Source organism: Canis lupus, chromosome 1, assembly GCF_011100685.1.
Source record: "Canis lupus familiaris isolate Mischka breed German Shepherd chromosome 1, alternate assembly UU_Cfam_GSD_1.0, whole genome shotgun sequence".
Classification (NCBI taxonomy): domain Eukaryota; kingdom Metazoa; phylum Chordata; class Mammalia; order Carnivora; family Canidae; genus Canis; species Canis lupus.
In genome coordinates this window covers 84,737,170-84,809,258 of record NC_049222.1, presented here as the reverse complement: position 1 = coordinate 84,809,258, position 72,089 = coordinate 84,737,170, and the positions used below count along the sequence as shown (strand labels likewise).

The 72,089-nt window shown below is 35.0% G+C and overlaps 1 pseudogene; it reads left to right on the top strand.

The window, feature by feature from the left end:
* Positions 1-49,120: 49,120 nt before the first annotated feature.
* LOC100685934 lies at positions 49,121-49,722 on the top strand (annotated as a pseudogene).
* Positions 49,723-72,089: the final 22,367 nt, after the last annotated feature.

Genomic DNA, 72,089 nt, shown 5'->3' with positions numbered 1-72,089 from the left:
ACATATGAAAATCAGTTAGTGTAATGTGCCACATTAGCAGAAAGAAATGCAAAATAATAATAATAATAATAATAATAATAATTGTAATTGATGCAGAAAAAGCATTTGAGAAAATTCCACATTCTTGCAATGATCCATTTCTTACATGGTATAGCAGGAAACTCACTACCTCAAAGGCCACTTATGAAAACCCACAGCATTTGCAGATGCTGAAAGACTAAAAGCTTTTCCTCTAAGAACATGAACAAGGCAAGAATGCCCACTCTCCCCACTTTTATTCAACATAGTATTGGAAGTCCTAGACAGAGAAATCAGGCAAGGAAAAGTTACGTAAAAGAAAAACAAAAACAAAAAGAAACAAAACATAAAACATACAAATTGGAAAGGAAGAAACAAATTTATCTATATTTGCTGCTGACAATATCCTATATGTAGAAAGCCTTAAACTTACCACCAGAAAAATGTTGAATTAATAACTGAATTCAGCAAAGTTGCCAGATACAAAATCAACAAACAAAAATTTCATTGTTTTTGTACACTAACAACAATCAATCCCAGAAGAATATTAAGATAACAGATCCAGGTATGCCTGGGTGGCTCAGCAGTTGCGCATCTGCCTTTGGCTCAGGGCATGATCCTGGTGTCCCCAGATCGAGTCCCACATTGGGCTCCCTGCATGGAGCCTGATTCTCCCTCTGCCTGTGTCTCTGCCTCTCTCTCTCTCTGTCTCTCATGAATAAATAAATAAAATCTTAAAAAACAGAACGAAAACATATCCACTTATAATGGCATCCAAAAGAATAAAATACATAGGAATAAGCCTATATAATGTGGTAAAAGGTCTATATGCTGAAGGCTACAAAATATTCTGAAAGAGATTAAAGAATACACAAATAAGTTAAAAGATATCCAGTGTTCGTGGATTAAGAGATTTAAAGTTATTAAGATGTCCCTACTACCTAAATTGTTCTGCATATTCTGCATAATCTCTATTGAAATCCCAAAAGCATTTGTTTGCAGAGATACAAAAATCCATCATAAAATTTATATGGATCCCAAAAAGCCATAATACTTTTTTTTTAAAAGAACAAAGTTGAAGGACTCCAATTTCCTGATCAATAAATATATTAGAAAATTTAATTAATCACAACAGTGTGGTACTGAGATAAAGACAGACCAAAGACTAATGAAACAGAAGGAAGAACCCAGAAATAAACCTTTCTTTAGAGTGACAAATGATCTTCAACAAAGCAACCTCTTCAACAAATGGAAATGGGAAAAGTAGATATCCACATGTAAAAGAATGAAGTGGGACCCTTACCTTACACCATACATATAAACTCAAAATGGGAGTAAAGACCAAAATGTAAAACTAAAAACCATAAAATTTCTAGATGAAAATATAAGTGAAAAGCTTCAAGACATTGGACTTATCAATGATTTCTTGGATGCGATACTAAAACCATAGGAAACAAAAGTAAAAATAGATAAATGGAATTACATCAAACTTAAAAACTTTTATGCATCAAAAGACATAAATGACAAAATGCAAAGACAACCTATAGAAGGGGAGAGAATATCTTCAAATCATGTATCTGTCAGGGCTTAATCCCCAGAATATATAAAGCACTTCTGTAATTCAACAACAATAACAAGAAAAATAAAACAACTTGATTAAAAATTGTGTAAAGAACTTGAATAGGTATTTCCCCAAAGATAAAATACAAATAATCAATCATATAAAAAAAGTCCAACATCACTAATTATCAGAGAAATACAATTAAAAACATCAATGAGATATTGCCTCACATCCATTAGAATGACTACTATAAAATATAAATGACAAGTTTGGTAAGAAATGTAGACACAGTTGGAACTCTGTGGACTGTTGGTTGGATTGTAAAATGGTGGACCTGCTATGGAAAACAGTATGGAAATTCCAAAAAAATTAAGCATACTAATTAATGTATGACCTGTAAATCCCACTTGTCCATATACATAGATAGAAAAATTAAAACAGGTTCACAAAGGGAAATTTGCATACCCAAGATCATAGCAGCATTATTCAGAATGGCCAAGAGGTGGAAATAGCCCAAATGTTCGTTAATAGATAAATGGATAAACAAAATGTGGTATATACATACAGTGAGCTCTAAGCCTTAAAAAAAAAGTAAATCCTGCCTTGTGTTAAAATGTAGATGAAACTTGAGGACATCACTCTAGGTGAAATAAGCCAGTCACAAGAAAATATGTACCTTATAATTCTACTATATGAAATATATAAACCAGTCAAATTCAAAGAAACAGAAAGTAGAATGGTGGTTTCTAGGAGGGAGAGAAAAAAAAGGGAAGCTATTTAATGGGCATAGTTTCAGATTTGTATAATGAAAATGTTGCAGAGATCAGTTTCACAACAATAAAAATATACTTTACATTATTAAGCTGAACATTCCAAATTGGTTAATATGGTAAATAGAGGTGTATTTTTAATAAAAATGTGTATATATATATGTGTGTGTGTGTGTGTGTGTGTGTATGTGTGTGTGTGTGTTATGTATGTGGGTGCACATATATGGAATCCACAGAGGATACGGTTTCTATGGGCCAATACTTCCATTTATAAAAGAGTGTAAGACATGATTGTATTGACATCTTTGAAAACTGCTTTGAAAGCTTTCAGTTTTGACTTTATGCCCTGACTTTCATCAACAGCATCTTTACCTTCTTGACAGTGTCATATCCCTTTATTTTTTTAGGTACAGTGCCTGCTCCAGCTTCCTAATCCCTTCCTATGTAAATGATGAAAGAATTGGTGTTCTCATCCACCTACAATCAATTTGTATTACATACTAGCTTACCTGCTCCTTTAAGCCTATTCTTTCTGATAAACAAAATCATTTCCTCTTAGATTAATACATATCATGACCTAAATCAGATATAAGAAAGATTTGAGAAGTAGTAGTAACCATCATTTTCTACCTAAAAATCACATTTCTGATTTTTTATAAGTCAAACCCCATTAGGTACATAGTGGATCATCGATATGATATTTCTTTAAAGAATAAGCAAACACACCTTACTAACAAATGTGATATATTTCACTCTCTAGTTTATCTTTTAGCACATTTTTATTTACTCAAATACATGTATTGCATGGCAACCATTGTTCTTACACCTCCCCGGTCCCAGAGGCCAGCTCCCACTCTCAAGTCTCCTTCTTGCTCTCCATACCCTCATCATTTGTGGCTTGAATCTCTCCAACATCTTCCCATAACTTAACAAGGTAATGATTCTGAAATAATCGTAGGGAGTCTATATTCTTTTTATTTTTTGTACATACTTTTTACTGGAGTTCAATTTGCCAACATATAGCATAACACGCAGAGCTCATTGCATCAAGTGCCCCCCTCAGTGCCCATCACTCAGTCACCCTAAACCCTGTCCACCTCCCTTTCCACCACCCCTCGTTCGTTTCCCAGATATAGGAGTCTCTCATGTTCTGTCACCCTCACTGATATTTCCCACTCATTTTTTCTCCTTTCCCCTTTATTCCCTTTACTATTTTTTATATTCCTCAAATGAATGAGACCATATAATGTTTGACTTACTTTACTCAGCATAATACCCTCCAGTACCATCCACATCGAAGCAAATGGTGGGTATTTGCGTTTCTAATGGCTGAGTAATATTCCATTGTATACATAGACCACAGCTTCTTTATCCATCCATTCTTTCGAAGGACACCGAGGCTCCTTCCATAGTTTGGCTATTGTGGACATTGCTGCTAGAAACATCGGGGTGCAGGTGTCCTGGCGTTTCACTGCATCTGTATCTTTGGGGCAAATCCTCAGCAGTGCAATTGCTGGGTCATTGGGCAGTTCTACTGTTAACTCTTTGAGGAACCTCCACACAGTTTTCCAGGGTGGCTGCACCAGTTCACATTCCCACCAACAGTGCAAGAGGGTTCTCTTTTTCCACATCCTCCCCAACATTTGTTGTTTTCTGTCTTGTTAATTTTCCCCATTCTCACTGGGGTGAGATGGTATCTCATCGTGGTTTTGATGTGTATTTCCCTGATGGCAAGTGATGAGGAGCATTTTCTCATGTGCTTGTTGGCCATGTCTATGTCTTCCTTGGTGAAATTTCTGTTCATGTCTTTTGCCCATTTCATGATTGGATTGTTTGTTTCTTTGATATTGAGTTTAATAAGTTCTTTATAGATCTTGGATACTAGCCCTTTATCCGATAGGTCATTTGCAAATATTTTCTCCCATTCTGTAGGTTGTCTTTTAGTTTTATTGACTACTTCTTTTGCTGTGCAGAAGCTTTTTATCTTGATTAAGTCCCAATTACTCATTTTTGCTTTTGTTTCCCTTGCCTTCATAGATGTATCTTGCAAGAAGTTGCGTGGCCAAGTTCAAAAAGGGTGTTGCCTGTGTTCTTCTCTAGGATTTGATGGATTCTTGTCTCACATTTAGATCTTTCATCCATTTTGAGTTTATCTTTGTGAATGGTGTAAGAGAGTGGTTTAGTTTCATTCTGCTGCACGTGGCTGTTCAATGTTCCCAGCACCATTTATTGAAGAGACTGTCCTTTTTCCAGTGGATAGTCTTTCCTGCTTTGTCGAATATTGGAGTCTTCTGGGTTTTGTGTATACAGTATCATGACATCTGCAAAGAGGGAGAGTTTGACTTCTTTTTTGCCAATTTGAATGCCTTTTATTTCTTTTTGTTGCCTGATTGCTGAGGCTAGAACTTCTAGTACTATGTTGAATAGCAGTGGTGAGAGTGGACATCCCTGTCGTGTTCCTGATCTTAAGGGAAAGGCTCTCAGTGTTTCCCCATTGAGAATGATATTTGCTGTGGGCTTTTTGTAAATGGCTTTAAAGATGTTGAGGAATGTTCTCTCTATCCCTACACTCTGAAGAGTTTTGATCAGGATTGGATGCTGTATTTTGTCAAATGCTTTCTCTGCATCTATTGCGAGGATCATATGGCTCTTGTATTTTCTCTTGTTGATATGATCTATCACGTTGATTGCTTTACGAGTGTTGAACCAACCTTGCATCCTGGGGATAGAACCCACTTGGTCATGCTGGATAATCTTCTTAATGTACTGTTGGATCCTATTGGCTAGTACCTTGTTGAGAATTTTTGCATCTGTGTACATCAGGGATATTGGTCTATAATTCTCCTTTTTGGTGGGGTCTTTGCCTGGTTTTGGAATTAAGGTGATGCTGGCCTCATAGAACAAGTTTGGAAGTATTCCATCTCTTTCTATCTTTCAGAACAGCTTTAGTAGAATATGTATTGTTTCTTCTTTAAATGTTTGATAGAATTCCCCTGGGAAGCCCTGGACTTTTGTGTCTTGGGAGGTTTTTGATGACCTTCAATTTCCTCCCTGGTTATTGGCCTGTTCAGGTTTTCTATTTCTTCCTGTTTCAGTTTTGGTAGTTTGTGGTTTTCCCAGAAATGAGTCCATTTCTTCTAAATTGCCTAATGTTTTGGCATATAGCTGCTCATAATATGTTTTTAAAATTGTATTTCCTTGGTATTGGTGGTCATCTCTCCTTTTTCATTCATGATTTTATTAATTTGAGTCTTTCTCTTTTGTCTTTAATAAGGCTGGATAATGGTTTATTTATCTTATGAATTCTTTCAAAGAACCAACTCCTGGTTTTGTTGATCTGTTCTACATTTCTTCCAGTCTCTATTTCATTGAGTTCTGCTCAACTCTTTATTAACTCTCTTCTACTGCTTGGTGTAGGTTTTATTTGCTGTTCTTCCTCCAGTACCTTTAGGTGCAAGGTTAGCTTGTGTATTTGGGTTTATTCTAATTTTTTGAGGGATCCTTGTATTGCAATATATTTCCCTCTCAGGACTGCTTTTGTTGTATCCCAAAGATTTTGAATGGTTGTATCTTCATTCTCATTAGTTTCCATGAGTCTTTTTAATTCTCTAATTTCCTGGTTGACCCTTTCATCTTTTAGCAGGATGCTCTTTAACCTCCACGTGTTTGAATTTCTTCCAAATTTCTTCTTGTGATTGAGTTCAAGTTTCAAAGCATTATGGTCTGAAAATATACAGGGGACAATCCCCATCTTTTGGTATCAGTTAAGACCTAATTTGTGACCCAGTATGTGGTCTATTCTGGAGAAAGTTCCATGTGCACTTGAGACGAATGTGTATTCAGTTGCATTTGGTTGTAAAGTTCTGTAAATACCTGTGAAATCCATCTGGCCCAGTGTATCATTTAAAGCTCTTGTTTTCCTTGGACATGTTGTGCTTAGAAGATCTGTCATTTGCAGAAAGTGCCATGTTGAAGTCCTCTTGTTGGATAGATCCTTTAAGTATGATATAGCGTCCCTCTTCATCTCTTATTACAGTCTTTGGGATAAACTTTAACTTATCTGATATGAGGATTGCTACCCCTTCTTTCTATTGAGCACCATTTGAATGGTAAGTGGTTCTCCAACCTTTCATTTTCAGGCTGGAGTTGTCCTTAGGTATAAAATGAGTCTCTCGTAGACAGCAAATAGATGGGTCTTGCTTTTTTATCCAGTCTGAAACCCTGTGTCTTTTGATGGGATCATTAAGCCCATTCAGGTTCAGAGTTACTATTGAAAGATATGAATTTAGTGTCATCATGATACCTATTCAGTCCCTGTTTTTGTGGATTATTTCTTTGGGCATCCTCTTTCTTTTACAAAGTCCCCCTTAATATTTCTTGCAGAGATGGTTTGGTGGTCACATATTCTTTCAGTTTCTGCCTATCTTGGAAGCTCTTTATCTCTCCTTCTATTCTGAATGAGAGCCTTGCTGGATAGAGTATTCTTGGCTGCATGTTCTTCTCATTTAGGACCCTGAATATATCCTGCCAGCCCTTTCTGGCCTGCCAGGTCTCTGTGGAGAGGTCTGCTGTTAACCTAATACTTCTTCCCATAAAGTTAGGGATCTCTTGTCTCCTTGCTGCTTTAAGGATTTTCTATCTTTGGAATTTGCAAGTTTCACTATTAAATGTCCAGGTGTTGAAGGGTTTTTATTGATTTTAGGGGAGGGCCTCTCTATCTCCTGGATCTGTATGTCTGTTTCCCTCCCCAAATTATGGACATTCTCAGCTATGATTTGTTCAAATATGCTTTCTGATCCTCTGTCCCTCTCAGCACCCTCTGGGACCCCAATTAAACGTATATATTTCCTTCTGAGGCTGTCATTTATTTCCCTTATCCTTTCCTCATGGTCTTTTAATTGTTTTTCTCTTTTCTTTTTCCTCAGCTTCCTTCCTTGCCATCAACTTGTCTTCTATGTCCCTCACTCTTTCTTCTACCTCATTAACTCTCACCATTAGGACCTCCAGTTTGGATTGCATCTCATTTAATTGATTTTTAATCAATTTAGATTAGATCTAAATTCTGCAGTCATGAAGTCTCTAGAACCCTTTATGCTTTTTTCCAGAGCCACGAGTAGCTTTATAATTGTGCTTCTGAATTGGCTTTCTGACATCAAATTGCAATCCAATTCTGTAACTCTGTGGTGGAGAGTACTGTTTCTGATTCTTTTTTTTGTGGTGAGTTCTTCTTTCTAGTCATTTTGCTCAGTGCAGAGTGGCTAAAAATGAATTGTACTTGTTTGAAGCGCAAACTCTTCTCTCTGGAGCATTCCAACTGTTCTCTCTTTAAATCTCAGGTGAATCTGTAGGTTTTCAGGATGATTTGAAAGTTATCTAGATAAGTTGGTGGGGACAGGTGACTTGGGACCGACCCTACTTCTCTGCCATCTTGCCCTGCCCTCAGTCTGTATTTTTATTGAACAGACTTTCTAGGTTATGGCTAACAATGATTTACATATGGATTTTAACAAGAGGCAAAAATAAATATTTGAGGATCTGTAAGAGAACAAGTGCTTGTTTTAGTGCAAAGGCCTTGAAATAGGGACACGGAAAAGTCAGATGGAGAGGCAGCCACATATGTGTTCAGTGGAGATGACAGAGCAGAGAAATGAAAGTGTGGATAAGGCAAAAGGATGGCAATGTTGGGAAGCAAAGTCCAGAGTCTCTGACTTAGAAAGTCAGCATGAGTCTGTGACAGTGAAGATGATGATAATGATGATAAAGAGGAAAATGTAAATAATAATTAAAGGAAATATTCCATGATAGAGTTAATCTCATCTGTAGGCCCAATAAACGGAGAAAGAAAATGGATGAGCTGTTTAAAAATCATAATAATTATGTAATCATTTATAGTTCAGCTTTTGGAGTTGGTTGAACATGGATTTGCATTCCATTTCTTCTCTGACAGTTGTTTGACCTTAGCAAATTATTTAACCTCACTAAACCTAAATTCTTTCACCTATAAAACAGATGTATATTAAATCAGACATAGTAAATTTAACTAGCTCATAGTATTGCAAGAAATAGATGGAAGATATATTTTTTAATTTTTTAAAATATTTTATTTATTTATTCATGAGAGACAGAGAGAGAGAGGCAGAGACACAGGCAGAGGGAGAAGCAGGCTCCATGCAGGGAGCCCCACGTGGGACTGCATCCTGGGATTCCAGGATCACACCCTGGGCTGAAGGCAGCGCTAAACTGCTGAGCCACCAGAGCTGCCCTATTTTTTTTTTTTTTGATTTTTAAAAAGATCTTATTTATTTATTCATGAGAGACAAAGAGAAAGATAAAGAGGCAGAGACATAGGCAAAGGGAGAAGCAGGCTCCCTCTGGAAGCCTGATGCAGGACTCCATCTCAGAACCCAGAATTACAACCTGAGCCAAAGGCAGACGCTCAACCACTGAGCCACACAGGTGCTCCAACAAGATATTTGGAACAGATTAAATGCATGTTGATGCATGTTGTTAACTAATGAATAATACTATTCAGGACATTTATGTAACATTCTGTTGTTATTTTTTTATTATAGATATAGCAAATGAGATGAAACATGTGAAACTGCTTTGTTAACTATAAAATTTATAGTACCAGGGGATCCCTGGGTAGCACAGTGGTTTGGCGCCTGCCTTTGGCCCAGGGCGTGATCCTGGAGACCCGAATTCGAATCCCACGTAGGGATCCCGATGCATGGAGCCTGCTTCTCCCTCTGTCTATGTCTCTGCCTCTCTCTCTCTGTGACTATCATAAATAAATAAAAAAAATTTAAAAAAAAGAAATAACTCAAATAATAATTAGCCTCCTTTGCAACCAGAGATGACTGTGTGACCTATTTCTGACCAATAAAATGTAAAGCAAGTATAGTTAGGGCTTCTGGAAAAGAGCTTTTTCTTAAACTCCCCCCAAAAAATTATCATAAAAAATAAAGCCCGTTCTGCTTCTCTCTTCTTTGCCTTCTATAGTGTGACAAAATAATGCTTGAAGATGCTCCAAACAACTAGTGACCATACTTCTATGAAAACTGCTTTGAAAGGTTTCAGTTTTGACTTTATGTTCCCTGCCACGAGAATAAAAAAGGTGCCGACCATGGATCCTGACTTCAGCGAATCACTTAACACTCCCAGTATAATTAGAAGAACTACCTCCTGTTTTCTCATTATGGGAGGCATCCCTATTGGTTAGGCCACTATTAGCAAAGTTTTCTATTAGTTGCAGCCAAAGCCATTCCTAATAAGCATGACATTTTAATCTAGATTACACTTAGCCTTTGAAATTTAAAATTTATATGCTATCCCTTGGAAATTACTTATGCACTGTTTGTTTAAGTTTGTAATAATTACCAATCTGGGGTATCTTCTATTAATCCAGACAGTAAAGTATTTCATCTCTGAGAAAAAAGGAAGAGATCACACAGATTTAGGAAGAGCATTCTTTGTAAGTAGGTGCATTTAGGATATAAAGCCCATGTACTATTGATTGGCTTTGTGCTATTTTGTCATATTTCTTATGCTTTATTTTCCCAGGATGAAATGCAAGCAGTATATCTATTTCACAGGGTAGCAGTTAGAATTAAATGAGATAATATTTAACCAAATGTGTTAAAAAATACATAGAACAGTAAATGCTCAAAAAGTTAATTGCTTCCTACCCTGAGAGTGAACCCTGGGATTCATTATGGGATTCATTTCTATTCCTTCTCTCTCTGGAAACTCAGCTAGTTGGTGGGTTATTTGCTCTCTTATATTAATTATACCTAGTAGTGCAATTGAGATGTATGCGACATTACCATCATATGTAGCATGTAGCTAAAATTCCAGTAGTTCTTAGTGTAATATTGGTTTTGAATGAAATGATTGACTTATTAATACTTTGTTAGGGAAGGGGAGGTATCCTGTACACTCTATGATGTCCAGTTACAACCTGGTCCTCCATCTACTAGATGTCCCATCTTCTGGAAACCTAGGATGTCTCCAAAAGTTGTCGAATGTACTCTTGGGGACAAAAAAGCTCCTCAGTTGAGAAGAACTGCTGTAATTCATCAAAGTGAGAAGAGCAGTACCTTGATCCATGAGGCTTACAAGAAAAAAAATGTTAGTTAAAATGATTTGAATGTGTATGAATAAGCATTTACATCTATGCTAGTGATTCCACTAATACTAACTATTTTCTTTTTTGGCACTGTTAGCAAGTTCTTGTTGATTCATAGATCTCAGAATTGAATAATGAAGTTTTGAACATCGAAATTTAATTAGACATTAAAATTTATAAGCACATACAGTAATGTTTAATTGACACTGAAAGCTGAAGACATAATATTTAAGTAGCATAACTAAAATAGAAAAGAACTATTTTAGAAATAATTGTATACCATTCTATAATATTGAGAAAGCAGCCACGGAATTAATTTCATGTAAATTCTGTATCTAGTAACTGATTTTCGAATAGCCAAAATTTTTAAATATCTTTGCAAGTGAGAATATCCATTGTATAATTTGAAAAATTCTAATTTAGGTTCTATGTAGCCAGCAGGCAAAGATAGAAAATCTCTGATAAAATAAATTATGCAGTTTTACTGAATTGATGTGTATCCATGTCAAAGATTAAAAGTGAACACTCTAAAAATGAGAGTGACTGCTAAACATATTTGTAATTTAGATAAATGTATAATTGATTTAGGCATGTTTTAATTGGTACATCTAGAAATTTTTTATATCTTCCTATAAAGAAGTGGTTTATTTTCTAATTTTCTATTATTATCTACATGGAGTATAAAACACACCCTTTCGAAACTGCAAAGGAAAGAAATCTTTGTTAACTTTTTAGAGTAAGGAACACAGTCTTTTACACTAAAATGTAAGTTAAATCAATCACTGTTTTTTTTTGTTTTGTTTTGTTTCCTCTAAGGTGGGGGAAATTGAGGGAGCAAAGAGGAAGAGTTTTTTGAGGATTAAGTATACTGGGAATGAAACAGGCAAGTCAAGGGAATGGCAAGATTTTGGCCAAATGTTGTTCAAGGTCTCTCAGAAAACAAACAAAAGTTAAGAGGATGTTCTGGTGGATTCCGTTTATTCATATAATTCTCAGTTTAACTAAGGAAAAAAGAAAATAAAAGTAACATTTAATGACTGTCTAGCAAGAATGCATTGTGTAATGTAATCCTTCCTGCCATCTACTTGCTGGTACATTTTCAGGATTTCATAGTTGAGCAAATTATATTTCAGCTTCAACTAATTTGAGCAAGATGATAATCCATGCTACTTACACTATACTAGTTAAGAATCCTGTGTAACAACCTCAACCTAGCTCTTTTGGGAAAGTGAAAGATTTTTTAAAACACATCTATAAACTTTTATTATAGCCATGGATTTGGCACTAGATACAAGTATAGACTTTTATTAATAATAATAATAATGTTCATAACAGAATTTGCATCATTAAAATTTATTCAATAATGTATTAATTTTGAAAAGAGATCATATATACAAATTATTGGCTAGATCAGTCTCTTTTTGACTCTAATTTGCTTATAAATCACAGACAATGTATATCTCCATTAGTCATGGGATCAAATAATAACTATTTTCACAAACAAAAAGCTCAATAATATGCAATGCATTTTCACTCACTTCTACTCAGCTATTTTTCATAACAACTGTATGAGCAAGCCAAAGAAGGGATTAAAATTTAATAACTGAAAAAGTCTCATAATTCCAAAAATTATTTAGTGACAGATTTGTAATAATATACACAATACAACATGATGACCAGGATTATTATAATCATAAAGTCAAGGAAGAAATAAAATATATGTATTAGTGTAAAGGTAAAGTTAAAAGCCATGCCAGAACACCCAATATAGCTATGAGAAGTTACATATACAAAATTTAAAAGAAAAGGATTTGTAGAAAATAAACCAGAGGGAAACACAATATATGATTCAGGGACTATAAGGAATAACAACAAACTAGTTATTCGGGATCAATTAATCATTCTTGAATAATAAAACAGAATTTTCTCTCCTCAAATAAGACTCCAAAAAAAAGAAAACAGTAAGCAACAATTTCAAAAGCCACCTTTCATTATATACACTTTGTCTTTCTTAGAGTCATTTCTCACAATGTTTCTCGAAGTAGGAAGATGTCATATACCTAACATATATACCTAGCAAAGTAGGAAGATGTTATATACCTAACACATTTCAGTGGAAGCAAGTGTTTATTTTTCTGTTGATAATAAAAGTAAACTTTAATATGGTCAACATTAAGATTTGGCCAGAGCCAGGCAGTAAGTTTTAGTAATACAGATAACTCAGAATGTATTTTTTTGTTACCTAAATTATAGAACAATTCCATATAACATACTGTTTCTGTCTCAATACATACAATCACTGGCTGTGCCATAGATTGCTATACTCTGGGGATACTCTCCCCATTCTTAAGGATAGCATCATCATATAAGGCAAAGTAGGCACTAAAAAATTAAAACCATGAACTGTAACAGGGCATAAGAAATGGCTCTGAGTGTATGGAAGAAGAGAGTAAGGTAGCATTTATTTTTCTTATAAAGGAAACATGGATAAGCCTTCACAGGAGTACATGTGTTTGTAAAGGAGTTTGAAGAATGAAACAAATGTATCTGATTTTCAACAAAGGAGTAGCAGTGTAGACAGAGAAAACACCAAAAACAATAGTGGATAAAAGATTATAGCATATTCAGTACAACTTAGAATGTTCTGATGCAACCCATGTGCAGGTTATACAGAAAAGTAGAAGAAAAGGTTTAAGAATATAGACTGGAAAAAGATGATAAAAGGACTTGAATGCTTTGCTGGAGATCTTGGATTTTATTTTGCAAGCAAGGGGGGATTAATACAGATTTTAATTAGGGATAGAACACAATCAATTTTCTCATTTACAGTCATGTGGAAGATACAGCCCAATGGTGAGAAGACTAGTTAAGAAATTTCTTAAAATTAAGTTTAGATCATTCAGAACTGTAGTAATTAATATATAATGATTATAATAAACTGGTGTTACCTATGCTTACTAATCTATAATAATGACCCCTTATCCATAACTAGACTACCATATTGGACACTCTTGGTAGCATTACTGGTCTCCCCATACTTCCTAAAGCAGCAAACAAATAAGAAAATCTCATTTTTATGAGTGGGGATGAGGAGATAATGTTGGTCAGAAACCCAAATGTGTGATCCGAAGGCAAAGTAGGAACACACAAGACCAAGAATTGGAATGGGCCTCCAAGAATTATGGTCTCAAAATTAGGGGGAAAAAAAGAGTTAGGGCCTCTGAGCAAAGTCAAATTCTCTTTCCAAAGTATCCCCATGTTAGGCAAAAAAAACTGCCAGTGATTAAAATCTCTCATGATCACACACACACACACACCCTACACACACACCCCTATGCACAAACACAGCATCATCAAATTGAGAAGACAACTACTGAAAGTTAAGATAAATGAATAGTATAGTATACCAGATTAACTAAAGAGAGAACTGGTGACCTGGGGTATATATCTAAACAGTATATCAAGAATGAAGTAACAACATCAAAAATAAAAATGACAAGTTAAGAGAAATAAAACCTAAAATGAGAAAGTTTATCACAGAATCATTTGGAATACAGAAGCACCTGGGTGGCTTTGTTGGTTAAGTACCTGACTCTTGATTTAGGCTTAGGTCATGATCTCAGGATCAAATCCAGGCCTGTGTTGGGCTCTATGCTGAGTGAGGAGATCCTCTCTATCCCTCTCCCTGTACCCCGACCCCACCTCTCAGAAGCATGCCCCCTCTCGTGCTCTCTTTCTCAAAAGCAAAAAACAAAAAACACAACAATAACAACAGCAACAACAAACAAAAAACCCTCCACTTGGAATATATAAATAACTCATGAGTCAAAAAAGAAGGAATTCATGGGTCAGGGAGAGTTTAAAAATATTTGGAATTGAATAAAAATGACAACAAAATATAAGAAAATTTGTTGAATGTAGCTAAACCAATGCTTAGAAATTTATGGTATTATATGTTTATATCAGGGAAGGAGGTCTCATAATCAATAATCCAGTTTAAGAATCTATTCAAAAGAGAACAAATTAAACACAAAGCAAACATATGGAATGAAATAACAAAAAATCAGAAACATAAGTCAGAGAAATTACAAAACCAAAATTAAACTAAAAATTAGTTTTTTTGAAAAGATTAATGTAATTGATTAATCTCAAACCAGGTTGATAAAAAAAGAAGAAAATACAAATTACTGAAAAAAATTCAAAAGAGGAAATCATTACAAGTTCTCAAGTTTTGAAGAATTAAAAAAAAGTATTACAAAAAATACTCCACCCCACAATTCAACAATAATTGAATGTATCCAATTATATGAAATGGACTATTTTCTTTTAAAAATTGAAACTACCAAAGTTCATTCAAAATAAAATACCTAACCTGAATAACACTCTTCATATTTATTTAAAAAACCCAAAACATCTGAATTTGTGATTGTTGACTCTGTATTTCTTGCATTTCTGCATGTCTTGGGATAAGGCACTAATTACCCATCTTATCTGCAAAATAATAATCTTTATTTAAGGATCTTTGGATAGCAAATAGTATCGGAAGGTAGAGCCTATGTTTCTCACCAGACCAAAAGCCAAGCATGTGTACTTAAAAACTCTAAATTAGAAACATTAGAAAACTTTAAAACCGTTAAACTCAGTTATTTGTCTTTTGCAATGCAATTCATTGTGGGCACAAGGCTCATCTGATCTGTTTGTATCATCCTGTGAGAACTGGGCACAGGAAATAAAAGGTAAAAATGATGATAATTATGGCTATTATTATTGTGAGAAATAAATTATTCTCCATCTATGAGCCAAGACTTGCATGTCCTCTACCCACAGCCATGAAACTGTCAATATAACCTATTAACTTGCAAGTAGCATAAATCTCAGACCTTTCACAGACCTTGAAACTAAGGTCTGGATTATTTCATTCTTGAATAAGCAAAATATTTAAGAAATAATACTACTAAGCTTTCACAAAATTTTTGAGAAAATAGTAAAAGAGGCAGTACTAACAAGCCACTTTATGAGGCCAATATTATGCCAGTGTCAAAATAAGTCAAGAACATTACTAGTAAAGAAAATAACAGACAAATATTCCTCATGAGCATAGATATAAAAATTATCAACCAAATATGAACAAATCAAATCCAGCAATATATAAAATAGATAATACACCAAGGCCAAAAATCATTTATCCTTGGAATGCAATGCTGGTTTGACATTTAGAAACCAATTAATGTAATTCTCCACATCAACAGATTAAAGAAAACTAAATATATCATCTCAATCATTGCAAAAAAGGCTTCTCACAAAAGTCAATGTCCTTTCAAGACAAAAGATTTAGAAAACTGAAAACAGAGCTTTCTCAACCTGATAAAGAGCCTGCAAACGAACTTTCAGCTACCATCATCCCAAATATTCAAAGACTGAATGCTACTTCCCTAAGATAGGGAATAAGTAAAGAGACCCACTCTCATCCCTTTTGAGCCATTCCATAATATTATGATTAAATCTGAGACGGTTCTGACTTTGTTTTGTTTTGTTTTGTTTTGTGGTGTTTTTTTTTTTTTTTTTTTTTTTCATTTAAAGTGGATGAATGAATGGGTTGTGACCTTAAGAAACATTTATTGGCCTTTTGTTTCCCCTGACCCCTACATGAGAATGAAGGTATAGAGCAGGATAGAATTTTCTAATTGCCTTATCCACTAGGTCAAAAGAACTGGAATATTGGAAAAGCCAAAACCAATTTGACAAATAAACAAAATAATAAGACTCATGTTGCTTGGTTGAAGACAATGTGGTATTCATAAAAGATAAAGATATAAATAAATGGGGACAGAAGAAAGAAGCTTGGAATAGTTTCAATAGTTATAAAGTCAACTCAAAGAAGAAGCTATATAGCCTTTAAAACAAATGCTACTGAAACAATTGGAAACCCATACACAAAGAAAAAAAAATAAGTACCCTCAATGAATACCTCATGCCATATAAAAATTAATATTAAATGGGTAATAAACCTAAATGCAAAGCCTAAAATTATGACTTTTGGGAAAAACAAACAAAAGAACAAAAATTCTTGTGACCTTGGGTACAGAAAGATTTCACAAATCAACATCAAAATCATTTATATATTCAATTACATCAAAACTAATTGTAGGGGGATCCCTGGGTGGCGCAGCGGTTTGGCGCCTGCCTTTGGCCCGGGGCGCGATCCTGGAGACCCGGGATCGAATCCCACATCGGGCTCCCGGTGCATGGAGCCTGCTTCTCCCTCTGCCTGTGTCTCTGCCTCTCTCTCTCTCTCTGTGACAATCATAAATAAATAAAAATTAAAAAAAAATAAAGGTTTAAAAAACTAATTGTAAAAAAAAAAAATAAGAAAGACTTTGAAAGACATTGATTAAAAAAAAAATTAAAAAGGTAATCCAGAGGACTCCAGTTTCAGCTGAGCCATATAAAGAGCTTGGAAGTCATCATTTCAATCATCAAAATAAGAGAAAAAAGCTAAACAAACAAAAAATAAAACACAATGACTTTCTTTAGATCCATTAGGTAATTGAGAACAAACCACCACCTCAAAACTAAAGAGAGACAAATACAGAGAACCACAGCTGAGATCAGCTATTAGAAATAGTAGCTGCTAGAAGCAGTCATTGGTTGGGACACTTAGATAGTAAATGATGATTTCCTGAAGGCTGAAGTTTAAAACCTACCAGGGAGCCAGGTCTAAGGGAGGTCCCCCACTTTGTGGGTTTGCCCTCAGGAACCCTATCAGGTGTTGTGGTGATGTTCAGAGAAAATATGTCCTCTTGTATTAGGTAGAAGAGGAAAAAAAAAAAAAACCATAATGAGATATGCCCAGAGGAAAACAACTATGACAAAGGCATCCCCTCAGGAAAAGTTCCTTTTACCAGAGCCTTAACAGATCTGGAGGAAGGGCATTTACAATACACACGTGCACACCCACACACTTACACACATTAATTTAATTGTAAGATTATAGAATGTCTCTCTTCTCCAATATCTTACACCACATCAACTATGCTACCATACAACAATAGTGTATTAAAACTGAATGGGCTATAAGACACAGACCCTATTTAAGACCCCAATACAACAGAGGAGGAAAAAAAAGAAATATAACAAAACTAGAGGGAACATCTGCTGCTATAAAATTAAACATAGTCAAAGCTCCTATGCACATTAACATGACTTTCACACTAAAAGCCTGATTACTTCAGATTCTCCTGCCACATTCATCAAATCCAAATTTCCGTGTGTTTTTTTTTTAAGATTTTATTTATTTTTCATGAGACATAGAGAGAGGGAGGCAGAGACAGGCAGAGGGAGGAGCAGGCTCCATGCAGGAAGCCTGATGTGGGACTCAATCCCAGGACTCTGGGATAACTCTCTGAGCCAAAGGCAGACACACTCAACCGCTGAACCACCCAGGCATCCCAATCAATAAAAATTACAAGCAAACTAAAAGGGAGAAGAAAAAAAAAAAAACAGCAACGATGACAAACATGGTCTGAAAAGACAAAGCATCAGAGCCAGACATAGACTTGGATTCTCAGATAAGGAATTAATTAATTAATTAATTAATTAATTAATTATTTGTTAAAGATTTATTTATGAGAGAGAGAGAGCACACCTGCAGGGGGTAGGGGCAGAGTAAGAAAGAGACAAGCAGAGTCCCCGCTGAGCAGGGATCAGATAAGGATTTTGAAATAACTATGATTAATGTATTCTGAACTCTAATGAAAAAAAAAACAATATGTACGAACAAATAAAGTAAGCAGATAAGAAAAAATCAAAACAAAATGCTTGAAATCTGTAATGGAAATGAACTCCTTTGATTGACTCACCACAAACATGGCCAATAAAAGAACTAATACCCTTAAAGATGGGTCAATATAAAATTCCAAAGCTGCAATGCAAATGGAAAATCAGAATTTAAAAAATTAATTAATTAAAAAAAGAATTGTGGAACAATTCCAATATGTAATATATGTATAATATAATATATATATAATATGGTATATATATATATATATATATATATATTATGGAAATATCTGAAGGAGGAGAAAAAGAAAAAGGAACAACAACAAAAAATATTGGAAGAGATAATGCGAATTTCCTAAACTTAACGATGGATACCAAAACAGACTAAAACTTGAAGAACACCAGGCAGAATAAATGTCCCTATTTCCCCTCAAAAAAATCTAGCTAGGTATATTATACTCAAACTTCAGAAAATTAAAGATAAAGGGAAGATTTTGAAAGAAGCCAGAGAAAAAAGAGAGGCCACCTGACTTACAGAGGAACATCAGAAATTATCTCCTAATAGTGAAGAAGTAATAAAGACATTCTCAGAAAAACAAAAACTATGGGAATTTTATCTACCTTGTAAGAAAAATTAGGGATCCCTGGGTGGCGCAGCGGTTTGGCGCCTGCCTTTGGCCCAGGGCGCGATCCTGGAGACCTGGGATCGAATCCCATATCGGGCTCCCGGTGCATGGAGCCTGCTTCTCCCTCTGCTTGTCTCTCTGCCTCTCTCTCTCTCTCTGTGTGACTATCACAAATAAAATTAAAAAAAAAAAAAAGAAAAATTAAAGAAGTTCCTCAGAGATAAAGAAAAAATATAAAACAGAAATTCAGATCTATTTTTTAAAAAGCAGCAGCAGAAGTAGCAACATGCCAGAGAAGGAATAAATGAAAATAATATAAAAAGCATTTATTTTTCTTATTCTTTATTGATCTAATACAAACCATAGATTCAAAGTAATAATAGCAACAATGTTATGGATAATTATAGCATACAGATGAGTGAAATGAATGACAGAGATAATATAATGGGCAGGAGAGAAGATCTGGGAATACTTTGTTAGCAGGTATCTGTACTAGCTGTGAAATGGTAGAGTGTTACTTGAAAATAAGTTTAGATTAGTTGTGAATATATATTATACACTTTATTCAACCACATATGTATTTATGATACATATGATATGATATACAAAGATATATTTGGATTGAACATAAATATATATGTATACACACACAAACACACACACACACACACACATATATATATATATATATATATTTTTTTTTTAAACTAGGCTCCATACCCAGCATGAAGTCTAACTTAAGGCTTGAACCCAATACCCTGAAAGCAAGACCTGAGCTGATATTTAAAGTCAGACACTTTAGACTGAGTCACCCAGGTGCCCCTCAACCAATATATTTTTAAGTGTAATTTACATTCAAAGAAAGGGGAAAAGAAAGGAAATCATATAAAATGTCCAATGAAAACCAAGAAGGCAGAAATATAGTGGAAGATTAAAAAAAGAAAAGAACAAGAAGTACAACTACTAGAAAACACTTAAAAACATGGTAACTATTAATTCAGCCATACCGATAATCATTATAAATGTGAATTGTCCAAATACATCAAAAACAGAGACTATTGAAATAGATTTAAAGAGAATAAGATCAAACTATATGTTTGTCTATAAAAATACATACAGTTTAAAAGTAAAGAGATGGAGAAAGATATACTATGCTAACACTAATAAAAAGAAATAGCTACATTAATTCAGACAAAGCAGAAAGCTACCAAGGATAAATCTGGGTATTGCATAAAAAAAAAAAGGGTTAAGTCTTCAAGAAGATATAATTATTAAGGTGTATGCACATAAGTCATATTACATACATGACACAAACACTGAGAGTTTACTAAAAGATGAAATAGACACATCTAATACTATTAGAGACTTCAACACCCCTCTATCAGAAATGACAAAACCAACAGGCAGAAAGTCAGTACAGATATATTTGAACTGAACAGCACACTCAACCAAGTAGATCTAATTAACATTTATAGAATACTTCATACAACAGCAGCAGAATATACCCATATCCTTCTCAGACTTACATGAAACATTCACCAAGATAAAATCTGCCAACCTAGTGTTGCGTATTCAGTGAAATTATCCTTCCAAAAGTAAAGAAGTAATAAAGACTGGCTATAAAATAAACCTTAATAAATTTAAAACAACAGAAATCAAACAAAATATATTCCCATACCACAATGGATTAAACAAAAAATTAATTAAAATAAGCAGAAAACATCAAAATATTTGGACATTAAACAACACAATTCTTAATACCACATGGGGGATAAAAAGTTTCAGGGCAAAATTTAAAATATTTAGAACTAAAATAAAATAAAAATGCTAATTACCCAAATTTGTTGAAGCAGCAAAAGCAGTGCTCAAAAGGAAATGCATAACATTAAATGCATATGTCAGAAAAGAAAATACCTAAAATCAATAATAAGTGCCCACCTTAGAAATATAGAGGAAAGAAAAGTTCAAAATAAGGCCAAAGTAAGTGAAAGAAACAAATCATAAGAATTAGCACAGAAACCAATGCAGCTGAAAACAGAGAGTAGCCAAGAGAAAAAGAGAGAACAAACAGATTACTAATATCAGAAATAAAAGAGGAGTAATCACTACTGGTCCCATGGACATTAAAATGATAAGAAGGAAATATTTTACACAATTATTTGCCCAGAAACATAACTTAGAAAAAATGAGATAATTCCATTAGCACCCTCCAAAAATCAAATACTTAAGTATAAATTTAACAAATCATGTACAAGATCAATATAAGGAATTTCTGCTGAGAAAGATGAAAAAAGATCTAAGTAAATGTAGAGGTATTCCATGTTCATGGATAGGAAGACTCCATATTATTAAGATGTTAGTTCTTCCCAGCTTTATATACAGATTCAAAGAAATTCCAATCAGAATCCCAGGTGTTTTGTGGATATCAACAAACTGATTCTGAAATTTATGTCAGAACAACAAAAACAAACAAAACGACCAAAAAAATCCAAATTAGCTAACACACAAAACTGAAGAATAAAGTCAAAGCACCAATACTACTTCAAGACCTGCTCAAAAGCTACAGTTATCAAGTAACTATGATACCAGTGAAAGGATAGAAAAAAACTACTGAAAATGAACAGAGAGCCAGAAGTAGACCCATATGAAACTGATCTTTGCCAAAGGAGCAAAGGCAACTCAATAAAGGATAGTTTTTGTTGTTGTTGTTGCTGTTCTTAACAAATGGTGTTATAATAACTGGATATTCAAAAGAAAAAAGCATGAAGCTAGACAAAAACCCTACACCTTTTATAAAAATTAACTCAGGGGTGCCTGGTTGGCTCAGTGGTTTGAGTGTTCAACTCTTGGTTTCCACTCAGGTCATGATCTCATGGGTCAAGCCCCATGAATGCTGGTGCTTAGTTCAGAGTCACCCTGGGACTCTTTCCCTCTTCCTCCCTGCCCCTTCACCCATGCACGTGCTTTCTCTCTCAAATAAATAAATCTTTAAAAATTAATTCAAATAGGGACACCTGGGTGGCTCAGCAGTTAAGTGTCTGCCTTCTGCTCAGGGGTGATTCCAGAATCCTGGGATCGAGTCCCACATCGGGCTCCCTGCATGGAGCCTGCTTCTCCCTCTGCCTATGTCTCTGCCTCTCTCTCTGTGTGTGTCTCATAAATAAATAAAATCTTTAAAAAATTAACTCTAATGGATCATATCCAATGGTAACATATAAAACTATAAGAGTATTGAAGGATTACACAGGAGAAAAATCAATGGGGTTTGGTGAAAAGAAATTTTAGTTATAACACCAAAAGCAGAAATCATTAAACAAACAACAACAACAAAAAATTAAGTTGCACTTCATTAAAATAAAAAACGTCTGTTCTGCCAATAACACTGTTAAAAGAAAGAAAAGACAGGATAGAGACTGGGGAAAAAAATGTTTGAAAAACACATTATCTGATAAAGGACTTATATCCAGAATATAGTCTTTAAACTCAAAAATAAAAAATAATAATAGTAATCCAATGTGAAAAATGGACCATAGATCTGAACAGCCACCTCACCAAAGAAGCACCTGAAAGATTCTCAACACCATATGCCAACAGGGAATAGCATATTGAAACACCAATGAAATCTTCTGAGGACTCTGGTATGAGTTTTCAGGCCTGCCCATAGGCAACCATAAAAGCTTTACCTGGCAGGCTTCAGAAGGGAGAACTGGCCCCCTCTTCCAGTCTCTGCCACCTCAGAAACAAGTTGCAGTCAAGGATTCTGAATCCCTGGGCAGTCATGTTCTCAGGGAGAGATGCATTCCTAGCCCAGGTGCCTTCATTCTGAAGGTTTCTTTATCTGGGTCCTTGAGCCAAGGCCTTCCTCACGCACCTCAGCCAGAGCTTCCTTATGGTGGTGCAAAGGGACAGTTTAAGAAATCTTTTTCTACTCAGACTCAGTAGTACCCTCTCTTCCCACTAACGCCCAGGTCAGTAAAACTGCAGGAGCCTTTTGTTCAGGGCTCTCTTTGTAGTGAGAGGACACCCACATCTGTGCTGATCCACCTGACCCTTGATGCATATTGTTGAGTGCAAGAATCCAATCTGAAAACAGCTGGTAATCTACTATTTTAGCTGTCTTGATGAAATTTATGTGTGTCTGCAAAAGGCAAACTATAGGGACAATGAAAAGATCACTGCCAAGGGTCTCAGGGGTATAAAATATGGGATGAATAAACGAAGCACAGGAGATTTTTAGATGGTAAAACCATTCTGTACAATACTATATTGATGGATATGTGATATTATGCACTTGTCAAAACCCATAGAACTATACAACACAAAGAGTGAGTTTCAATATCAACTGAAGAATGTAGTTAATAATATATCAAGATTTGTTCACTAACTGTAATAAATTAAGAATTTAACAAATTTAACTGTGTGTGTGTGTGTGTGTGTGTGTGTGCTTGCAGCACGTGTGCACATGTGCGCGTGTGGGTTTAAAGACTAACCACAGACTGGGAAAAAGTATTTGTGAGATACATAGCTTATAAAACCTTGTGTTCAGACTATATCAAGGAGGCTCATAACTCATTATGAAAAACAATACAATAATATATATATATATGAAATTTTAAAGTGTTTTGTGAAAACAGATGTATGGATACCAAAAAAGCACATGACTACATGCCCATTCATCACTAATTAAAGGCAAATAAAAAATAACAGCACAATCAGTTTACCACCTACAAGAAAAGACTAAAACAATATATTAGCAATACTAAGTACTGGTGATGGTATGGAATATCTGGAACTCTCATTCATTGCAAAGTAAGTTGAAGAAGAACTATGCAATACTTTTATTTTTCCCCATTAACCTGCTGGTTGGAAAGCAGTATGCTACAGTCACTTTAAAACAGTTTGGCAGTTTCTAATAACATTAAACATATACTTTCCACCCATCTCAGTTTGCCACTCCTAAGTATCCAAGAGAAATAAAAGCTTATGTTCTCATGAAATCCTATATGTGAATGTTTATGTCAGCTTTATTCATAATTGCTGAACAAACCTTAAACTATAAACAACATGTTGGTTTAAAAGAGCCAGAAGGCAATGATGCATGAGGGTGGACATCTCCCCACTCCCATTACCCTCAGTCTTAGCTTTCCAGAACAACTGGAAAATGGGAAGAGCTGTAATGAGCACCATTCTGAGTCAATAAATTGTGGGAAAAGTTGTGTGCTGGATACATAGATTAACTCTCTTGGCATATATTCTGACCTCCTTTCTAATGATTTCCTGTGTCACAGAGATGGAAGGTCATAGGGTACATTTCCCAGAATTGCTCAAACCTAGGTTTGTGGTTTCAGTGACACCAATCAGATGCACTGCAGACAACATGCACTGAATTCTGTGAGAAAAGAAGCAGGGCTTGCATCTTCCATTTTGCTCGGTTGGGTTTTAGCAGATGCTGACTGGTCTAGAGCCAGCAGCTACACCTTGGGTTTCCCAATGAGACAAGGTTTCCCAGTCTGATGTTGGCAAGATCATCAATTCTCTCTGAGACCCAGTTATATGGGGTGGGTTTGTGAAGCCGACCTGCACAGTCAGCCTAACACTTGCTTCTTCTGCCCTCCTAGCCATGTATGGCCCTTTAATAAATTCGTTTCTGCATCAACTAGGTAGGGTAAAGTATAACCTCTGTAGGCTGCACCTAACTAATAAAAATGGAACATAGACCTTGCTCTGTGTTGCCATATATAAAGCTTCTCATGTTTTTCTTCATTTTATGAGATTCAATAAGGTATAACACTGTTGCTAAGTGGGAATCTGAATGGATGTTGTCCGCTGGCATCCAAAAAGGCCTCCGTCAGTTAGCACTGCTACCCAGACTTGGCCCACTCACCATCCCCTTACACTATTTTAGTTTTCTGCAGAGTACTTTTCAATACTTGCTTTGCATCAAGTGGCAACCTGCAAATGACATAAATTCAGGTGTGAGGTATTTTGCTAATTGCATGCCAGCTTTGAGGAAGGGAATACTTATATTCTTCTTACCTTCTGTAAGAGATAGGGAATGACTGGATTGGAATGCCTCACTTGGGACTTTTTCACTTTCATGTACAACACACATTTTGCTTATAATACTTAACCAATTTTTAAAAGTGAAAACACAATATTTTTTAAAAAATTGGTTGAAATGGCCCATTCAACTAATACCCCCAGGAACAAATTATAATGGTGAGCCACATAATTTTACAAGTGTATAGTGATACAACTTCTACCTCAAAGAAACAGGCATCAACAATATGAATGCTGTTAATGGATTATATTCCAAAAAAGGTAAAATCAGAAATCTTCTAAAGCTGTAAAACAAACATGTGATTGAACTGATTAAATGAGGAACCCAGTCAAGATGCCATAAGCAGTCCAAAGGAAAAGTCAAAGAAATACAAATATATGTGAAATAAATATCAAAAATGAATTTACAAATAGACATGAAAATCACTTTTCCATGGGGAGAAAGTAATCAACTGATTTTGCATTGGACAGAGTTTATTTTTCTGTTTAGAAAATTATTATTTTGCATTGCTGACAGTGATCTACAATTTACAGATTATAATATAACTCAAAGCTAACATCATATCAGAATCAGATAACCCAGAAGGGTATACACTAAACCAGGGGTCAGCAAACAATGGCTCACAGACTACATTCTGGCCCTTACCTGTTTTTCGGTTTTCTTTCCCCCCTTTTATAAATTGTGGTAAAATACATATAAAATTTACCATTTTAACTATTTTTAAGCTTATATTTCAGTGGTTTTAAGCACAATAATGTTGTTGTATAACGATCACCAGTATCCATCTCCAGGACTCTTCATTCTGGAAAACTAAAACCCTACATCCATTAAAATATAATTCCCCATCCCCCCTTCCTCTTGGCTCCTGGCAACCACCACTCTACTTTGTCTCTGTTTTAATAATTCTATTTTTCATCCATGAAATAAACTTAATATAGATGAAAATTCTTTTCACCTTTCCTTCTTTGCAAAATAACTAGAAGAATAACTAAACAGCATTTTTTCATAAACTTCACAACTTGACAATCCTATAATTAATATAATTAAATATCGTTGATACCACTTACTGCATTACAGTGAATGGTTTTAATGCTTATCAGGTATTATTTGTTTGGCTATATTCTCAATGAGGTGTAAATGCAAAGGAAAAAAGATTTCTCTCTTTCTCTTTTTTAAGAATTATATTCCCAGTACCTAGAATAAGACCTGGTAAATATTCACCAAATGAATGAATGAATGAATGCATGAATAAAAAGTCTGCCATTATCACAGCCCCCAGTCCTCTACCTCATTTACATTTAACCAAACTTTCGGTGACCCATTTTTAGAGAGAAGCTTGTTTCTGCATGTAGGCATTTGTATAACACTTCTCCAACATATGTTTTCTGTAACATAGTTACTGTAAGAATTTTATCTCAGCTTCTTTAGTTGTCAATCTCTGCCCCTTTACGCCAGAGGTTGATGTTGCACATAGATATTTTATTTGGCTTACACAGGTCATAAAGGCATTTCAATAGATTGGAAATGTTTAAAAAGCAGAATATCTTCCCTGAAAAATTCAGATTTCTGGCTTCTGTTGAACAATCTGCTACTACAACACATGACCTACAATTGTTCATGACAGCCATTAGCCATATCTGAAGAGCTGCTCTACCTGTAGACTGGGCATGTATTTCTGGCCTTCTTTCCTCATTTATGTCACCTGCTTGTCCCCTGTAGGCATTTGACTTTTTGACCCCAGCTGTAAGTCATTTTTGGCAGTTGTAGCTTTCCTTTTATTCTGATTTGCATTTTGAGAATGTTGACAAAAGTAGAGAAACCAGCGGTCAGGGTCATATGACTGCTGATTGGAGAAATGGAGTCTCTGTTATTGAATCCCTATTAAAACCAAAAGATTGGAGGAAGACACTTGGCACAAAATGTGAGTTAATGTTATGTAAAATCATACTATAGCCCTTCCACCTTGGAAACCTTTGAGTGTCCTTACCTACGGTATTAGAATGATAATACGATGCCAGATGAAAGGGAAGAGATATTTTTTTGATGTATTTACTATGGTATAGAAGGACTCCTGACTCATCTTCTTTTTTATGCTTTACATTTACATGATACATTCATTTTGCAACACATGTGTGTGAAAATTCTGAAACATATTTCAATTACAGACTTGCTGTATTTTTGAAAAACTCTGTTAATTCAGTAGTAGGAGAGCTGTTATATAGACCTCATCAATAATTACACAGAAGGGTCTGTTAGACTAACAGATGCTCTAACAGTATAAACAAAATGTTTTGTTTAGAGTTCTTTTTAACTTTACATATTTAATTTTAATAATATTTTAGTTGAGTTATCATCATTTATAGCACTGCAAATTTAAACACACACAGCATGAAATTTTTATAGTTATAAAATGTACAGTATTTCAGGGCAGAGTTATCCCTGAATTGATTAGTTGTGGGACAGGAAATTTCCTACAGTTAAAGCATAATCTAATATTCTGGATAGATATAAAGACAAAATTCGATGTTGAATGAGCTGAAGTATGATGTAGATATATTTGTGAAATGAACTGTGAGAACCCAAATCATTAGGGCAACATAAGTTTCATTATATAGTGGTTTTTCTTTTCAAATCTTAGAATTTACCTATTGTGTCAAAATGACATTAATCCATCATATTTGAGTACCTATTTAAAGTTTTCAAGCCATTTTCATCCAGGCAACTACTTTCAATCAAAGACAGAAAAGGTCATTCTTTCAACCTAGCTGTAACTCCAATTTGATTTTAAGAACTAGACATCATTCTACATGAAAATCCCACACCGTATTTGGACACCAATTAGAACCAATAAAACATTTGCTTGGAAATACTCAAAATCACTAGTTTACAATCTGTATTTTGTGGGCTCTATCTGGCCCTTAACATTTTATCTTTTATTCACATAGTCGTTTAAAGTTTCTTTGAAATGGCTGTCAATATTTGAATATTGTAGACATTTCTCAAAATAGTGGATATCTATCTTTTTTTGGAACAATGTGAAGATCAGCACAGGGTCTGCCTACCCTCAGAAATAATCTGCTGAGACGGTACTGACTGCTTGCCTCTCAGCATTCTGCAGTTAATCCCATTATAGCAAGAACCATCTCAGTCATTCACATCGCAATGCTGGTTGCCCTTCTAGCGTTGGCCTGCAGTAGTTTCAAATTTGCTGAACATACTAATCATCTAGTGGAACTTTTAAAAGTATCAATTCCCTATACTCATCATGATCAATCAAAACATAATCTCTGAGGAAGTGGCCAGGGGACATTTTTGTAAGCTCCCTGGGTGATTCTACTGTGCATGTATCCAGGTTTGGGAATCACAATTCTAGTTTCTGCATATCCCTTAATTCACTGGTACTCAAATCATGGTCATTCACTTTATCTGCATCTCCTAGGAGTTTGTTAAAAGTACAAATGCCACAGCCCATTCCAGATTTATAAAATCCAACTCTCCAGAGTAGAACCCAGGAAATGTAGTCTAACATACATTCCAAAAAAGTTCTTCCCCAATTCACTACAACCAATGCATAGTTAAAGCAGAACTACAAGAGAGAAAAGTTCATCTTTAACCTTTCATCTTTAATCTTTAACCTTTTAGCATCATTCTCCAAATCTACACAAAGGTCCTAGTATCATTTTCTGATCCCTGATATCTTAGTGTCTCTCAGTGTAACGTTTCCCTTAAGCTTGTTTTTTTTTTTATTCTAGTTCTATAGGCTTCAAATTTACCTTTATTGCTATGATCTTATTCAACTGAAGATCCATTTCCTCCAGAGTGCTTGTAAAAGGAAAACAATCTGATATTAATTTTATGATTATGATTACTACTTTGGTTATCCTTATGGAGAATTTAAATTTTCAAAGAAGTATTGTTAATATAAAGAAATTTAAATTTCAGAATTTTCAATTATTGTAGAGAAAATATCGGGGGGGTAAGCAACACATACAATTTATTTTCCACTCAAACCTATTATCTAGTAACTAACCTGGCTTTATACTATAAATTTGGGGTTACATATTAATGAAATTCCCTAGACATCAGAACATCATTATCCTGATTCTATGTGATTTGGGGCCATATTTTCTAGATTTGTGTGTCATACATCCATAAATTTAAAAGACTGGGCAAAAATTATATGTTTTTTGCTTGTCTGTTTTTTAAGGAGCTTTCTTAAAGCAAAATCTTATTAAATCCCATTATACAAAATAGCTAAAAGAGAAATTAATACATTTAATATGAGGGACATACAGCATGGTTGTTCACCAGTCTCCCTCCTTCTGAGTTGAAACAAAAAGGTGGAAGGAAAGAAAGAAAGAAAAAAAAGAAAGAAGAAAGAAGAAAGAAAGAAAGAAAGAAAGAAAGAAAGAAAGAAAGAAAAAAAGAAAGGAAGAAAGAAAGAAAGAAAGAAAGAAAGAAAGAAAGAAAGAAAGAAAGAAAGAAAGAAAAAAAAAGAAAAAAGAAAGAAAGAAAGAAAAAGAAAGAAAGAGAGAAAGAGAGAAAGAGAGAAGGAGAAGAAAGGAGAAGAAAGGAGTTAGTCTTGGGGAAAAGACCCCTTGCATTACTTTCTAAGTAAAAATAGAATTAATGAAATCTAACCATGTGCATATTTTCACAAATCCTTTGCATTTTAGCAGCCAGAGAAATCAGATTGATAAACAACAGGAAAAACAACAATTTGTACAACTGAAACTGGTATGTTTTCAATATATATCCATACAGCATTTATCAAAACCATGGTGTTTTAGAAAAAGTGTATTAAAATAGATGGTTGAAAATTCTCATAAAAACATTTCAAAGTAGTTACTACTACTTGTATTTTGCAAAAGAGAAAACTGAGACACAAAAGCAGGTCCAATCTCTTAATCAACATTCCCCTGGGTCAAAAGACCATGTTTCATCCATTGCATTGTGCTATATTGCTCATCACTAAACACAAAATGTCTCAGACATGCATTCCAGAGTAATTTTGTTTGATGTTCCTGTTAGTGAAGGAATCTGGAGTGTGTTTTACTGCTGCTGGGATACAGTATATTGAAGTAGGCAAGATCACCCATTGGAATCAGACAGCTTTAGTTCCACCAAATACTCTGAGTGTCTATTTTCTCACTTATGAATAGGATTGCAATCTTTATCTTGCAGAATTGTTGGAAGAAGGGCATATAATATTTGTAGGCAAAAGAATGCCCAGCATACAAAAGGTGTTTTTAAAGGTCAGTTTCGCTCTTCTCATCTGCTTAAGTCTGAATATTTCCCCTTAGTCTGGTGTCATTAAAATAAATAAGAGTTAAGCATTTCAATGGAATTTTGACATTATTAATTGTGGAGAGGTTTAATACAAATTTTATACACCTAATAGAATTATAGGAACCTTATTAGCTTTACAAAATCACTTGCAGAACTGGCATAGACATAGCCTAAAATAAGGAGAGTAATTTTGTTTTGTTTTGTTTTCAACTATTTGTTGGGTGGTCCATATGTTTTATATGAGAAATAAGTTGTAAAAAATGATGAAGTACTTGTCAAATATAAAAAGATTAATTAATACTAATGCTATGAAAAGCTAAATCTCTACAAATAAATTTACCCTCAAAACTGAACTTTTGGGTCTCTATGTTTTTCAATTTTTAAATTAATTTTTCCTTCAGATAGAGTATGCAGGATGAAAAATTTAGCTTTCTGGGTGTTTGAAGAAAATAGGACTAAATATGAATAATTACATTATTCTTCAAATAATTACTTTTTCTATTATTTACAAATACATTTAATAGGTTTTATTCTTCTTCATTAAATTTCAGTCTCTTTGGAAGTCAGTTTGGCAGTTCCTTAAAAAACTAAGCATAGCCTTATCATACCATCCAGCAGTTATACTCCTTTGGTCTTTACTCAAACGAACTGAGAAATTAAAACACAAAACTAAAGCATACAAAAACCTGCATATGTATCTACATAGAAGCTTTATTCATGACTGCCAAAATTTAGAGTAACTGAGATGTCTTTCAGTAGGTGATTGGAGGAATAAACTGTGGAATATCCAGACAATGGAAGATTAAGATTAAGATTCAGAATTAAGATTCAGCACTAAAAACAAATGAGCAATCAAGCCATGAAAAGACATGGAGTATACTTAAAGTGCATATTACTAAGTGAAAGAAGCCAATCTGAAAAGGCTAAAAATTGTGACTCCAACTCTATGACATTCTGCAAAGGACAAAACTCTGAAGGTAATGAAAAGATCAATGATTTGCCAGGTGTTAGAGAGAAGAAGAGATGAAAAGACAGTATAGAGAATTTAAGGGTGCTAAAACTATTCTGAATGATACTACAAAAATGGATATATGTTATTCATTTGTCAAAATCCATAGAATACACAACACCAAGAGTGAGTCCTAATGTAAACTATGGACTTTGGGTGATAATGTGTGTCATTGTACATTCATCAATTATAACACATTTAACTTTCTGGTGGAGGTTATTGATAAAGGTGAAGTCTGTATAGGTATGAGGACAGGAAGTATATGGGAACCCCTTGTACTTTCTGTACTCCTTGTCCATTTTGCTATAAATCTAAACTTCTGTAAAAATAAAGTTTATTAATTAAAAAGAAAATGTTCTGTATAACTACCCCCTCCACCTCCCCACCCCCTCACTATTCATCTCATTGATATGTTGAGAAGGAAAGACTAAATGATTAACACAATAACTCAGTTCCCAAAGAAAATTCCATTGGTTTAGAATTTGCACATAGTCTCTTTTAAAACAAATATCCTCCAAGATGGTTAGTATAAGAAAATGTACTTCCTTCAGCAAGAATTTTTTTTAAGGTGAAAAAAAGTAAAAACAAATGCCTAATGAAGAATTCTCAGAGAAAATTTTGCCATGAAGAATACTTACCATAAATTAAAATAAAAATAATAATAAAAATATTGATAGTCTCTATGAACAAGAATAGAAAGTAGAGCATAAATTAGAGTTAAAGAACTCAAGGAAGAGATAGAGGACAACATACCAATTCAAAATATATTTTAGTAGATCTTGGGAAATAATGAGAAAAAAATGAAATTTCATATTTGAAGATTACATTTAAAGCAACAGGATAGTGCTAACAATCCAATGAATGAGGCAGAGCATAATAAATAAATCAGGTTTTGAAAATGAAATAAAAATAGATTAAAAATTAGAGAAAATGATAGGGATGAAAGATGCCAAAAGAGATTCTCCTACTGCATTATTAGAATCCATGAAAAAAATGAGAATAGCAGAAACAAACAATTATTTAACGATGTTATTCAAGAAAATGGTCTTTCAAAGAAGAATTGATTACCTATTAAAAAGGTCACCATGACACTGGGAACATTTTTCCAAACTGATCAGACTAATGAATTTTGCTCCTAGCCTAATAAATTTGTCATACTTAAAAAAAAAAGGATGATCTTTTATATTTCAAGAATTCTAAGTATAAAAACAATAAAAGACACTTATAAAAGAAAAATCAGTGATTTTTCTACAGCCACATTAAAAGCTAGAAGTCAGTGAAGCAATATCTACAATTTTAAAGATGGGGAAGAAAGATTTTTTTTTTAACTTGGCAATATTCTCATTCTACTACAAAAGCAAGTCAAAAAACCATGAGTGTACACTAGTAGAAACCAAGGGACAAGGTTTCCATTAACTCTTCTTAAGGGATATAAAAGAACCAACCAAGAAAGAACTCAAAACATTTCCAAGTCAATGTTAGTGAACATCTGTTTAAGTTTAGTACTAATAAAAAGAGAAATTATGCTAAGGAATATTAAAACTAAGAAAACTTGGTAGCTAAAGGAAAATAAAAAGGCACAGAAGTAGTGAGACCATGCTGCTAAAAGTCAAGATAGAATTCACAAACCTACAATGAAAAAAATAATCTTTTTTATGAATGTTAACACTAAAATACTATGAATATAATAAGAAATAGATAGTGGAGGAGAAAAAAAAGAAGGTGAGAAGGAAGAAATATACAAATTTTATAACTGTATCTAGTGGAAAAGTAAATAAATATAGAAACCTTATACCTTGTGTATGTGTGCATGTGTTCATGTGTCTCTATATACCTAAGAATATAATATAGAGTGGCACCTGGATGGCATAGTAAGTTAAGGATCCACTCTGGATTACAGCTCAAGTTATGATCGCAGGGTTGTGAGACTGAGCCCCAAGTTGGGGGCTCAGCACAGAGTCTGAGATTGCCTCTCTTTCTTCCTCTGCTCCTCCCCCAGTTCTCTCTCTCTCAAATAATAAATAAATAAATAAATAAATAAATAAATAAATATTTTTTAAAAAGAATATAATATAGAGTGAACCACTTGATAGAGAAAAGAAAAAAACTTTTCTATCAAGCAAAAACAAAAAAGCAAAAATAACCACACATTGAGCACAATTTTAAGATCTATTTTAAAAATGGGAGTCTTAGGATATCTGGGTGTGTCAGTGGTTGAGCGTTTGCCTTTGGCTTAGGGTGCAATCGTAGGCCCAGGGATTGAGTGCCACCTCAGGCTCCCTGTGAGGAGCTTGATTCTCCATTTCTGTCTCTCTCTGTGTGTCTCTCATGAATAAATAAAATCTTTAAAAAAAAGTTTTTTTTAATTAAAAAAATTTAAAAATGGGAGTCTTAAGATACTGCAAGACTGAATTGAGAATAATCATTGGTCTTTTGGATATTTATGCAAAATTGTTCTAAACTTCCCAAACTCTATGATTTAAAGAAGAAACATACCTAAAACTTTGTGACCTAGAAATGTTCAAAATAAAACGATGGCCAGTGGAATCTAACAAATAAAAGCAAAAATAAATCATGCGTTGCTATCTTAATTGAGTTTAAGATCATGTAAAGAGGCATTAAGTGAAACAAAAAAAGGTGATTTCATTATGATAAATAGTGTAATTATGATAAAGTAGCAGTTAATAAGACTTACATGTCAGTTAACTTGGGATCAATCTCCATAAAACAAAAACTATAGAAGATTCAAGTAGAAGTTGGCAGAAACACATCAGTAGACAAACATGGTAATTCTCCCGACAATAACAAATCAAGTGAGCAAAATTAAGTAAGATTATGTGAGATTCTATCAATACTGCTTTGGTTTAACTGCAATGACAAACTACCTCAATACCAATGGCTTAAAACGACAAATGTTTATTTCTTGCTTTTACCACATGTCTTCAAGCATTAGATGGGGCCTCCACTCAGAGTACTCACTAAGAGACACCAGATGCTAGATTATCCATGGTCTCTAACATTGCCAGGTTCTGTGTTAGATGGAAAAGAAACTCTGGGCCATCTCCCCAGCGATTAAATGACATGTGTCACTTTGGCTTGCAATTTATTTCATGGCCCCACCCAAACATACGGTGGAGGAAGAGAGATGCAATCCTATACTATGTCCACAAGTAAGAAGTACCAGAAATACTTTGCAAAATGCATTAGAAACTACAGTTTAGGGATACCTCAGTGGCTCAACAGTTTGGCCCTTGCCTTTGGCCCAGGGCGTGGATCCTGGAGACCCAGTATCAAGTCCCACATAGAGCTCCCTGCATGGAGCCTGCTTCTCTCTCTTCCTATGTCTCTGCCTCTCTCTCTGTGTTTCTCATGAATAAATAAATATAATCTTAAAAAAAAGAAACTACAGATTAATCAGCAAAGTGCACTTAATTGAGATATAGATTTAGATATAATTATTGGTAACTCTCTACCCTAAATACAGTTGCTCATGACACATTCATAAAAATTGAATTGTATTTGGCCATAAAATAAATATAAAAATGCAGTAATTTCATTGTATGGTGACCATCCAAAAAAGTAGAAAATTAAAAACACTAGAAATCATGTCTATCACCTGGAATTTTTTAAAATTACGTCTTTAAATAACTATTGTAAAAAAAATAGTTGTGATTAAAACTCATGGGTATACATGAAGCAATGCTCAAAGGGAAATTCACAGTACTAAATATTTATGTTATGAAGTAATAAAAATAAGTTAAATAAACATATAACTCATAAATGGAGGGAAGATGCTGACACAAAATCTAATAAAACAAAAAATACTGAATTATTGAAAAAATAGTTAAACAGAAATCTATAAGCTGGTTCTTCTAAAAATGAAAAAAAAAAAAACCCTACTATTTAACCTTTTCAGCATATAATTAGAAAATGAAGAAGAAGTGAAAGAGCAAATAAATACTAAATAGAAAGCAAATATAGAAATTGAGTGAATTAAAGGATCCAAAAAAATTATTAGATCTATGCAAAAGACTTGAAAATCTTAATTAAATAATTCGAAATGCACCATAACAGACCCTAGGATAATAAAAGATCTAAACAAAGCAATTAACATTGGAAGTGGAAGCAGAGGTGAGGAAAAGCAAATAAAGTTTACAAAGAACAAATAATAGAAAACATAAGGACAAGATGGATTCACTGTAAAATTCTACTAAATTACAAAATAAAGGGTACTCTCATTTTTAAAAATATTTAAGAGCCTAGAGAAAGAAGAATTTCTTCTAATACATTCTTATAACTAAAATTTAAGATTGTTACCAAGGCCAGCAAAAATTCTAAAACTATGGAATCACTGATATCACTTAAGAATATAATAAAAATAAAAACTAAATAAAATATTGAAATAATTAATACAAATTACAATATGAATAGATCTAAGGGAAAAAAGAACTTACTCATGCTGATCAATGTTATATACTCATTTGGTTAAAAATCTACATTTCTGCATCTTTCTTTATTAAAAAGTAAATTCTTAATAAAATAGAATCAGACTGATATTTCTTTAATACCTTTTACAAGCCCAAGGATGATATCATTTTGAAATGGAAAAACACTAGACATATATCCATTTATAGTCAAGAAAAAGACAACAATTTAAACTGAAATTACCCATTTAAAATTGTTGTGAATGCTCTAACTGAAGCAATTAGAGAAAGAAAAAATAAATAAAATTAATTGAAAAGGAGGAAAAAAACCCAACTAATTACAGATAAATTTCTAGCTATCGAGGAAACCAAAGAAAGCCAAATTCAAAAGTATCATAAGCAAAAAGCTAATTCAATCACATAGAGGCTAGAGACAATATCAGCACACAGAAATACTAACCTTCATATATTCAAAATCAGCAGTCGTATAAAAATCATAAGTAATGGCCTAATTTACAATAAAATAATCTTAACGATCATAAACATCATAATTCTTAAAAATTAACTTAAAAATCTATACAAATAGAGATAAAAGAAAATACTGAACAAATCAAAAGTTGTATCATGTTTCTAGAAAGAAAAACTCAATATTATAAGTTGTCAACTCTCCATAATTTAATCAATAAATTTAATGTGATCCTAGTAAAAATCCATGATGATTATAAAGGCATACAAGTATAGCTGAAAAAGCATGAGAGAGAGATGAGAGATTTTCCCTACTAGTCAAATACATTTTAAAATTACAATACTTAAAATGTGTACTACCACCACAGGTATAGATGATAGATCAATAGAATAAAGTAAAAGTTCAATTGCCTGAAATACAAGAGATAATTATATTTATGATTATGATGAAGTAATAATTCAACTCAGTGAAGGAAAATTTTTTGGTTGTTCTTTTTTTCAATTCCCCAGAAAAATAAATAAGTGCAAAATAACCTTCATGCCTACACACTACATCAGGATAAATCATACATGAATCAGATATATAAATGTCAAAAGAAAAATAAACAGCATAATAACATTAAAAGAAAATATAGGAGAATTTAAAAATTAATTTTGCAATGTGGGAAAACTTTGTAAATAAGGTATAAATCCAAAAGTCATAAAAGAAAAGATTGACTAATTTAATTACATTTTGTAAAGTTTCCATGGAAAAACTCACAATAAACAAAGCCAAAATACAAACTGAAATGAGAAAAAATTACTTATATATCATGTCACTATGCAATAATGTTTATACAGATGAAAACTTGTTAAAATCCCTGAAGAAAAATACTCTGAATGCATTAGAAAGAAAAAAGAAGACACAAAACATAAACTGACAATTCACAGAAAAGAAAATATACATAACTATAAACATGTGAAAAGGTAGTCTCAATTACAATAAGAAACCCAAATTAAACTTCTCTGACCAGTTTTCATTGGGCAGATTGCCAAAGAGCAAAAAGTTTGATCTCATCATGGCACCAAACATGTGAGAAAGCAAATTGTCTCTTCTTCCGTGATAGCAGTGCTAATTGCCATATCGACCATAAAAGGAAATTTAGTAAAAAAAAAAAAAAAAAAAAAAAAAAAAAAAAAAAAAAAGAAAGAAAAAGAAAAGAAAAGAAAAGAAAAAAGTACCCAAATTATAAATGCAGTTGTTATTTCCTCCCTCAGTTCTACATCTAGATATTATCCTATAATTTTGTTCGTATTCATGTGAGATGACATATGTTGAGCTGATTGTTAAGTAGTACATCTGGTTATATCTCAACTCTTAAAGAACCTCTGCTCTGATCCAATTGCCCTGTGTCTGTAGTTACTGATTGGTGTCCATTCTATGCTGGTGGTCATTAAGTACTCTGAATATTACCCCAATATTGCAGTATCATTTAGAGTAGTTAAAAATTGAAAACGACATTTGACATCATTTACACTAAAAAAATTGGAAATTAAAACCCCACTGAAACACCACATACTCTCTAATTAAAGTGGCCTTTTTAAAAAAAGGATAATAGCAAGTTGTGGAAAGAATGCAGAACAACTGGAACTCTCATACATTGCTTGAGAAATGGAAAATGGGCAGTTTCTTGCAGAATTAAACATACACAAAATTAAACATACCACAAATCCCACTCCAAGAGAAACTAAAATAGTATACACCAAATCTGTATGCAAATACTTATAGTGGCTTTATTCATAAATGCCAAAAACAGGAAACCCAACTTGTTCTTCAACTGGTAAATGAATAAACTGTGGTACATCCAAGCAATGGAATACTCAAATTTTTAAAAAGAAACACGGATATATGTATAATATGTATTAAAAATATGAAAGAAAAATACATATGTTTGTTTCTTCATAATAAAAGGAGTCCAGATAAAAACAGGCCATGCTGAGCTCACTGTACTAGCAACAGATCACATTCCTCTCTCACCACACTTAGCAGGTAACTTTTCTTTTCAAGGTTGCAATAAATGTGCTCTACTTCCAAGATTCACATAAGTGTTTTAGGTTAGGAAAAAGAGAAAGTTCAGGAAGTCTTAGCTTTGTTTTTCTTAAATAACTTTTTTGAAGTATCATTTACATACCATAAATTCCACCCATTTTGATTGTACTATTAAGTATTTCTGGTGAATATACCAGGAATATTGTGCAGCCATTATGACAATCATTTTAGAATAATTTCTTCCTTCCAGAAAGGTCCCAATGCTCTTTTCCAATCAATCCTCATTAGCACTCCCAACCACTAATGTGAGACTTTCTATGTCTTACAGATTTGTCTTTTCCAGACATTTCAAATACAGGAAATGATACAACATCTGATGTACTGCATTTAGCTTTGTTAGTGTTTTGAAGTTCATCCATGTTATAACATGGTTCAGAAAACCTGAGCCAGGAGAGAGGCCCATTTTGAGGCCAGGAAAAACTCAGCGAGCAGAATGAAGAAGACAACAAAGGAAGGGAATTAACAGCAAATGAAATTGGGGCATGGGGCACTGTGTGGGGCTGAAAATGCCAGACAGTTAACGCACAACACATTTAGTGAATTCTGAAATCTCCCAGAGATTATCTATTATGTAGAACAAATATAACTCCTCATAACAAGGACAGCTACATAAAACAGCTCACCATGTCATATGGAAGTTGTGCCTTCCCGTGATGACTGAATGAGTGCAAAGTGGATTTATTCACACACAAAGAAAATGAGGAAAAAAATTTAGTCTCCCAGTTTATTCCATTTGGTAGCTTAAAATTACCTTCTAATACATGTAAACACCTAGAATTCACAGCAAAAATATTCAAAAATTCTTGGTTACATGCATTATAGAGCAAATTAAAAAATCCTCAGGTGCCAGAACTTAAGAGGAGATTGAAAATCAGAATTGATGAAAGCGTGAATATTTATAAGAAAGAAATACAATTCTTTTTGATATAATCAATACAATGTAGATGCATTGTATTTTGTTATGACATTATCTGTATTAAAGGAAAAGAAAAAAGACTTATCCAGGAAAATCAGATAAATCTGAGCTTCATAACAACTGCGAGTAAAGTTATATTTAAAACAAGGGTTGAGGGATGCCTGAGTGGCTCAGGGGTTGGGCGCCTGCCTTCGGCTCAGGTCGTGATCCTGGAACCTGGGATCAACTTCCGAATCAGGCTCCCTACAGGAGCCTGCTTCTCCCTCTGCCTATGTCTCTGCCTCTCTCTGCATCTCTAATGAATAAAAAAATAAATCTTTAAAAAACATAAAATAAAACAAGGGTTGAAAGAATAAAAAGTAATAATTCAAATATTACAAAATAAAAATAAAAAACAAAACATCTAGTGAAACTTTAGCCATCCAAAAGATAGAAAAGAAGAAAGATCAAGATCATAGTTAATAAAAGCCTAAAATAAAGTGGCAGAAATAAAAACAAAATATTATAAATTACAATAAATATAAATGAGCTAAACGAACTAGTTAAAAAATTCTTGACTCTCAATCTGGACTAAAACAAAAAAAATAAAATTTCACTATATACTATCAGTGATGCTATATAAAATAAAACAAAAAATACACAAAAACTGAAAACTTAAAAATGAAAATATATATACTAGGCAAATAACTGAAAAAGAAAATGAAAGATGTGGCATAAGCAGAAGATTGAAGACTTTAAAATAAGAAGGATATTAAGTAAACTACTCATTTTTTGTTTTTTACTCTTAAATTCCAAAATGAACAATTGTGACATGAGGTCATTTCAAAGAAATTGTGATGATGATGATGATGATGATGATGACATTTCCGTGGTATTCTTAACATTCAAATTCCTATTATGCATGTTTATCCAAATTAATTTTTTCTCTGCAGTTGACAAAATATTTGTCCTTGCTCTCCATAATTTTCTTTTTTTTAAAAGATTTTATTTGTTTATTCATGAAAGAGAGAGAAAGAGAGAGAGAGGCAGAGATACAGGCAGAGGGAGAAGCAGGTTCCATATAGGGAGCCTGACGTGGGACTCAATCCCGGGACTCCAAGGTCATGCCCTGGGCCGAAGGCAGGTGCTAAACCGCTGAGCCACCCAGGGATTCCTTCTTCATAATTTTCACCATACTTCTTTGCACATGTGTTACTTTCAAAGTTAATAATTTTTTAGGCATCTTTCTCAAAAATTGAACTATGTATATAAGCCCTGAGTGTTCACACATAAACGAACTAAATCATTTAGTGTGGAGACTTCCACACTAAATGATTTAGTTCAGACATACATATATTTGACAGATTTTCAAGAAATAGACAATTATATTTTTCATTTTAGTGAATAAACATAAGAACCATTATCATAAATAAATGAGTAATGTAAGTGATTGTCCAATTTTGAGCATTTATTTCCTCATAAATCTGTTTATACAATATTTCTATTATGTCCAAAATGATGTGAAGTAGTTTTCTGAATTGAATTAAAGACAATCTAAAATAGGGGCTTGCATATAAAACCAAATCAGAAACATTGTAACTTTTCATTGTTTACACACACACACACACACACACAGCAAGTAGTTTATCTGGGAAAGACCTTATTAAATAGTAGTTAGAGATAAACAGGAAACCTTGATTCCATAGAATAGCTTCTTGGCAAAATTTTGGAATACGTATTCAGCTATAGTTTGATAAAGGGACAAAGGTATAAGACACTAATCTAAAGGAGAATCTTTTCACTTATTATTGCCACATCAATCATGTAGAAAATAAAACTGATAAATACAGAACATTATTTCTGCCAGGGTATTAAAACAATTATTTCTTTATAATTAAAGGTATCTCTGAATATGTTTTTTTTTGTCTTAATGTTGGGGAAAATATGTAGATTGATTTCAAAGTATAATGTTCTGTGCATTAGGGATGCTTGAAATAAGTAAGCCTAGTTTCACATACCTGTTCAGATACACTGAGTTAGTAAGTAATATCAATTTACCTAGTCATAGGAAAATTATTACTATTGAACAAAACATATTAAAAATGAATTCAGTAGAAACAAGTGAAATTTAATGTATATTTTCAAATTTTATATTTTCAGACTGTTCATTAAGGTAAAATCAATTTTTTTAAAATCATGAAGGATAAAAAAATTATATTTCTTCCATGAAGAAAATGGCAATGACTAATATATATGTATTTCTACTAAGTATTTATCCTTCTTTTAAATAAAAATAGTTTGTTTTTCCTTCTCAAATTATATGATCAAATAATTGTCTTCTTTAGGCTACTGATATGGTGGTTTGCACTGATTGATATTGAGCCAGTCTATCATATCTGTAATAAACTCACTAGGTTGTAAAGCATTTTTTTAAACACCTTGTTAGATTTTATCTCCTTGTATTTTGTTGAGGAATCTTGCATCTATATTCATTAGTGACACTGGTCTGTAGTTTTCCTTTCTTGTAACCCTATAATCTGGTTTTAGTAGTAGTATAGTACTGAGTTTACAGAATTAATTAGGAAATGTTTCTTTTACTTTTATTTTCTAGAATAGTTTGAGAAGAATTGGTATTATTTTTTATTATTGATAAAATTCACCAAATAGACACATCTGAACTTTTTTTACTTAAAAAAGTTACTATTATTTCATTTTCTTAATCATTACAGGACTATTTAGTCCATCTCTTTGTGTGAGTTTTGGGGATATGTATTCTTTAAGAAAGTGGTCCATCTCTTCTAAGTTTTCAAATTTGTGGGCATAAAGTTATTCATAATATTTCTTCATCATCCATTTAATGTTCAGGTAATCACTAGTGATTATTCCTTTTTTTCTGATATGTGCATCTTCTCGTGCCTTTTTTTTTTGGTTAAAAATTGTCTAGAAATCTATCAGTTTTATTGATCATCTCAAGGAACTAGCTTTTGATTTTTGTTGATTTTCTCTATTGTTTTGTTTCCAATTTTTATCAATTTATTTTTTTATTATTTCTATTTGTCCTGCTTATTCTTTATTTGTTCTTTTCTTTCTTTTTCTCTTTTCCTTTTCTCCCTCCCCCTCCTCCTTTTTTTCCCATTTTTTCCCTTTTCCCTCTTCCTCCTCCTCCTCTCCCTGCTTCCACTTTTCTCTTTTAAGATGAAAGCTTCAGTTATTGAATTTGGGTCTTTCTGATTCTCTAATGTATGTTTTTAATGCTATAAAATTTCTTTTAAATATTATTAATGTATCCTTCAAAGTTTGACAAATTGTATTTTCTTTTTTTTTTTTTTTTTTTTTATTTATTTTTTTTATTGGTGTTCAATTTACTAACATACAGAATAACACCCAGTGCCCGTCACCCATTCACTCCCACCCCCCGCCCTCCTCCCCTTCTACCACCCCTAGTTCGTTTCCCAGAGTTAGCAGTCTTTACGTTCTGTCTCCCTTTCTGATATTTCCCACACATTTCTTCTCCCTTCCCTTATATTCCCTTTCACTATTATTTATATTCCCCAAATGAATGAGAACATATAATGTTTGTCCTTCGCCGACTGGCTTACTTCACTCAGCATAATACCCTCCAGTTCCATCCACGTTGAAGCAAATGGTGGGTATTTGTCATTTCTAATAGCTGAGTAATATTCCATTGTATACATAAACCACATCTTCTTTATCCATTCATCTTTCGTTGGACACCGAGGCTCCTTCCACAGTTTGGCTATTGTGGACATTGCTGCTAGAAACATCGGGATGCAGGTGTCCCGGCGTTTCATTGCATCTGAATCTTTAGGGTAAATCCCCAACAGTGCAATTGCTGGGTCGTAGGGCAGGTATATTTTTAACTGTTTGAGGAACCTCCACACAGTTTTCCAGAGTGGCTGCACCAGTTCACATTCCCACCAACAGTGTAAGAGGGTTCCCTTTTCTCCACATCCTCTCCAACATTTGTTGTTTCCTGCCTTGTTAATTTTCCCCATTCTCACTGGTGTGAGGTGGTATCTCATTGTAGTTTTGATTTGTATTTCCCTGATGGCAAGTGATGCAGAGCATTTTCTCATATGCATGTTGGCCATGTCTATGTCTTCCTCTGTGAGATTTCTGTTCATGTCTTTTGCCCATTTCATGATTGGATTGTTTGTTTCTTTGGTGTTGAGTTTAATAAGTTCTTTATAGATCTTGGAAACTAGCCCTTTATCTGATATGTCATTTGCAAATATCTTCTCCCATTCTGTAGGTTGTCTTTGAGTTTTGTTGACTGTATCCTTTGCTGTGCAAAAGCTTCTTATCTTGATGAAGTCCCAATAGTTCATTTTTGCTTTTGTTTCTTTTGCCTTCGTGGATGTATCTTGCAAGAAGTTACTATGGCCGAGTTCAAAAAGGGTGTTGCCTGTGTTCTTCTCTAGGATTTTGATGGAATCTTGTCTCACATTTAGATCTTTCATCCATTTTGAGTTTATCTTTGTGTATGGTGAAAGAGAGTGGTCTAGTTTCATTCTTCTGCATGTGGATGTCCAATTTTCCCAGCACCATTTATTGAAGAGACTGTCTTTCTTCCAATGGATAGTCTTTCCTCCTTTATCGAATATTAGTTGCCCATAAAGTTCAGGGTCCACTTCTGGATTCTCTATTCTGTTCCACTGATCTATGTGTCTGTTTTTGTGCCAGTACCACACTGTCTTGATGACCACAGCTTTGTAGTACAACCTGAAATCTGGCATTGTGATGCCCCCAGATATGGTTTTCTTTTTTAAAATTCCCCTGGCTATTCGGGGTCTTTTCTGATTCCACACAAATCTTAAAATAATTTGTTCTAACTCTCTGAAGAAAGTCCATGGTATTTTGATAGGGATTGCATTAAATGTGTATATTGCCCTGGGTAACATTGACATTTTCACAATATTAATTCTGCCAATCCATGAGCATGGAATATTTTTCCATCTCTTTGTGTCTTCCTCAATTTCTTTCAGAAGTGTTCTATAGTTTTGAGGGTATAGATCCTTTACATCTTTGGTGAGGTTTATTCCTAGGTATCTTATGCTTTTGGGTGCAATTGTAAATGGGATTGACTCCTTAATTTCTCTTTCTTCAGTCTCATTGTTAGTGTATAGAAATGCCACTGACTTCTGGGCATTGATTTTGTATCCTGCCACTCTACCGAATTGCTGTATGAGTTCTAGCAATCTTGGGGTGGAGACTTTTGGGTTTTCTATGTAGAGTATCATGTCATCGGCGAAGAGGGAGAGTTTGACTTCTTCTTTGCCAATTTGAATGCCTTTAATGTCTTTTTGTTGTCTGATTGCTGAGGCTAGGACTTCCAGTACTAGGTTGAATAGCAGTGGTGAGAGTGGACATCCCTGTCTTGTTCCTGATCTTAGGGGAAAGGCTCCCAGTGCTTCCCCATTGAGAATGATATTTGCTGTGGGCTTTTCATAGATGGCTTTTAAGATGTCGAGGAATGTTCCCTCTATCCCTACACTCTGAAGAGTTTTGATCAGGAATGGATGCTGTATTTTGTCAAATGCTTTCTCTGCATCCAATGAGAGGATCATATGGTTCTTGGTTTTTCTCTTGCTGATATGATGAATCACATTGATTGTTTTACGGGTGTTGAACCAGCCTTGTGTCCCAGGGATAAATCCTACTTGGTCATGGTGAATAATTTTCTTAATGTACTGTTGGATCCTATTGGCCAGTATCTTGTTGAGAATTTTTGCATCCGTGTTCATCAGGGATATTGGTCTGTAATTCTCCTTTTTGGCGGGGTCTTTGTCTGGCTTTGGAATTAAGGTGATGCTGGCTTCATAGAACGAATTTGGAAGTACTCCATCTCTTTCTATCTTTCCAAACAGCTTTAGGAGAATAGGTATGATTTCTTCTTTAAACGTTTGATAAAATTCTCCTGGGAAGCCATCTGGCCCTGGACTCTTGTGTCTTGGGAGGTTTTTGATGACTGCTTCAATTTCCTCCCTGGTTATTGGCCTGTTCAGGTTTTCTATTTCTTCCTGTTCCAGTTTTGGTAGTTTGTGGCTTTCCAGGAATGCGTCCATTTCTTCTAGATTGCTTAATTTATTGGCGTATAGCTGTTCATAATATGTTTTTAAAATCGTTTGTATTTCCTTGGTGTTGGTAGTGATCTCTCCTTTCTCATTCATGATTTTATTAATTTGAGTCTTCTCTCTCTTCTTTTTAATAAGGTTGGCTAATGGTTTATCTATCTTATTAATTCTTTCAAAGAACCAACTCCTGGTTCTGTTGATCTGTTCCACAGTTCTTCTGGTCTCGATTTCGTTGAGTTCTGCTCGAATCTTTATTAACTCCCTTCTTCTCTTGGGTGTAGGATCTATTTGCTGTTTTTTCTCTAGCTCCTTTATGTGTAAGGTTAGCTTTTGTATTTGAGTTCTTTCCAGTTTTTGAATGGATGCTTGTATTGCGATGTATTTCCCCCTTAGGACTGCTTTTGCTGCATCCCAAAGATTTTGAACGGTTGTATCTTCATTCTCATTAGTTTCCATGAATCTATTTAATTCTTCCTTAATTTCCTGGTTGACCCTTTTATCTTTTAGCAGGATGGTCCTTAACCTCCATGTGTTTGAGGTCCTTCCAAACTTCTTGTTGTGATTTAGTTCTAATTTCAAGGCATTATGGTCCGAGAATATGCAGGGGACAATCCCAATCTTTTGGTATCGGTTCAGACCCGATTTGTGACCCAATATGTGGTCTATTCTGGAGAAAGTTCCATGTGCGCTTGAGAAGAATGTGTATTCAGTTGAGTTTGGATGTAAAGTTCTGTAGATATCTGTGAAATCCATCTGGTCCAGTGTATCATTTAAAGCTCTCGTTTCTTTGGAGATGTTTTGCTTAGAAGACCTATCGAGTATGGAAAGAGCTAGATTGAAGTCACCAAGTATAAGTGTATTATTATCTAAGTATTTCTTCACTTTGGTTAATAATTGATTTATATATTTGGCAGCTCCCACATTCGGAGCATATATATTGAGGATTGTTAAGTCCTCTTGTTGAATAGATCCTTTAAGTATGATATAGTGTCCCTCTTCATCTCTCACTACAGTCTTTGGGGTAAATTTTAGTTTATCTGATATAAGGATGGCTACCCCTGCTTTCTTTTGAGGACCATTCGAATGGTAAATGGTTCTCCAACCTTTTATTTTCAGGCTGTAGGTGTCCTTCTGTCTAAAATGAGTCTCTTGTAGACAGCAAATAGATGGGTCCTGCTTTTTTATCCAGTCTGAAACCCTGCGCCTTTTGATGGGGTCATTAAGCCCGTTCACATTCAGAGTTGCTATTGAGAGATATGAGTTTAGTGTCATCATGATATCTATTCAGTCTTTGTTTTTGTGGACTGTTCCACTGAACTTCTTCTTAAAGGGGAATTTTAAGAGGCCCCCTTAAAATTTCTTGCAGAGCTGGTTTGGAGGTCACATATTCTTTTAGTTGCTGCCTGTCTTGGAAGCTCTTTATCTCTCCTTCCATTTTGAATGAGAGCCTTGCTGGATAAAGTATTCTTGGTTGCATGTTCTTTTCATTTAGGACCCTGAATATATCCTGCCAGCCCTTTCTGGCCTGCCAGGTCTCTGTGGAGAGGTCTGCTGTTACCCTAATACTCCTCCCCATAAAAGTCAGGGATTTCTTGTCTCTTGCGGCTTTAAGGATCTTCTCCTTATCTTTGGAATTTGCAAGCTTCACAATTAAATGTCGAGGTGTTGAACGGTTTTTATTGATTTTAGGGGGGGATCTCTCTATTTCCTGGATCTGAATGCCTGTTTCCCTTCCCAGATTAGGAAAGTTTTCAGCTAGAATTTGTTCAAATACATATTCTGGCCCTCTGTCCCTTTCGGCGCCCTCGGGAACCCCAATTAAACGTAGGTTTTTCTTCCTCAGGCTGTCGTTTATTTCCCTTAATCTATCTTCATGGTCTTTTAATTGTTTGTCTCTTTTTTCCTCAGTTTCCCTCTTTGCTATCAACTTGTCTTCTAGGTCACTCACTCGTTCTTCCACCTCGTTAACCCTCGTCGTTAGGACTTCTAGTTTGGATTGCATCTCATTCAATTGATTTTTAATTTCTGCCTGATTAGCTCTAAATTCTGCAGTCATGAAGTCTCTTGAGTCCTTTATACTTTTTTCTAGAGCCACCAGTAGCTGTATAATAGTGCTTCTGAATTGGCTTTCTGACATTGAATTGTAATCCAGATTTTGTAACTCTGTGGGAGAGAGGACTGTTTCTGATTCTTTCTTTTGAGGTGAGGTTTTCCTTCTAGTCATTTTGCTCAGTGCAGAGTGGCCAAAGCAAGTTGTATTGGGAAAAAGAGAAAAAGAGAGGAGAGAAAGAAGGAAAGAAAAGAGAAAGAGAAAAAAAAAAAAGGGGAAGAAAAAGAAGGAAAAAAAAACGAAAAAAAAAAAGAGAGAAAGAAAAAGAAAGGAGAAAAAATGGGGGTGGGGGAAGGAAACAAATCAAAAAGCAAAACAAAACAAAAACAAAAACAAAAACAAACAAACAAAAAAAGAACCACCGGGGAGTATCTTCTGATTCTGTGTACTTTAAGTCCCTTGGCTTCTCCTGGAAGTTGTCAGTCAGTCTAGCTGGTGTTCTGGGGGAGGGGCCTGTTGTGCTGATTTTCAGGTGTTAGCAGTTGGGGGAGCTGCTGTGCCCCTGCCTGGTGCAGGGCTCGGTGGGGGTTGTTTACCCCGTGAGGCCGCAGGAGGAACAGCCCCAGTGGCGGGGCAGCTCTGGAAACCTGGATTCAGCTCCGGCAGGAACTGCGTCTGCAGGGCCTGGAGGCTCCGGGGCGGGGCCGCTGATGTGCTCAGCTGGGGCAGGAGCGTCCTTGCTGTCCTGGGCCCTCCCGGCCTCTGCCTGTCCCGGGGGAGGCCGGATCCTGGGCTGTGTCCCGGCGCCCTGTGCTCCGGGTCCTGCGCTGGTGGATTCGCGCTCCCGGGCGGCGCAACCCCCTCCGCGGAGCCGCCGCCCGAGCCCCTCCGAGCTGCTCCGGGTCCCGCCGTGCGCGCTGCAGCCCTTAGGGAGCTCGGCGCACTCTCCTGGGCGCGCAGTTGCTGTTACTGTCCCGGGGAGCCCGAGGGCATCCTCGCCCTCCTGGGTCCTGCTCCAACTCCCCGCGAGCCCCTTTCCCCCGGGAAGGTCGGTGCAGCTCCTGCTCCTCCGGGACGGGGCTCTCCTGTCCTGGGGACACTCGCCCCGGCCTCAGCCCGGCTCCTCGCGGGGCCCCTCCCCCTTGGAGGCCTTTGTTTCTTTATTTCTTTTTTCCCGTCTTCCTACCTTGATAGAAGCGCGAACTCTTCTCACTGTAGTATTACAGGTGTTCTCTCTTTAATTCTCAGGCCGAATTCATAGATTTTCAGGATAATTTGAAGGTTTTCTAGGTAGTTTGGTGGAGACAGGTGATTTGGAGACCCTACTCTTCCGCCATCTTCCCCACATCCCGACAAATTGTATTTTCATTTTCATTTAGTCAATATGTATATTGATTATCAATATATTATTACTACATATAGTCAATAAAGTGACTAAAGGAAACATATATATATGTATATATATATTTATCAAGACTTTTTAACCAATGTGATATTTGGAATTATTTAATTTCAAAATATTTTGAGATTTTCCAGCTCTCTGTTACTGATTTCTAGTTTAATTCCACTGGAATCTGAGAGCAAACTTTTAATGTTTTCTATTTTTTAAAAATGTATTATGGTGTGTTTTATGTCCCAAAATGTGGTCTATTTTGGTGAAGTTCCATATAAGTTCTAGTAGAATGTGTATTCTGCTGTTGCTGGATGTAGTATTCTATAAATGTTGGGCTGGAGCTTGAGGCACGCAGGGCCGGTGATGGTGCAGACCCGGGACCCGGAGCAGCTCGGAGGCGGTGAATAATAGCTCTTCAAGTCTGAAAAAAACAAAACAAACAAACAAACAAACAAACAAAAATTGGCCTCCAATAAAACTACATTGCAAAAAATGGAAAAGAAACAGAATGGAAAGAGTAAAAAAGTAGAAGAGGCGGAGCCTGAAGAATTTGTCGTGGAAAAAGTATTGAACTGCCGTGTAGTGAATGGGAAGGAGTATTTCCTAAAGTGGAAGGGATTTACAGATGCCGACAATACTTGGAAACCTGAAGAAAATTTAGATTGTCCAGCGTTAATTGAAGCATTTCTTAATTCTCAAAAAGCTGGTAAAGAAAAAGATGGTACAAAAAGAAAATCTGTATCTGACAGCAAATCTGATGTTAGATAGCAAATCAAAGAAGAAAAGAGATGCTATGAGAAGCAGAGAGGTTGACTACAAATTTGGTTCTGGATGCAGCCAGAAGCGAAAGGCTGGTAAACCAAGAGGCTTTGCCAGAGGTCTTGACCCTGAACGAATAATTGGTGCCACAGACAGCAGTGGAGAATTAATGTTTCTCATGAAATGGAAAGATTCAGATGAGGCAGACTTGGTGCTGGCAAAAGAGGCAAATATGAAGTGACCTCAAATTGTAATTGTGTTTTATGAAGAGACTAACTTGGTATTCTTGTCCAGAAGATGAAGCTCAATAATTGTTGTATATATATATATATAATATATATATATATATATATATATTATATATATATATATATATATAATCTGGGTCTTTGTTTTTTTTATTTATTAGTGTGAAGAAATAACATTCTAATGAAAATCAAGTTTGATATGTTTGTTTTGAAGGGGGAGTTGTTAGGGTTTTTGCATTTGGTTACTTTGAACTAATTACTTTGAACAAATAGAAGCTTTCTGTAGTTGTTTCCTTTATTAGAAAAGAATATTTGAGACCATGGCATATTATCTCCCTGAAATTTTTTTAAGTTTTTAAACTGCTTTTCCGTATTCTATTGAGAAGTTTAAGCTATTTCCAAATTTTCTCTAGTACAGTCAATACTACAGTGGAAATCCTTGCACTTGCAACCTTATCTCATTAGGAATATGAATTTTCAATAGGAATAGGAGACTCTTATAAACAATGAATCTTTCCAAGAGTTTTGAAAAAGGTTTCCAATGGCCTTTGAATCTAAGAGAAACATAATTCAGGATGATTATGTTATCCAAGATTACCTAGATAATATCAATATAAGGATATGGATCTTTTCTGAAACTTAATCAATCAACATTATCCCCACTTCAGTAATGAAAAGTTATTACTTCATATGTTTCCATAAGAAGTTTGTACCTCAGTCAAATACAAATTATTAATGGACATTAGTTATGAAGAAAGATATTTAAAATAAAGTCATAACATCCTATTACTGAATAATGTCTAACAAAATGTCTGTTATATATCCAAAAATAATTAGGAGATCCAAATAATTTTAATTATATTAACTGTAGCAGGAAAAATTACTTCAAAACAAAAACCAAATGTTTTACACTAATAAATAATTAAAGTAGAAATTGGATCATAAATAGAAGTGTGAGTTCTTAGCATACATTCACTTTAAGCAAAACATGATGATCTCAGATTATATTTAAAATCTTTCATAAGAGTATTTAGCTTCAAAGCAGGTGACTAAGTTAAGCAATAGGATACTGGCTGACCTTGATTACGCTAAACAATTTAATTTTGTGATGGCAATAATCACTTCCTAGAACATACAGGTTTATAAAATGACTTAATATGTCTTACCTAATCCATAACTTATTTTTTAAGGGAAGTATTGAAGCTGACTTTAAAATTAAAATGTGCCATTAGCCTCTCCACCTTTCAATTTACTTAGAAATGATTTAAGAAGTGACACTGCGGCATGCAGGGAACTCAACACTGGACTACTAGTCAAAGTAATAGGGTTCCAGATCCCATCTGTAACAAACTAGTTTAATTTACAGTGTTGGCAGGAGTCTGCAAATCTCTAGGTTTCAATTTCTTTCTTAATAACTTAAAGATACTTGACCACTAAATTTTCTTCTAACACTATACTTTTATTCATCCTTTACTCAATGAGCAAGTAAACAAATATTTATTAAGTCCCCACTATATGGAAGTTACTGCACTAGGTACTACAGATAAAATAATAGGATATAAAGTTTTATTTAAATAAATATTAATTCTCATCCTCTGTTTAATTAAAGATACCACTGGAGTGCTTGGGTGGCTCAGTGGGTCAAGCGGCTGAGGTTTCAGCTCAGGTCATGATTTGAGTCTAAAATAGAGCCCCACAAGGGGATTTCCATGCTCAGCACAGAGTTTGCTTGTCCTTCTCCTTCTGCCCCTCTGCCCTAGTCTGTCTCTCTCTCTCTCTCTGAAACAATTTTTTTAAGTCTTAAAAAAAAATAAAAGATATCACTACACATCAACTTACTAAATCAAAAACATGTGTAACTTGAAAGCCCTTGTGCTTCATAAACTCAGACATCTATACCATTACCAAGGAACTAGATGGAATCTGGTTCTTTCCTAGGGAACATGACAACAGAAGCATTGAACTATTTAAGAGAAAACTTCTTTTTTTTTTTTTTAATTTTTATTTATTTATGATAGTCACACAGAGATAGAGAGAGAGAGAGGCAGAGACATAGTCAGAGGGAGAAGCAGGCTCCATGCACCGGGAGCCCGACGTGGGATTCGATCCTGGGTCTCCAGGATCGCGCCCTGGGCCAAAGGCAGGCGCTAAACCGCTGCGCCACCCAGGGATCCCAAGAAAACTTCTTTTATCTCTCATTCATTTTTATACCCCCAGAGCTTAGGACAATGTTTGTTTTGGCATATAATAGATACTCAGTAAACAGTGTTGAATGAAGGACATGTGTAATATTGTCTTGTCCATCTAGAATGAAAACACAAGTACAAATGAGAACAGGTGACATAGTAGTACCTTTTACTCATTCACTGAGATAACTACCTGCTTTAAAAAATATATTATTGGGGTGCCTAGTGGCTCAGTCGGCTAAACATCTGCCTTCGGCTCAGGTCATGATCCTAGAGTCACGGTATTGAGCCCAGCTTTGGGCTCCCAGCTCAGCGGTGTCTGCTTCTCCCTCTTCCTCTTCCTCTGTGCTCTCTCATTCTCTCTCTCTCAAATAAATTAATAATTAAATATTTAAAATAAATATATAAAATAACAAACACATATTATTATAATCATCAGAGGGTATATGGATGAACAGATCTTGAAACTTGACTCCAAATAATTCACTATATGCTGATGAAAACAAGGCATGTGTAAAAACAATAAATATATGGATTAGGTCAATATCATAAAAGTAATGAAAAACAAAGGACAATGAGACTTTAGGAAGATTCTTCAACTTCATCACATTTTAATCCAAGTCTAAACACTCATCTTTTGAAAATCTAAAAACATGAAGTTGTTTTCTGATATTAGAAGAATAAAACAAGGAACAGGCCAAAATTAAGGGATGCTTCATTTATTTTGTTATTTCTTTGTAGGCCTCTCCCCTAGGTGTCTCATTACACGGTTACCATTTCTGCTCTGGACTCTTCCAGACATATTTAGAGTATATGGCTATCCTGTTCCACCTGCCTCCTCAAAAACTACCTTATTTTCTCACCAAAGCCCATTGTATACTCTTACTGCCTCATGAAGTGCTCAAAATAACAACTCAACAGAGCTATATTTTCTGGAAACACAAAAGAAAACTTGAAACCATTTGTCTTGGTCAGAACTGAGGATTTTTCAAATTATCTATTTAGATAAGTTGTTGATTCTGTTTGAATTTTGTTTTGTTTAATCATAAGTTTAAAAGTAATTTTCAGCATTTTCAGGAAACCAGGAGAAGTTAGTTTTGGCTGGACTGGCCAACTCTCAGGGGAAATGTTTTTGAACTGAAGAATAAGAAATGACACCTTTTTTCTCTAGAATGTAGATGAACACACTGAATGACATCTATTTCAAAAGTCCATGAAGGGACAGCCTGGGTGGCTCAGTGGTTTAGCGCTGCCTTCAGCCCAGGGCCTGATCCTGGAGAACTGGGATCGAGTCCCGCGAAAGGCTCCCTGCATGGAGTCTGCTTCCCTGTCTGCCTGTGTCTCTGCCTCTGTGTGTGTGTGTGTGTTTCTCATGAATAAATAAATAAAATCTTTAAAAAAAAATTCCATGAAAACTGACCTCAGCAGACTAATTAGCACCTATGTTGACACTTCAATTTGCCACCTAATTGTTTACTTAACTGTTTTTATTTATTTATTTACTATTTATTTATTTGTTTGTTTGTTTATTTTTCCCCCCTCAAGGTTGATAGTACTTTTAAAATCATGTTTTAGAGCCTGGCAAATTAATCATTTATTTAATCTACGGTTCCCAAGGACCAGGTTATAAAATGTTACTTAAGAAATAACATAGCAACTAAAAATCAATGAAAATGCTGACAGGAGAAAATAAACCATTATCTCATCTGCCTACTAAAAAAAAAAAAAAAATTCCCATATTTCTCTTTGGCCTCTGCCCTATGCATAAGTACCTTTTTCCCCTCCCTTTTCCTAACAGCAACCAACAATGACAACAATGACCCTCACAAATGTCTTTTTTTTTTCTTTCCATCATTTTTCCCTTCTTTCTTAATCTTTTCAGCCTTCCGGGTGATGGCAGAAGGAGGATACTGAAAGCTAAGATTAAGAAAGAAGGGGAAAATGAGTCAAGAATTATCTAGGCAGTAAGCTCTCATGTCAAAAGATTAGCCCAAACTTCTGCTCAGAATAGCGTTCATAGACACCTGAGCTTTCTAAGAGATATCATTTCAAATATAATAATCTTTCTCTCTTTTTTTAAGGTTATATTTATTTATTCATGAGAGACACACACAGAGAGAGAGAGAGAGGCAGAGACATAGGCAGAGGAAGAAGCAGGCTCACCATGGGGAGCCAGATGTAAGACTCAATCTCAGGACCCCGGGATCATGATCTGAGCCAACGGCAGACACTCAACCACTGAGATACCCAAGTGTTCCTATAATACTTTTTCATCTGAGTTTACAGTTTTATCGTGGCTAGATAATCAAGAGAAGAATTCTGTCTAGATTTCTACCAAGTCTTCCCATCTAAACTCATTTCCTTCCCTTGGGTGGGATTTGTTTTCTTCCTCTTCTGCATAGCACACTCATGTCTTTCCTATGTAGTCTGAGTAATACATGCATGCATACATTCATATATACATATATAATTCGTATAGACATACATAAAACAAAGCAAGAAAGTTTCTTCTCCCATCCCTTCCTTCTCCACATCTAAGCAACAACATTTAATTAATGTTAACTCAAGAGTGGGTATGGAACAGAAATTTTGACAATTCAGAAGAACAGAAAAGACAGGAAGTAAGGATACAGATTACAACAAGAAGGTTTAAAAGGTCTAAAAAGAATGTGATAAAAGAAAAGAAATGGACTCTTGGGAACAATGTGGATCTTGGAAATTCTGCCAGAACCCTGTTAATGGCCTCAAAAAGAGAAAAAAAAAAAAGTCTACAGCCCCTACAGGGGAGCAGGTGCAGAAGCTGACTGGTGCAGTTGAATCCATCAACTGTCACTTACAAGAGGCTATTACGGTTCTCAAAAGGAAACTGAGCCTAAAGTAAAGATGTCTTCACCGCATTTCTCTTGACCCTTATTTTTATTTATTTATTTTTTAAAAGATTTATTTACGTTAGAGAGAGAGCAAGAGAGCACGCAAGCTCACATGCAAGTGTGTGGGGCAGAGGGAGAGGGAGAGAGAAAATCTCAAGCAGATTCCCCACTGAACATGGAGCCCAACTTGGGACTCAATCCCAGGACCCTGAAGTCATGACCTGAGCTGAAATTAAGAGTTGGATTCCCAAATGAGTAAACCACCCAGGCGCCCCACTTAACTCTCATTTTCAGAATCGGACTTTACTATTCCACTCTTCTGGTGTTATGAACTTAGCATGGAAATGGCCCTTGCCAATGGGTTCAACATAATACACAGTTGAGAACTGAAGGCATGGGAGGATTAGAGAAATGATGAAAGGGAGTATTATCTAATGGCGAAAAATATCATGGATTCAAATCATTCAAAGAAATGAAAAGCATCTTGTGAATTCTAAAATGCTGCAAATATTTTATTTATATTATTACTTACTATTACTGCATCTTAACAATCCACTGACCATCCTCTGCTAGTTTCTAAGTCAGTGGTTCTTAAGCATTTTTGGCTTCAGGACTTTTATTCTCTGAGGATGAGTGAGAACCCCTAGGAGTTTTTGTTTATGTTCGGTGTAATATCAAAATTTACTATAATTTAAATTAAAACAACAATGATAAATATGTTTATTTAGTTATTTAGTTTAAAACTGTAACAAGTCCATTGAGTGTTAATGTAAACAACATGCTTTGGTGAAGAGTAACTATTTTCCAATATCCCAAAACAATTTGAGAAGAATGGCATTGCTTTACATTTTAAAAAGCTGTTTAATGCCTGGCTTAATAGAAGACAGCTGGATTTTCAAATGTCCTGCATTCAATCTGTTATAATATCACATGTCATGTTGTCTCTGGAAAACTACACTATATGGTCATGAGAGAAAAAAAATGAAAACAACTGATAGCTTACCTTTATTATGAAAATGATTTTGAGCTCATGAACCCTTCAAAGTGTCTTAGGGATCCCAACATTGAGACTGTCTACCCAATGTCACTGTCATTCCCAGACCAGCCCATATTTCCAACATGAAGGAACATAATTTAGTTGTTCTCTCCTTCTCTTCAATGCAAACACATCACAATGATGAGGTTAATAGTGGAGAAAGGAAATGAAATTATAGTGTTTTTTTTTTTAAATCTGCCCCCAAAATCTTAAAAATTATTTTGTAAAAACTTGATGATTACAACTACAATATGTAGATCATCTTTATATATTTGATCATATGTTTATATAATCTTACTCAAACTTTATAATAATTTTGGTCCATAAATAAAACAGGCAGTGTTCTTAAGACTCTTATAGTTATGAACAAACAAGCTGTGAGGGACAAATGCATTCCTCAAATACAGTGTATCTATGCATCTAGCTAAATTGAGAGGGTTCATGGAGTTGAATATTGCACTCCCAGTCACTACTGCCCAACAAAGTGATCTGAAAAAAAGCAAAAGAGAAAAGGGAGAAGTGAGGAGGCCAAAAGATCCAGTTTATACTATGGGTTCTGCCCATTGTTAGCATTGGACCTTTTACAATCTCCCTTATAAATGAAGAGAAGGGAGCTGAGTAAACTAGAAGTTTCTCTAATGCCAACATTTATAAAATGAAGAGAAGGGTAAGTTTTTGACTCTAGTTATCTGTCCCTCAGCTCTCTATTAACTAGTAATTAAACTATCAATATTTGAGTGGGTTTCTTTTTATTTTCTCTCTTGTCCCATTTTCACATCTTATTTTCATTAGTGTTTGCTGCCCTTCAGGGCAATCTGTGGAGTCTGACCCTTGTGGTTACCTGGGGGTAGACTCACTAACTAGTTCATCAGTCACTCCCTGAGACAGAAGATACCCAAGCAGGAAAACTGTACACTAACTTCTCTTTGGTGAATACTGAAATAACTCAGAATAAGCAAGTTCAAGCAGAAATTTATGATGAGGCCAAGTCCATTAGTGTTCCAGCAAACTCATGTGAATTCTGGAAGGGTTTTAGGGACTGAACTAAGATTTCTAATTATCTTTAGACTAAATCATATTAGAAATTGAGCTCTATTCCCCCCTGTACCAGGCTCTCTGGCTGTAAGATGCTTTGGGAGGATTGTCAACCCTTCAGGGCCTACAGGGTCCTACTTTGGGTGGATTGACATTTAGCTGCTAAGATCTCACATTTCAGACAAATACCTCTGGGTCTCTTCCTTATGCATGCAGGCTAATGTGTGATTGATACCCCACCAAAAAAGTTAGAGATATAATCCTTATGCACTTCCATTAACAAAAGACTGGCAGCTACTTTTGTCTCTCTCATAATTCCTCTTATTACCCAGAGCAGGAAGATTTCATATCTTGATTCATGTTGGTTTTTTCCTTTATTTTTCTTTTCTGAATCTCTCACTGGCTTAAGTATTTCAATTTGTAGGTTCTAAATGCACAACAAATTCAGTAGGACAAACACAGAGATCTAAGTCTTCTTCCAAGAAATCTACCGCTGCTCAAATATTACTTTTATTATAGGTTATATCAAGTTCTTCACTTTCTCCTAAGCCAAAATCCAAGGTCAAGTTCTGATCTGTTTGCTTTCCTAGTCACATCATCTCTTCCAACATAAAACTATTCAGTTAGGCTTATTTTCTTTCCCACTACTAAATCTCATGCTTGAATCCTCAACAGCATAGCCCTGAATGAGAAAAATCTATCTTCTGTTGAGTTTGACACATCAAATTGAAGTTCTACAGATTAGATTCACTTCCATTGCCATCCTGATGTGGCCACAATACTCTGCTGCACTCTGCCTTCAATACCTGGTGCCCCATTATTTTGGCAGATCAAATTAATGATTGCAATTTCAGTGCAGAATTATAGTATTCTTCTTTAAGGATTTATTTCAGGTAACAATACTATGTTGTTGTAGTATCTAGTATGTAGTATGCTGTATGTAGTATGTAGTATGTTGTATATAGGACCCCGAGATCAGGATCTGAGCGGACAGGCAGATGCTCAACCGCTGAGCCATTGAGGCTCCCCTAATGGTTCATTCTTGTTTCATATCATTATCATCATTGAAGGGAGAAGGTGAGCAGTCTACTTCAATAACATTCTCGTTATGAAAACGCTCTATGGAACCAAACATCTGTTTTTATGAAAACAGCTCTAGGGATGCTTGGGTGGCTCAGTGGTTGAGCCTCTGCCTTTGGCTCAGGGCGTGACCCCGGAGTTTAGGGATCGAGTCCCACATGGGGCTTCCTGCATGGAGCCTGCTTCTCCCTCTGCCTATGTCTCTGCCTCTCTCTGTGTCTCTCATGAATAAAAATCTTTAAAAAAAAAAAAAAAAGCTCTCAAGTTTGTCATCAAAATTAGTTAATTCTTTCATTCTGTTTCTTTTATTTGAGTGTAGTGAATCCATCAGGAAAGATATAACCATTATGTGTACACATTAGACACAAGAGTATTATATCTCAAAGGTAACATTTAAATAAGTATTATACTTTTACAGCACTACTTGAGAATTGCAAAGTAAAGATAGCAAAAAAAATCAAAGTAGTCTTATTTTATATATATATATAATATATACACATACATAGACATATAAAAAACATGTAATGTGTTACTAGAACACTTAGTGACAACATCTTTCAGTTTATTATACATATTGATGTAAATTACTTTTTTGTTGTTGTGTAATATTCTGTATCACCATAATCAATCATTCCCTAATGAAAAAAGTTCTAATTTCTGTATCTTAGCTGCAACAGACAATGCTGTGATATTATTTTTGTATGTGTTTATATGAGAAGTCATTCTGATGCCATTAACTTTGTTAAATAATTTCTTCAACGTGGGATCCTGGAATATTCACTTAAATGAAATTGCCAGATTATAAAATGTTCTAACTGTTGTGCCCAAGATTGCAAATCAGAGAAACCACCAAGGAGCCGACACCGATGCAAGCTCACGAGGGTTTATTTACAAGCTTGAGCTTGGGTCCAAGTATACTCAACACAGTGGAGCAGGGTGGTGGTTTCTCAGATTCACAATCTTGGGCACAACATTTGGGGGCTCACCTGGGATCTGAGAGACCTCCAGGACCCTATCCGGAGGGTTTCATGCATGGTGAGTGCACTCAACTTTTTCCACCTTTTGCGCCATATTTTCTGAGAGCTCTAAACTGTACTTTTACCTGTAGGTATTCCAATCTGTATTGGGCCGACATCAGCTTAAGCGGTCGCACTGGCGGGCTGTCCACCGGGAGTCTTGAGGAGACGTCGCTTGCCCCTGCCTGGAGGACGAGGTCCTCATCTGTAAGGGGGACCGGCTGCCAGCCGTTCGGATTACTTTCTGTTTTGCTTCTGTGGCCGCATTGGAACATTTGTCTGTTACTATGTCCTTGTTAACTGTTTGTGCATTTGTCTGTGTTACTGTGTCTTTGTTAACTGTCATAACTGTTCATCTAGGAGAGGAAAATGTCAAACTTATTGCATGTCAGAATGGCCAACTTTTGTTTTTAAATTTTTTTTAAATTTTTATTTATTTATGATAGTCACACAGAGAGAGAGAGAGGCAGAGACACAGGCAGAGGGAGAAGCAGGCTCCATGCACCGGGAGCCCGACGTGGGACTCGATCCCGAGTCTCCAGGATCGCGCCCTGGGCCAAAGGCAGGTGCCAAACCGCTGCGCCACCCAGGGATCCCCAGAATGGCCAACTTTTGACGTGGGATGGTCCCAAGAAGGAACTTTCCACCTACCTATTATCTTACAGGTTAAGGTCGTGATCTTCAGGGACAAACTGGACAGCCACCCTAACCCAGGTGCCCTACATCCTGGTCTGGCAGGACATGATCAAGAATTCCCCTCCTTGGCTAAAACCATTTTTACCCCCCAAAGCATACAACTCGGCTGAAGGTAAGGAGAGACTCCGGGTCCACCACCAGACTCTAATGGCAGGTCTCCAGGCTGCCAGCGCAAGCCTACCAATCTGGACAAGGTATGGTTATGTAAGACAGGGTAAGGATGAGAGTCCAGCAGCCTTCTTAAAGAGGATATTAGGAGAGAAGAGCTTGCAAGACTTAGTAATAGTAGCAGAAAGAGTCTATAATAATAAAGAAAGTCTGGAAGAGCAACAAACCAAACTAAGTGACCAGCAGACTCTAAACCTGGCCAAGATCCTGCTGGCCACAACCATGGATGACCCATGGCAAAGACAGAGGCACCTCAAGAAGCTGGCTTCAAGGACAGGTAAAGAGGATGGCCCTGGTCCCCGTCGGAAGTGCCCTAAGCTGAACAAAAACCAATGTGCTTATTGCAAAGAAGAGGGCCACTGGGTGAAAGACTGTTTTAACAAAAGACCTAAGGCCCCTGCCAAGATCTTGGAGACGGAGGACCTGGAGGACTAGGGGAGTCGGGGTTCAGCACCCCTCCCCGAGCCCAGGGTAACTCTCAGAGTGGAAGGGCAACCCATTGAATTCCTAGTGGACACTGGGACACAACATTTGGTTTTATTACAACCCCAAGGGAAATTGGCAAACAAGACTTCATGGGTGCAAGAGGCCATGGCACCAGACAGTACTCATGGACTACCAGAAGAACTGTGGATCTCAGCATCGACCGGGTATCCCATTCCTTCATAGTCATCCCTGAGTGCCCCTACCCGTTGTTAGGTCGGGATTTGCTCACCAAGATGGGGGCACAAATTCACTTCCATCCCAAAGGGGCAAAAATCCTAAACAAAGGGGGCACCCGATTCAGGTGCTTGTCCTGAGTTTATAAGACGAATATCGTCTCCACCAAATGCCCTCAGCCCCAATGACAGACATTGACCATTGGCTGCAGGAGGAGCTAGGATGGCGAGACCTATCCAAAATGCATCCAAGTACTCATATGGGAACAAGGTAGGTAACATGGGGAGTGGCACTAGTACTTAGGGCAGATTGGAAATTACATTTTGCTTATAGGCCCCAAAGCTCAGGACAGGTAGAGGGGATGAATGGAACATTAAAGGAGACCTTAACTAAATTAGCCCTGGAGACTGGTGGTGACTGGGTGACTCTCCCTCCCTTCGCCCTATATAGGGTGAGGAACTTCCCATATAAGATGGGACTGACTCCCTACGAGATCATGGTCAGTATTCCTCCACCTATTGTCCTCAGTTTAAAACCTGAGGTGTTTGCTGAATTTGATCACTAACTCCTTTCTCCTTCCAAATGTTACAACAAACCCATGAGCAGGTGTGGCCTAAGCTGAGGGCCCTCTATGAGACTGGGCTACCCTCAGACCCCCATCAATACCTGCCAGGTGACTGGGTGTATGTGCGGAGATACCAATACCAGACACTTCAACCTCACTGGAAGGGACCCTACATCATGATCCCGACCACTCCCACCATTCTCAACGTTGATGAGATTACACCCTGGGTCCACTATACCCATGTCCAGCCAGCTGACCCACACGCCGTTCTCAAGGACTTTGTTTCAGAATGGAAAGCCCAACCAGACAAGGACAATCCCCTAAAGCTAAGACTGTGCTGTTCTCACTTACCCCACTAATGTTGCTTATGCTCTGTCCTCTTCACGCCAGAACCAATCCCCATTAGCCATTTAAAAATGTGCACCCAATTCAGCCTTGCTTTTAAAGTCTTTTAAGGTTTAAAAAGATGGGAGCATCTTAACTGTAGAGAGGCTTTTGCAAGCAAGGGGGGTTTATGTGCTGCCCCAAATGAGGAATGTTGCTTCTTTACTGACCACTCAGGAATAGTCTGTGAATCTATGGCAAAAGTCAGAAAAGGTTTGGCTAGACGTAAACAGGAGCAAGAACAGCAACAAGATTGATATGAATCATTCCCACTGGCTCACTCTAGACCAACCCGGACCCATAATTGGGTCCTTCCTTAGGTTGCCCTGAGAAGGGGAAATGTGCAGGCTAAGAAATATTAAGGCCATTCCACCTCAAGTTTAGCATTAGCACAAGTACAGCCATCATAGGCCCCTGTGAATAAGAGCTCAGAATTGCCCTCGGCAGAGAATCCCATATCAGAAAGACAATAGAGCCCAAGTCAGTGGCAGAAAGTCCCATATTAGAATGAGAACAGAGCTCAATGCCCTTGAAAGCCCCATATCAGAGTGTAAACAGAACTTGAGAAATTCCTCCACGCCTTCTGAAAATCCCCTAGAAAAAACCCAGCTGTAACCCACTTCGAGGTCCAAGTCCCTGCTCTGCTGTGTCAGGTATACTCAGACCCAAGCTCGAGCTTGCAAATAAACCCTTGTGCACTTGCATCAGTGTCGGCTCCTTGGTGGTTTCTCGAATTTGCAATTTTGGGCACAACAGTAACCAGGCTTTAACCAATAATTTTTTGGAGTATTAACATATTTCTCTTTCTTTCTTTCTTTCTTTCTTTCTTTCTTTCTTTCTTTCTTTCTTTCTTTCTTTCTTTCTCTTTCTTTCTCTTCCTTTCTTCCTTTCTTCCTTTCTTCCTTTCTTCTTTTCTTTCTTTCTTTCTTTCTTTCTTTCTTTCTTTCTTTCTTTCTTTCTTTCTTCTTTTTTTCTTTCTTTCTTAGATTTATTCATTTATTTGAGAGAGAGAGAGAGTGCGTGCACAAGTAGGGAGAAAAGTAGAGGGAAAGACAGAGGGGAAGCTGACTCCCCATTGAGCAGAGAGCCAGAGGATGACACAGGGATTGATCCCAGGACCCTGAGATCCTGACCTGAGCCGAAACCAAGAATCAAATACTTAACAACTGAACGACCCAGACATCCCAGACATACTGGCTTCTTTTCTAACACTTCATTTGAACACTGTATTCTAAAAATTGCCAATCTAATGAACAAATGAAGATAAGCTCAGTATTTGGTTACATTATTATTTTAGTTTCTTTTTCCTAACAACCAAGTATATACTAATTAACCATTTTGAGGTTTTTGTATATGTATTACTGCATGTGTCCACTTATCTATAGAAAATTAAATGATAGTGTTGTCTTTAAAAAAAAAAAAACAATGTTTTTCACATAATTGGTATGGTATGACTAATTTTTCATATATATTGTTAATATTCTCCCAATTATTTATTTGCCTTTTGATTTTATGCTTTTATTGTATTTTTTCCCTGTAGGTATGTATCCATGAAAAATTTCTATTCACTTTCTGTGCAAATTATTGCTAAATAGGTATTTTCTTATAAACAAACTTGTATTAGTACTTTATTATTAAATAATTATTTTCTTTCTAAATTTCTTTAGAAATTTCTTTTTAGTATCTATGATGTATTTTAAAACTTCATATGCAATAATGCAATCCTATTTGCTATTTTTTTGCTATTTTCAGACTTCCTTCTGAAGTGTTTTCTTCCCAATGAATATTAAATTATTTTGTATAATTTTTGTTATAACTTTTTAATTTGATATTAATGAAAAGTTTAAATGCATAGTATTTACATTTTCAATTCACCATAACATTTTGTAATATTATGTCCATTTATTACACTGCTTTTATATTTTAATAAAGCCTTTCAGATTTTCTTATGATTTAACTTTTCTCTCTAATTATCTTTTCACTTCCATTTCTACCTTGAACTAATTGTTACTAACTTTTTACTTTATACATACTCAACTGATTGAGTAATCCTGTCTTAGTTTTCCTCAAGTCTCTGACACTTCCAAGGTAAGCAAATATACCCTTAAAACATATATATTTTCAATTCTTTATTTTAAATATTTATATTACTTCATTACTTGCTTTGTTTTTGTTTTGTTTTGTTTTGTTTTACTTAAATTCAATTAATTATCATGTAATGTATTATTAGTTTCAGAGATAGAGGTCAGGGATTTGTCTGTCAGTCTTGTCCTGTTTCATTATTTAGTGCTTCCAAAATGGGGCTCAATGATAGTAGGGATAATGTACATCCAAATTTAGTGAAAATAGACTTATTATTTCACTCTTCAATGCAGTTTCCTGGTTGAAATAATCTTTAACACATTGGTTTCAATCTATGCCTATTTTACATAGCAGGTTATTTGGTGTTTTTGCTAAATATTGCTAAATATTATTTAAGTGTTTTGTTGGTTTTAATGAATTATATTGATGACTTTTATGGTCTAAAATGTCTTTCCATTTTTCAAGAAAATCCTAATTAGTGTTGGTATAATAATCTTTTAATGCACTATTGTATGCAACTTATTATCTAATTAAAATTCTAGCACTTACATTCATAATATTATTTAATCAATATTTGAATTTTTAAAATTTATTTATTTATTAGAGAGAGAATGAGCAGGATAGGCAGAGGGATAGAGAGAAAGTATCTCAAGCTGGCTCTGCAAAAAGCCCAGAGCTTGACATGGGACTCACTCTCAAGACCCTAGATCAGAATCTGAGCCAATACAAAGATTGAGACATCTAACCGACTGTGCCACCCAGATTCCCCACATGATTTGATGTTTTCAATTATTTTTACAAGTATTATATAAGGGTATGACAATTTCATGAAATAAATTCATTTTTCTAAGACTTTATATTATCTGAGATAGTTTTAAAAAGGAATTCTCTGTTTTTAAAAGTTAAATATAATTTTGTGATAAAACTATGGATACATGGTAGTTTTTCAAAAATTGTAGGTCTTCAGCTATTTTTTTCAATTTCTCTATGGTTATTTGCCTTCTTGAGTTGATTATATTAGTTTATATATCTCCAGGAAACTATCCCTTCACTATAGATATTAAAATTAATACTGGAAAGTTGCACATAGATTATTATTCATTTCTATGTTTATGATTATATATCTTCTATCAATCTTGAATGTTGTGATATATTTTTTTAAGATTTTATTTATTTATTCATGAGAGACACAGAGGGAAAGAGAGAGGCAGAGACACAGGCAGAGGGAGAAGCAGGCTTCACACAGGAAGCCCGATGTGGGACTCGATCCCCGGACTCCAGGACCATGCCCTGAGCCAAAGGCAGACGTTCAACCACTGAGCCACCCAAGCATCCCTGTTGTGATACTTTAAATTTATTTCTTCTTCCATTAATCAGCCTCACCATTTTCTTTTTCCATTTCAGGAATCTATCCAGAGAATCGTCTTTTGATTTTATCTTTCATGCCTATTGTTTGTTTTATAATTTCAGCTTTATTTTATGACTCCTTCTGACTTATTTGTTTCATTTTGTTTTTACTTTATCCTCTAAAATTAATTGCAGCCTTAGATAATATCATTTCTTTATTAATTGTGAGTACTTAAGAACCTCTTGGTTCTTTAAGTACAGCTTTAGTTGTGTCTCACTAATTTCTCTTCATTATTTCTAAATAATTTTTAGTGTTTGGAGTTTTTTTACTTTTTGAATTAGAGGTTATTTATATTTTTTCTAGCTAAAGTATTTATGTTTTTTATCATCAAGAACCAAAAAATCATTATTTGTTCATTTATTCAACAGTACTATTCAGTAATAGCAATTCAGACTAATCGTTGTGAAATGTTACTATGCTTTAGTAATCTTTTTTTTTTTTTTTGGCCCATTAAATGCTCTTTAGAACAAACAAACAAACAAAAATAAACAAACAAACCCAACAACCTCCTCGACCATGAGAAGAATGAACAGTCTTTCTTTGAAATATATAAATTTCTATGTTTCTTTTGTTATTATTGTTTTCTATGCATTACCACTTTCCCAATGACTAGAAAACTATCTACTGTCAGTGCTAAAGAAGTATTTTTGAAGATACTAATATGTGTATTCTTAACCTTGATTCAATTAATCAAGTTTTTAATAACCCTTATGCTTTGTCTATTGGCCTAGCAAACTCTGAAACATAGGTAGCAAAATTACTTAATGTGACTTTTTAATTATCATTTTCCCTTGTAATTATGATTTTGTTTCATAATGTGTTATCTATATACATTTAATGCATAGATATATCTCATATCATGTTTTTAAATTTTTAAATTTTGTATTAAAAATAGATTCTTTTTTTATTCTTTTTAAATCTTTTGCTATTGCGTTACACTTGGATTTTAATATTGCCATTTCTGCTGTCTTATTTTACATATATCAGATATGTAATATATATTGCCCTATATTTTAAATTTCACTTTGCCAATTTATTTAAGATGTTCCTGTAAAAACATCTACATGTTATAGCTGGATTTTGTTTTTTTTTTTACTCTCCTACCACCATATTGCTGTCTTTTCACAGAGGAATTCAGTCTATTGTCAATTTTTCTGAAGTTTCTTTTTTTTTATTTCTCCTTTTTTATAATTATCTCTATATTTATATTTATACAAATAATATTATTTTTATAATTATCTCTATATTTGTATTTATTTCTCCTTTTCCCCTTTCTTATTTTTCTGAACTCATCAAAATTCTTCTTGTTCACTTGCATACCCTACTTCATTGTCAGAGGTCATAGTGTAACTCACATGTTTTGTTTTTATATCAGTCTTGAATAACTATTATGCTTAGTCACTGAGATATTTTATATCACCTCTTGTGTAGTATCTAGGGAATGAAGGCTACCATATTCTTCTCCAGACATTTGTGGAGAAATCTTGGGTATACTTTTAGTTTCCACCAACAGTTCTGCTGCTTTGAACAGGAAAATAATTTGTGACAAAGAGAGAAGATATAGGTATGTATGACAGCTGTCTTTACTCTTAAGATCTTGCTTTTAAATATCTTGTTGTTTTTTTCAAATAATAATTTAAACTAAGATTTTTCTTTGCTTCACATTTGTTTCAAATATTTTGTAAAGTAAATGCTTCACCATAAAATATGTTGTAGCACATGGAGTAGTGTGATTCATTCAAGGACCAAGAAATCATCTGTTTATTTATTTATCCCACAATACATATTCGGGACTAATCTTCATACTAAAAACTAAAAACACAGAATTAAAAAAAATGTTTATTTCTTCCTACTTAGAAAACCACACAGAATTACTCATGAATTAAATTTCAGTACATTAAAAAGGGCAATTTGTCAAAGAAGATTTATGCACATTACAGAAGATGTGAGAATGAAGAATTTACTGCTAGAAGATTGTACACAAGTTACAGTACAATAATTGAATGAGGTGTATCTGTGATGAGGCTCTGGGGTAAAGTATCCAGGTTTCACAAAATATTATGGATCTAAAAGGAGGTGGGGGTTTGAGTTTATGATGATAAGTAAGAAAAAGGCTATAGATTACTGTGGAGACAGACCACAAAGGGTCCAGATGCCAGATCCAGGACTCCTAAAAACTTCAATAAATGGGCTGCCACCCATACTGATTTCTTCAATCTTTCAAAAACCTTTTTGGGTCATTTCTAACCATTATTTATAGGTAGTCCAATTCTACACATACAGATTTCGTCTATCCTTATTTTTTATTATTAATTTTCTTCCTGTTTCTAATCATCCTATTGATCTCCTTTCCTACCTTTCTTAAATATGCTTACCCTCATATATACCAATGTTAGAACTAATGCTATTAAATAATAAATAACAGCTTTCTCTTTGTCTTTTTAAAAAAATATGTTATTTATTTATGTGTGTGTGAGAGAGAGAGAGAGCACAAGCAGGGGTAAGGGGCAGAGACAGAGGGACAAGCAGACTCCCCACTGAGAGAGCTCCATCCTAGGATCCTGAGATCTTTACCTGAGCTGAAGTCAGATGCTTCCCTGACTGAGCCACCCAGGGTCCTCTCTGTTTGACTTTCATAGTCCATTTTTACTTTTGTGTTTACAAAGATTTCCAATGTCAAGCTACTAACTACAATGGTACAGAGTCAATCATAAAACAAGAGCACCTGCTTTCCTATATCAGTTTTTCAATAACCTATACCAATTCAGAAAGCCACTTAATTATTCTATTTACTTTTTTCCTCACTTAAGAATGGGAACATTAACACTTGCTAAATAGAATAAAATTAATGACTTTGCTTTGGAAAATATAGCTTGTTGGCTAAAGTAATGTAAATTTTATTCTTTTCTTAGAAACCACTGAAATAGTAAATTCCCAAATTTTTCAACAGATCCTTTCCAAATCAAGTTTCAAGACACTGTCTATTCTCTCTTCTCACCAACTGCTCCTTCACTAGTTCTCTCAGCTGTTCCTATTTCAAGTACTAATGTTGCCAATTTTATTTTCCTTCTAATAATCCTACATCCTATTAATCATATCAATGTGCCATCAATATTTTCTAGTCTTCACACATTATCATAAGATGGGTTATTTTTTCCACCTGTTTCTCTACATTGCCAACACAGTATCTCTCTCAGTCCAAAAGATCACACCTGTGCAATCTGGAAAGCATCCAATAAACTCTCTAAAATTTTGTATTATATTACCTCTAATTTAGCTTCATTTGATGTGGCATCAATGGAGTCAAGCATTCTGTTCCATTGATTCTTCACTCAATTTTTATATTTAATCCCCCAAAACAGTTTTCTTTCCATGGCTTAATCAATTCTGCAAGATATATTGTTCTTTTAAAAATAATGTATATTTTTTGAACTAATGAGTTTTTCCTCTTAGTTCGCAGTTTTGCCATTTTAAGGCAACAGGAGACACATGATTCCAAATTCTAACAAATTGGATAGGATTGCTAATCAGTATGGAGATACACACACACAAACACACACACACAGAGAATCTTACTTTTATAGTAGGCTTTTTAACTATGAGAAATTAACTAAGACACATTGAAAAAAAAAACCTTATGTCTCAAAATTGTTTGATATATTCCTTTTTGAAAATGTACTTATTAGTTATAAGTTTAATTTAAATACAGTGAAAAGGTGTTGCTAAACTTGGCACATATGATGTAATTTATCTCCCCAAATTTATAATTTCTTTCCTGAACTATCAAATCTTACCTGATAGAATGATATAAATTAAGATTTTTAAAGCATAAAATGTTTCAACTGGAGAAGATCCAAAAGATAATTTATTTTAATCACTGTATTCTATAAATGATAAGACTCATGCACAGATGGACTTATGTTATCCAATACCACATTTCTGGTCATTTTTTGTAGTCTCTAGAATTTTAGACTGGTGTTCTTTTAAATACAGACCTCCCCATCCTTTTCCTCTAAACTTTCCAATGAATATAAATATATTCATAGCTTTGCTAATCGCAAATGCAATTTTCCCTACATTGATTGCACTGGATAAACTGATCAACATCTGCTAACTCCAATCTATCTTTTTCATACGTCTTTTACTAAGTGGTTTTTCCTTTCAACACACTTCAAATACTTTGGAAAACTGGAACTCTAATGAAAAACAGAAAAATGAAACATGTTTTTAAATAACCCATTGACCACCATCATATTAATAAAATAGAAAATTGAGAGATCTGAGATTGAGTAATAATATAATCTAGTTTTGATTCATGTATGTCTTTCAGGAAATTCCATGACAAAGTCTCCCTGCTGTTTTATTACTAATTTCATTATAATAAGCTAGTATATTCTTTCCTAGTCATTCTTTCCTTTTCAAATATGACCCATTTTCAGTACAATATTCAGTAGAGGAAATTATCTCCTCTACCAAAATCATTTCTCATTCTTTGACTCCTGTCCCCAGCATAGTAGAGCCCGTGATATATTGTATACCTGAAGCCCTCAGATTCTCACAATTATATAGGACTGTTTTCTACTGTCACGACCCCTGAAAGTGACTATGTGTTGTGTTTGTTGTTGGAAGAGGGCTGTAAGGGGAAAAAGAGCAGGATGGGAGTGGAAGATACTTGACGGTTGCTTGGTACAAAGAAGAAAAGGTGCAAACGCTATTTCATATGCAGAAGCTAAGATGTGTGCGTGCTGCTTCTATGCAGATTCCAGTTTTGTGCTTCCCTCCTAAGAATGCATTACTCCGGACCTTTCTTTTTAAATTAGAGTTTACCAAGAGCGGGTATATTAGGCCATGACAGATTTTGCTAGTTCATGATAAACTGTAGGCAAAAGGGGGCAAAATGTGGAGTTTCTTATGAAGCAAAATATATTTTAAAAATGTGACTTTTCTAATAAATCACCCTTACTATCTTTACTGTGCTAAAATATCACTTTTAAAATGTCTTTTTCCAGGAAACCATAGTTGGTTGCCTAATGTCAGTCACTAGAGTTTTTTTTTTTTTTTTTAAGATTTTACTTATTTATTCATAGAAACAGAGAGAGAGAGAGAGAGAGAGAGAGAGAGAGGCAGAGACACAGGCAGAGGAAGAAGCAGGCATCATGCAGAGAGCCTGATGTGGGACTCGATCCACAATCTCCAGGATCACGCCCTGGGCTGCAGGCGACGCTAAACCACTCCACCACCAGGGCTGCCCAGTCACTAGAGTTTAAATTTCACAAATGACTATTGTAGCAATAAATCTGAATCAGTTATTCCAGGGGATTTTAAAACCATATCTCTGAATAATAATGTGGCTAACAAGTTTTGTAGAAGTTCCATATAAATATTTTGTGCAAGGCCCATGGCTAGATAAATAATTTGAATAACCCAGATCAGTGTGCATACAATGTTTCAATAGTCCAATTTCAAGCAACATCATTTTACAAAGTTATCGTTTTGCAAGGCTGCCTTCTAGGAAACAGGGCCCAAGTATAGGGCTCAAAAATAAGCCCACAGACATGAGTCCTGGAAATTCTTGGGACATTTATGATGAAGTGGTGCTATCATCTGTGGTGGTGCTATGATTTGAATGTTTATATCCTCTTAAAACAGAGTATATTGAAATCCTAACCCCCAAAGATGATGGGATTAGTGGATGAAGACTTCAGGGTGATTAGGTCATGAAGGTGAAGCCTCTTTAATGTTTTTATAAAAGAGGTCCCAGAAAGATTCCTAGTCTCTTCTGCCATGTGAGGATACAAGAGACGTGTATAACCACAACCCACAGGGGATTGAGTCTGGGCTCAGGGCACCCTTCCTGAGTATTGTTGCCTGGTCCCAGGCACCAAAGGGGATCTCAAAAATTTCAAGAATGGCACTCCAAAGCATAGAGACTCAGGTCAAATAGGATAGTGCAGTAATTACTATTATGATCTCCATTTTCCAGATAAGACACTACCTCTAAGAGCATGTCCACCAGCCAAGTAAAGAATTCCTTATCTAGAAAACAGCACTTTCTAGTAGTTAACAGCTAATTATACTTACACGACACTTTTTTTCTTGGCTGATTAAACTCTAAAAAGATACCCAATCTCTTTTAATATTTCTAACAGTTTTTTAATCATCAATAAATTTTCTTCTTTTTGAAATAATTAAGCACAAGATCTCATTTGCTGCCTAAACTTTTGAAAGAGAAAAATGTCAGAAGGCAATCGCTGAATACTGACTATTCCCTTTTAAGTAAGAGAACTTTAAAAAGTAAGATTTCCAGGACATGTCTAAGTTTTAAAGCCTACTCCCCTGCTCCTCATAACTTTTATGTATTTATATTTTCCCCATTTTATAATCCATATTAGAGAAAAGCCATCCATATTCATATTCACTATAAATCAAAATATTATTCAGCAGTTTCTCCATGCTATTATTCTAATGCATTTCTTTTCAACTATGTTTCCATTTTCTAGTTTTTGGATTCACTTTAGACAATTGCTTTCTTTTAAGAAACTGCACCTTAGCATATAATGCTTAAAGATGCCAAAAACATCTTTAAAACCAAGTGCTTTTCTTAATTAAATTCAGTCAGACACCTTGATACAATTTTCACACATATCATTCTATATTGTTCCTCCAATTTCTCAGAAATAAAAATATGACAAAGGTCTGAGAGGTCACATTTTCAAGGATTTTTCCCTCACACACAGTGTTGATAACTGAATTTGCATGTGATTAATCTTCCTGAATAAAAAAAACGAAAAAATTTTAAATTGTGAGACAAAAATTGTTTCCTATTGTTAACTACAGACATTTCATCTGTCACCTAGTGAAATTTGCATGCTAAGAAACAGAATGAGTACATTTTATTTTCCATAGCCTACATTTTACTGAAAACTTCTTTAGAATATCTCTATAAAATATTATCAGAGACAACCTAGTAAGGACTTCTGTTCATCCTTTCTTTTTTTCAATTATGCCTAATCACCAATTGAGCTGAGATGTTTCATCTATCAATTTTAAACACCTCCTTAAGTAGTTTATAGTAATCAAGTTTTGTTTTAACTGCTGAATAATGGTCATTTTAGATTGGCTTTAATGGAAAAAGAGTAAATAACCACAAAGGGTGCCTATCTGTAGTGAGTCAAAGGAGTCCTGAGAATGATATATTAAAAAACCCTCATAATTACTTAAATATTAAAAAACACTGAGACAAG